Source organism: Acanthopagrus latus, chromosome 4 (genome assembly GCF_904848185.1).
Source record: "Acanthopagrus latus isolate v.2019 chromosome 4, fAcaLat1.1, whole genome shotgun sequence".
NCBI classification, from domain to species: Eukaryota; Metazoa; Chordata; class Actinopteri; order Spariformes; family Sparidae; genus Acanthopagrus; species Acanthopagrus latus.
This window is the reverse complement of record NC_051042.1, coordinates 1,373,543-1,445,631: the sequence shown is the minus strand read 5'-3', so window position 1 is coordinate 1,445,631 and position 72,089 is coordinate 1,373,543. Positions and strand designations below refer to the sequence as shown.

General features: G+C 41.4%; 1 protein-coding gene across 1 annotated transcript; it reads right to left on the bottom strand.

Moving 5' to 3' along the window:
• Positions 1-33,583: 33,583 nt before the first annotated feature.
• LOC119018304 lies at positions 33,584-36,628 on the bottom strand. Its single transcript, XM_037095844.1, has 5 exons — positions 36,470-36,628; positions 35,920-36,087; positions 35,421-35,516; positions 34,798-35,052; positions 33,584-34,058 (listed from the first exon to the last, which is right to left on the bottom strand). The coding sequence occupies exons 1-5, from the start codon at positions 36,575-36,577 to the stop codon at positions 33,996-33,998; spliced, it is 690 nt and encodes a 229-aa protein (XP_036951739.1). The 5' UTR covers positions 36,578-36,628; the 3' UTR covers positions 33,584-33,995.
• Between the last annotated feature and the right edge of the window lie 35,461 nt (positions 36,629-72,089).

Here is a 72,089-nt window from a genome sequence, read left to right as displayed (position 1 = left end):
CTTTTGACATTTCTTTAAAGAATATTTACCATACTGATTTTTGATTTTCCGTGCCCCAACACACCTGAATCAAACGAGCGGGTTGTCATCTGGCCTGAGCTGATCATTTGAATCAGGTGTGTTGGAGCAGGGAAATGTCTTAATGCCCGAGGAACATGATTGACTTTGTTGTTATAGGGGATAGGGTTACATACAGTGGTCTAATTCAGTTGTGTTACTCTCCACTAGATGAGAACCTGAACAGTTCTCATGGGTTGAGCGACTGGCACACTGATTGGTTAGTGTTAAAAGTTAGCTGACCAACACTGCCTGTTTTCACCTGATCATATGATCTGTCTGTCATCACAGACGATGGGGCGCTAAATGCTGAAAAATTACAGATATCTTCATGAGCAGGCGACGTGGTCAGTGTTTTAACAATAAAATGACATAAGATGACCAGGAATACCTTTCTTGAGTTTATTCTATGTCACTGAAACTTTATCATAGTGTGCAAAGCAGAGGATGAATATACATGGAAACAACATGGGAAAGGTGGAAGTATTTGGATATTTTTGTTTAACTAAAATGAAATGTTCCTGACATAAACAGAATTGTTTTTTTTCCAGTAATAAAGTACCAAAAGTACAAGGGTCAATTATGCCTATAGTTACACATATTTATATACTGTATACACTCAATTAAATAATTGGGTAAGATGTTCAGCACTTTTTTGACCATTAGAATCATATTGTTATTATTTCTGAATGTTATCTGATTGCTTATAAAATCAATTTGTTTAAAAAAGTGCTGCATTGGCTCTGATGCCACCCTAACCCTAACCCCATGCCATCTGCAAAGTAACTAGTAAATGCAGTTATCAAACACTGGAGAGTAAATTACAGTCTTTCCCTCAAATGTAGTAATGTAATGTATGTGAGAGGAAGTATAAAGCAGCAGAAGATGGTAATAGTCAAGAAAAGAACTTCAACATTGTACTTAATTGCAATACTTGAGTAGATGTTCTTAGTTGCATTCCATCACTGAAAGTATATGTAAGACTTACTCTGAAGTGTTGATCACACATTTCTGCTCAGCTTAGTTGCTACAATTGTCAAGATGCCATCTGTGCATGCTGGCATGACAACCCATTTCTCAGACTATTGTAGATAATGGCCTTTTGTTTTCTAGAGATAACAGGTTGATCTTTCTATCTTGAGATAACAAGGCTTGTTTTCTCAAAACTGTTAAATACTCAACCTGTTACAACAGACAACAGAATAAAAAAAGTATAACTAATTGCAAGCATGGCTGTCCTGGGCTTCTGTAGCAGACAGGGGCACACAAGCCACCTTTTATTTTTCTTTGACACCCTCTCTAACCCTGAGCTAAAGGGCACCCCCTTTAAGATCACTTCTAAAGTAGGCCTGTTTTGAATTTAGACATTTGACCATGGGCGGCTGTAGCTCAGCAGCTAGAGCAGATCGGCTAATGATCAGAAGGTCTCTGATTCAAATCCCAGCTCCGGGTTCAGCTGAGCTGCATGTTGAAGTGTCCTTGAGCAAGATACTGGACCCCAAATGTTCTGTTCTGTCCTGTTATGACCTGATGTGCGGTTGGCACCTTGCAAGGCAGCCTCTGCCATCATTGAGGGCCCTACAATGAGCTGGCGACTTGTCCAGGGTGTACCCTCCTTCATCCAGAGACAGGACTCCAGCAAAAAAAACCCACGACCCCATAAAACGGATAAAGCAGTTACAGACAACGGATGGGTGGATGGACATGTGACCATTGAAATTTGCTGAACATTCATGACTCACTGTAGACCAGGGGTGGGTCAACTTAAGAGTGAATTGTGGATAAAAAAAAAGTCTCATATCAATTCCCAGATTTATTTTGAATTGTGTCCTATTTGTGATGCTATAAAGGAGGCTGTTGGTTTTCATCAAAATGTAAGTGAAAGTGATTGTAGTGTGTTTTAGTAGCATTTTCATTGTTTTAGGCATATTTTGATGATTCAATTATTTTGGCAAGGATGATCATGACATTACATTTTTTCGTATTGTCCCATGCCTACTGTAGACTCCAGAAATACTGACAAAATCTTACAGTACACTTGAATGAAGAGTAGTAATGAAAGGTAGAGCATGTAGAGGCAAGTCACAAAGGAAAGTAAAAGTCTTCAGTCTTGTGGCATTTGTGGTGTACCTTTCAGACTCCTTGTCCTTTCAAGTCATCCTTGAGAGGAGGAACAGAGGAAAATGCTCTCCCTGACTTGTCAGAGTGTTCAGTTTGAATCTTATTAATTGGCACCTTTGAGCACAAATAATTTCCTATGAAATAAGCTGTGTGTTTGAGTATAAGTGTGGCTAGTAAAACAGCTCCAGACTTCCTGCCTTGACAGACAAGGACTGATAGCGAAAAAATCCATCAAATTAGAAAATGAAAAAGCCATCCATCTAAAAACTCTTTGGTTCTTTCCCAGTACCTTTTATAGTAATTACAAAATATACAATTGAGTTGCAGCCATCAAACGATTTCTCTGCCAGTGCCATCATGGACTGTTCTTCCAATTTTATGCTCCAGTACCCTGAAAGACAGCAACAAATAAAAAGAGAACTTATAACACTCTCTATATGATTATGATATTGTTTTAAGTGGACAGTTAAATCACTGTGATAGAAAAATAACAGGAATAGTTACATTATATTCAAACAGAATCATCTGAACCATGTTGCTTGATGACAGCATAATTATGATGTCAAAAAAGTATATTTACAATGATAGACAGTTAGTGGAACACATAATGCACCATGATTGCATTCAGACAAAGAGGGGATGCGGTTTGAGTGGTTTCTATTTAGCGTTAGGAGATTTTGCAGTTATAATGACAGTTCAAATACAGAACAGCAAATAACCAGACAGCTGCCCTGCGCACGGCCTTAGTTATTTGACTGTGATGTTATCTGGAGCTGCACTTCAGCTGGATTATTTCTTTAAAACACTGCTTTCTATTTTTGTCTTTCAAAGCTAAGATTTCTGTCTTAGTGGATCCTAATAAAGTTATTGAATTCATTCTGGCCATAATACTCTTCAAAGTGTTGGTAAATTCTTTATTACATTTAAATCCAAAGAGAGTTTCCTTTTTTTTTTTTTTTTGATTGGACACCTGTGGTGTTAAATTAGCTTAGAGTACCTGAGTTTGCTTTCCTGTTCTTCTGTGTCGCTCTCTGTGTCACTTGATTGCACTGTGCTCAGCCAGACACCACTGAGATGTTAAGCAACCCCTTGACTAATTGTGTGGCTTTAAAACTGAGAACGTATGTACCAGTCAGTCATACAGTGAGCTTACCACAGCAGGCTCGATGTTACACTGAGATCAAGTTATTGAAGCATGACACGCTTGTTTGGGTACTGCAAGGGTACTTTTTCATGTGTTTTATATGACCAGCTAGCACAGTAAAAATCATCATAACTTGTTGCATCACTTAAAGTAAACTCACGCTACAGGAGGTGTGGGCTGAATTATTCCTGATTTGCCCCACCTGACAATTGGGGGAGAATTCTGACCTGGGACTTTAGTTGGAGCCAGTGTTCTGCCCATATTATCTATCAGATAACTTGAGTGGTTTTATTTATTTATTTTTTTTTTAATGTCAAGTACTTATGAGGCTGTTGTTGTTCAGATATGTTTAGTTTTGTTGCTTTCTGTACATGTTCTGGGTGTTGTGGTTGTGTCCTGTTGTGTTCTGAGGATGTGTGTGTTAAATTGGCATAAACATGGGTTTTACATTGTGCCGCCATGGCCGAATATGACATGGCGGCTAATGACGTTCCTCAAATGTTTGTGTTCTGGGAGGTAATAAAAAACACAGTCCTGTAGCTGTGCTGCGGAAATGGCACAGGATCTGCTTTGCACTCAAAGATATGCTTCATGAGAATTTGTAAGGACCAAGCTCACCACATTGGTGTCAGGAGTGGGATTGGAGAGAGAGGTCCAGGAGCTGGAATGGGCCAACAAGCAGTTGCACTGCCACTTGGGAAGTATGGCGTGACAGTCGAAAGTCAGCAGATCGCCACGGCATCCTGATGGCTCGGGCACAACACGTCCATACTGTTCCCCAGAGGCTGGAGGTGGTACTGAGCACAACACCTGCTGCATGCTGGTGCTGGCTGCCCCCTCGAGGCCAGAATAGGTACTACTGGAGACAACCTGCTTCCCACTGAGCCGCTGGCACCCATCACTGCCACTGCTGCTATTGAGCCATCATCCCTGGACCCCATGCCTGGCCTAATCTACCACTTTAGCTGCACCCAGAACAGTAGCTAAGCTGCCTAAGTATAATGGGCCCACACAACTGGCGCCGTACCTCTCACAGGTCCAGTTAGCAGCATGGCACAGTGGCTGGAATGACAAAGAAGCAGCCACACACCTGGCCCTGGCATTGGAAGGAAAAGTGTTGCAGGTGCTCCTCGACCTGGCTCCAGCAGATCAATGGAACGTCCAGACCCTGACAAGGGTACTGGATAGGCAATTTGGATAACGACTTTTTGCTAACCAAAGCAGGGAGCAACTGGCCAGCTGTCGCCGTCAAGAAGGAGACAGCCTGGGTGCTGCAGATGTGCAACTACATGTTCAGCATGGTTATCCATGGTTCCCTGCTGCCGCCCAAGAGGAGCTGGCCCTCCATCTTTTCCTGCAAGGGCTCACCCCAGAATAGTTGCATAGGCCTCAACTCACAGCAGTGCCACCTGTTAAAATGCCTCCTTGATGACTTTGTGGAAATCTTTTCTGCCACAGATGAAAACTGCAAACAGACTCGGCTGGCCCAGCATTTCATCAACATCGGTTTTGCCCAGCTGATTTGCCTACAGCCCCGATGATTGGCCTTATCTAAATGACAGGCGGGGGGGAAATGATCTGAGATGGTTGCTGCTATGGTGATTGAGCTCTCCAACAGCCTGTGGGCAGCTCCGTTTGTGTTGGTGAGGAAGAAGAATGGCAGCTGTCGTTTTCGTATGGACTATCGCGGTCTCAATGCCACCAAAATCACCAAAAAGGACTCTTACCCACTCCCTTCGACGATGCTCTAGACTGGGCTGTTGGTCCAAATTGTTCAGCTCCCTTGACCTGCACAGGAGCTACTGGCAGGTGGAGCTGGCCCCTGATGCAAGACCAAAGACTGCCATCACCATCAGGCAGTTCCATGTTATGCCATTTGGGCTGTGCATTGCACCAGCTACTTTTGAGTGGCTAAGGGAGAGGGTGCTGGAAGATGTACCCAGCAGCCATTGCATTGTGTACCTTGACAACCTGCTGGTGCATGCCAATGACTTTGACAGCAGCTGACTCCTGCAAAGCAACGTGCCACCTGCTGACAAGGGAGACTGAGTTCCTGAGCCATGTGGTTAGTGTGGTAGGGGTGTAGCCACCAATCCAGCACAAGTGGCTGCTGGACAAGACTGGCCAACCTCTGCCAACATCAGGAAGCTGCGGAGCGTCCTGGGCATGGCTTCCTACTACCACCATTTCATCCAGAACTTCACCATCTCCAGTCCACTCCACCACCTGACCAACAGGGCTCAACCGTGGGATGACTCCTGTGCCACAGCTTTCAACAGACTCAAGACAACCCTCAATGAAACTTCAATCTTGGCTGTCCCCAATGCCCAGATCATGCCTCCCTGACCTGGTTATGGAACTTTAAGCAGCTGGAAGGGCAGGTCACTCGATTGCTGGAGACACTACAGGGTTATGACTTTGATATCCAGCATTGGGCAGGATCATCATGGCAGTGCCTACGCACTCTCCTGATGGCCGTGTGTGGCCTTAGAATGCCGTTATTGCCAGCTGCAGGAAGAATGGGGTAAAGAACCATCGACGGTGGCAGCCGTCCAGACATCCGACAGTGAGGGGTGATGGCTTCCATTGACCACGTCACAACCGAGACAGCAGCAGGAGGCAGATGAGACCCTGGCACTGGTGAGAGGCTGGTTGGAAATGCGGCAGCGTCCAGAGTGTCTGCACAAGGCCCTGTGATAAAAGCCTACCAATCCCAATGGGGTAACTTCGAGGTCCATGACAGGTTGTTGTATCAGAGGTGGCATTCTCCTGGTCAGGGGAACAATTGCTTGCAGCTATTGGTACTGAGACTGCTCTGTCCCCAAGTCTTCAAGATTGTCCACATCTCGGTGGGGGCAGGATGCTATGGGAACTTCAAGACTATCTGCCACCTAAGGGTGTGTTTCTGCTAGCCTGGCTGTTGACAATACGTGGAGTTACATGTGCACTGCTGTGACTCCTGCACCGCTAAGAGGGGACCAACCCAGTGCTCCCACGCCTCACTGCAGCAGTACTTGGTGGGCCCCTATGGAGCGAGTAGGGGTAGATGTCCTTTGGCCTTTTTCTGGTCACCGACTCCAGCAACTGCTACATCCTTGTGGCTATGGATTACTACACAAAGTGGCCAGAAGCATACACAGTGATGGATCAGAGTGCCATCAAACGGCTGAAAAGTTGGTGGAGGGGAGGTTCTCCCGCCTTGGGGTCCCTGTCGAGCTCCACAGTGACCAGGGGTGGAACTTTGAGTCCCGGGTCTTTGGTGAGGTCTATTGGGGGCTGGGGGTGAGCAAGATTAGAATAACACCACTTCATCCACAAAGCGACGGACTGGTGGGGCGCTTCAATGGCACCCTGGCCACCCAACTTGCTATCTTCACTAGCCAACACCAGCAGGACCGCCACTAGCCCCTGGACCTGTGGTCTGACCGTACTGAGGTCCAGGAGTCCAGCCAGTGCGCGCTTGCTGCTCCCATGTTTGGGTGAGAAATCTGAACATTGGTGGTCTACCTGAGTGTGAGATGCATGGGGGAAAAGAGATGGGCTACTTCTGACCCACCGTGTCAGGCGTGGGCTTTCACACCAGTAGACAAGGCATGGGTGTATTGTCCTGTCAGCAAGAGGGGAGTCTCCCCAAAGCTTCAGAGTCACTGGCAGGGCCTGGTGAGGTTGTGAATTGGCTGTCTGAGGTGTTGTACTGGGTACGCATGCCTGGCCAGGGACGTGTGGTGGTGCTGCACCAATGACTCTTGTCTTACCGCCCTCTTATCCAATCTGCTGCCAGAGAGGAGAGCGACAGAAAAAAACTATGCCCCAACTAGTGTGACCCTCTGTGATGTACCCTCAGTGTGATGCACCTTCTGGGAGCCCCAGGCGGCCTGTATGCCAGCAGCAGCATCCTGAACATTTTAGGGACTTTGCGTTGGGTGATGGGGTTATCGAGGATGACTGACCCCAGTCAGTTTGTTGTGTATACAGGGCACCAGGGTCTAGTACTGAATCATTCAGGGACTGGATGGTGGAAATGTTTTTTTTTTTTTTTTTTTAAAGTAATGAAAGTAAATGACATAGAAAACTATAAACTATACCATATAAACCATACTATGAACTATAAATCAACTTATCCAGTGACCATCTACCAATTTTTACAGTCTATGACATTAAACACAAAAAAGACAAATGAGGACAGAGTAATTGATGAAGGCACTAAAACACTATTTACTGGCACAAAATTGGAAAGTATGATGTATGGAAAAGGATACCGACAGGGATTAAACATTCTTAAGAATATTCAGAGCATTATATAAATACAGTTGTCTAATGAGCAATATTGCAGAAAACATGAATATAGAGATCATCCTTAGATCACCAGGGGATTAAAAGAAAAAAAAAAAAAAAACAAAAAAAACAAAAAAACTGATCCACCAGTGACAACCGAAGAATTTCATGATAATTCTATAAAAGAAAAATCCCATATCGATGTTCAATGCTCACAAGACGTCTACTGACTTTCCAAACTGGTGAATTTCCAAACAAAATGAAAATAGCTAAAGTGAAGGGTTGGTTGCTTTTCATTTTTAGTGTGGAGTGTCAGGTTGGATTTAAAGTGAGAAATCACTCATTTGCTTGTGAGCTAACTGATAATATGAGCTAAGGGGATTACAGGACAGTAGCTAGTTTTTGAGACTATGTGTGTCATATGCACTAGACTTCTTTTATTTTTTCAATCTCTTTCAAAGTTGAAGAAGGAGAAAAACCTGCCTTCATTCTGGGCTGTGATAATTTGTGTTGCTCTTGCTTTACCAGAATTGACAATTATTTTTATTTCTGCTCTCCCAAAGTCTCACTCCAAAATTTTGGTGAAACTTCTCAGCCCTGCATATATCATCATTCCCAAAACAAGTAATTAGTAACTCCCTATTTAAGCCTGTGTTTTCCCCTCACTCTTCATCTGTTTATCTGTTTTTGTCGGTTATCGTCCTCACATCAGTCCTGTGTCTTCTGCATCTCTTGTACCTAGTCTCTGGTACTCATGTGCCCGCTATGTTCCCAGTTTGTTCCTTGTGGCTTATGATTAATGTGTATATTTTTGTTATCTTTATTATCATTTTTGTACTTTGTCTTACCTGCCTTTTAGTAAGATACATTTGAGATTTTTGGATTTTGGAATGAGTAACAGTTATCATTAAATGTGACTACATTTGGGTCCTCACCTTTGTTTGTCAAATGAATCACAGCAGTCTCCAGAATGAAAGTCTTGTGCTTGTTTAACCTGACCTCCTATCTATACACTTTCCACGCTTTGTACTATTCTATCTTCACTCCCTCCTATTCAGCTGAAATGATAACTATGGCTACCAGAGGTCACCGCCAACCAACAAATATACATATGAGCATTAATAATCTGCTTTCATTTTCGACATTTATGATGTTATTATGATGAGGACAGACTCCATTAATGTTAAAGCTGGTAAAGATTAATCTGTTGTACCTTTATTTACATTATCTATACAGATTATCTGATGGCTTATAAATTGCTCTTGGTTAGCAATATTTATCTTAAAGCCCCAAATATTTCTCAGGTCAATCCCAGAGAGATCCCAAAGTCCCAAAAGTGAAGACAATACAAGGGTATAATAATAACAGTATTATATTTGATCATATTTAATGATTATAAAAAGTATACTAAAAAGTATGACATGTACTCTGATGTGCAGTGCAGTGGAAGTAGAAAGAAGCAGGAGATAGAAATACCCAGGCAAATTATTCTTCAGCAACCTCAAATCTATCTCCCCCTCAGCTCTCTCAGCCTCTCTTGGCAGTAGAATGTCTGCTTCTCCTCCTTGACTGTCTGACAGTCCTTCCTATCTTGACAGCTATTTACAGTGACATAATCTCCTCCTGTCTTGATCAGCTGCCACCCATTAAAACCAACACGTCTCATTCGCACACTCAGCTCCCTGGTATACTCCTGAACTCCACAAAATGAAAATGTGTCCAGCTTGAAAGACTCTGCAATAGAACCTATTCAACAGTATATCCCAAGACCTGCAAACAGTCCACCTACTACTCAAATCTCATCCATCCTGGCTCCACAAACACCAAGGCTCTCTTTTCCACAGTAAACAAGCTCCTCAAACCCATTAGCCCTTTTTAGATTGAAAAGGCAGCACATTTGCTCCAAGGTAAGTGCGGCAATGTGCTGGCCTGTCTTTCTAAAACCAAGGCGCAATATTCCTCTTTTTCCAAAAGCCACCTCTGAGGTAGGTGTAAACATGTGACATGACATGAAGCTCGAAGTTGGGCTGTGAACAGTGACATAGAATTTGTCTTCAAAATATACATTGCTTTACATTGCACCCCATTGGAGTTTTGAACTGGGTTCTTAGCGGGGGCTTTTAATTTGAAAGTAGCCACCGTCCTAACAGCTACAGAGACCGAGGAGACGCTGCATCTCCTGGACCTCTGCGGCTGTCCTGTTGTTCATCTTAATATCCGCAGATGAAGTGATGGACTGACTGCTGAGATCACCTGTTTCTTGGTTTTAAAACTCCTCGGTTGTGGGTCGCACAACAGTGCAGGTCATTGACACATCCGCCCACCTCACGCAGAGGCCGGCACATTTCTGCCTCGTTTTTAGATAAAAGGCAAGGTGGAAATAATTGTACCCTCCAAGGTGGAAAATTGGCGAACCAAATCAGACCCCCAGTTTGCCAGCCTCTGTCTAAAACCACAGACCAAGCCGCCGAAAGGACGGGCAAATTGGTGGCCTGGTGCTTTGTCTAAAAACAGCTAGTGACAACACCGCCAAATCCTTCACAGTCAACAAGGGCAGTTCTTTCCTTTCATCAAGAAATTGACAGCAGCTAGAGCAGGCTGACCACCTCCACTCCCTCCTTCTCCACTCAGCCCCTGTCTCAGTTCTCCTCTGTATCTCCAATGGAACTGTCTGACATCATGTTGGGATTGAGAAGCTCCACCTGTGATCTGGATCCCATCACATCAACTCCTCCTTCAGCTCTGAATCAATCCCCCAAACACTCAAACTGGCTGCTGTCAGCCCCATCCTCAAAAAACCTGGACTCAACCTGGAAATCATGAGCAATTTCAGACCCATTTCTGTCAAAAATAAGAATGTGTCATCGCCTCCCAACTCAAAGCCCAACTCACCTCAAACGACCTGTATGAACCACTTCAATCTGGCTTCTGCTCACAGCACAGAACCAGCCCTCCTGAAAGTCACCTACAACTTTCTCCTATCTTCTCTTTGTGGTCACCTCGACCTCACTGCATCTTTCATCTACCATCAACCACACCATTCTTCTCTAAGGCTTTTCCATCCCAAGGTGTCCCCCAGGGTTTGGTGCTTGGTCATCTTTTGTTTATCCTCTACATACTCCCCCTTTGTAACATATGCCATCATGATCTCCACTTCCATTGCTATGCCAATGATATCCAGCTCTACATTATCCATCAAATCCATCACCACTGAAACTCACTCCCCTCTTACCAACTGCTTTACTGAAATTAAAACATGGATGCAAGCCAATTTCCTCAAACTCAACTGTGATATGTCAAACATGATTATCATCTGACGAAATCCCTCACTCAAACCACTCACAACTTCTGCCTCACCATCAACAACTGTCGCCCTTTGCCCACATCCACAGCCTTGTAGTCATTTGTGACAGTAACCTCTTATTTGAACACAATGACAAGCAAATCAACAGAACTGCCTTTTTCCACCTAAGAAATATAGCTTGTGTGTACCCATCATTCTCCTTTTCTGCTGCTGAATCTTTGATCCATGCCTTATTCACATCTAGAATCCAATACTCCAGCATCATTCTCAGTGGCACATCATCCAAAGCCCTAAATAAAGTCCAGTTTACCAGAACCCTGCCACTCGCCTGCTCACCCACTCCCACTCCCCTGAAGACATCACCCCTGTCCTCAAGGGCCTCCACTGGCTCCCTGTTCCACAATGGATCAACCTCAAAATCCTCCTCCTCACTCACATAGGCCCTTTCTCCCCTGTCCCCACCCTCCAGGACCAAGCACCAGACCTGAGGCAACAGAATCTTTTTCACAGCTGCCCCTCAACTCTGGAACTCTTTCCCCAAACCTATCCGAGCATGCACCGATCTGCCCAAGTTCAAATGATTACTCACAACTCACTTTTTCAGAACTGCTTGTGATGTGTGATTAATGTTGTATAATGTTTTTTAGATTTGCTTGTATTGAGTTTATAATACTTGTTCCTGGTGTATTGCTCTTTTGTTCACTTGTGAAATGTCTTTGAGTCTCATTAAAAGCAATAAAAAAATAAAATGTATTAAAGCTGCAAGCAGCAATGAACGGACCCTTGCAGTCCACGCGCATCGGGTGTGCCGCTTGCCCTGCCCCACTGGCAGATTATTGTGTACACATCTCTTGACTTTCCATGTTTCAGACAGTGCAGGTAGGGGTTAAATGTAATGTCCTGTGTCCATCATGCGGTGCTGTGACTACGACTGTATACTGACCTATGTGTTCAGGGCTGGACTCGTATCAAACGTGTGAAGTTTGGTCCAGATCGGATTGAGGAAGTTGTTCCTTTATAATTTGTTGGCCTGCTCCTGCTGGTATCAAATGATGTGCACTGAAGTCAGAAGAATGCCATGCTATCTACATAAATATAAAATGGACAACAGGTGAAAAATCCCTCAAAGTAATCTGTGAACAGTTATGTTTTGCTTATTGATTCTGCCTTGTCATGTGGTGTGAACTCTAAACACCTTCTCTTTCGGCTTTTTATTGAAGTGCTATGGTTGGGGACAAACTGCAAAAGAGAGTGTAGCTTCTGATGTCCCAGTGTTCAAAGATGAGCACACAGAAGTGAGAGAGAGCATTGTTCAGTGGTCTGCAGTGCCGATATCAAGTTTTTAGTGCATAGTAGTACACATAAGTACATAAACTGCAAACTACATGAGCAACCCTCTCTAGATCTTTGTTATTGCCCTCACATGCTGCTGAAGTCAAAGTTATACACAAGCAGACTAGTTATTCTTGCCAGGATTTGTATTATTATTCTGATTATAGTCATTTAATCCATTTCGGTCACAAAGGAATTAATGTAGATAGAGAGCAGAGACAGTTACAGAAAGATGTTCAAGCCTTATGTTTGTGCATTCAGTGGGCAGTGGAATAATTTGATTGTCTTTAATGAATGTCTCTGCAAAAAAAACATTTCAGAATTCCTATTTCCATAAATATTTAATTGTTACAATTATGAATGGGGTAAGGACCCAAATGCAGAAATCACTGTGGAGGTAAACAGGTTTCAGGAACTGAAGGTGAGCTTTATTAAACAAAAGCTGAATGATAAAAAAAAAAGAAAAGCAAGGACCCAAGAAAACCAGAGATGAGTCAAAAGGACAAAAACACAAATTAGCACCAAAAGAGCTTAACCAAAGTGCAAACAAAAGCAAAGTGCAGATCAAAGAAAACACAAGGAACAAAGACTAGTACATACCATGAGGTAAGATGGAGAAATGCAAGAAAACTGGTGGACATTGGACGGAAACCGGGGGAATACAGGAGGGAAACTATCTAAAGGTGGCTGGAAAACAAAGAGTAACCTAAATGACAGGGGTCCAGTGAAACAACAACAGATATTCAGAAGGCAACCAATGAATACCAGGAACAATGCAGGAACATGGGGAGAAACAAAGGGTTACAGACGACTTGAGAACCAATGCAGACAAACTGACAATAAGTGAAGGAACGCACATGGACTAAATACACAAGGATTCATTAACTAATGAAATACAGGTATACAGGATAAACGGTGGGGGGCGAAACAAAAACAGGAAGTGTAAGGAAAATTAAGACATGACTGTGAAAGCTGCGCTGTCTGGACTTGTGAAAAAAAACAACACTTTGCTTAAGAATTTCAGCATTTTTTTCTTTGGTTTACCGAGCATTTAAGTTCCCTAATGTTAAAAGAACTGTGTGGAACTTCTGTGAAGAAGAATAAGACCGTTCTTTTATGTTAGCAGGCTTGATTTCTACTCTGATGTTAGCTTCACTGAGTTATTAGAGGCACTGAGACTAGACACTTGAGAACATGCAAAAATTCTCATCCTTTTTACTGCCACAGAAAATCCATCCCCAGTCCTTCACAAAAAACAAAACAAAATCGTCAATCCAGCAGCTTCGAACAACTTAATGAAATTGTCCACGGGCTTGCATAACTTACCAAGAGAGACAAGATTCACGATACAATCCGCTGACATATGGCCAATAAAAAAGTTATTAGTATATATGTAAGTTACTATAAATATTAACAGATGCTTACCTTAACCTTACCTTATCACCATTCAGTTGTGGGTCACAGCTATACAATCACTTTTTTACTGATTTTATTTAGCATTTTATTTGAGCCCAGCTGGTTTGTTTATATGTACCTGATGAAGGTCTGAGCACTGAAACGTTGTTGTCATTATACTTAATTGCAAGTGAAGTGGACGGTGCAGGAGTCTTTATCCTGATCTCTATTATATGAGAACCCTTCACTGAGTCAATATGTTGCCACATTATTTATTACCTTCCTTTCCACTCATCTCATCTCATTCAGACACACGTTTTAGCATGAGGAGCTCTTATACCATTGGTTTTATTATTGAAACTAAATATTGCAGTTTGAATGACATTGCCGCTGTCATTCATGATACATTAGTGAAAAATGTACCAAAATAATAAGTTATTTTTTGAATGCAGACTAAATATTACTGTAAGACTCCAATTAAATACATGTCAGATTGTGTTTACTTTCTCTTGTGCTTTATAGCAGAGACATGTCCTGGAGCACAGCTCAGGTTCAAATGAGGGGGAAAAAAGGCACAGGGAGGAAACAGCACAAGGGGAGAAGTGTGAACCTTTAGCTCTGGTTGCAGCCCAGTCAGAGAGGCTGCCAATGTGAAAAGGCACGGCTGTGAATTCCCCAATGAGATTGGCTTGGTCCAGAGGGAATGTGAGCCAATCTCCAACTTGCTTTCCTACCTGGGAACAGCTGTAGCCTCCATCTGCCAGCTCTTCATGGTGGCTACCTGAGGGAAGCGCGCTCCACCCCTCCATTTCAGGAGAGAGGCTCCTTTGTTGTGACAGAGAGGAATTTCAGGGATTGATGAAATCAGTAGGACTCCTTTCTTGGTTGTCTGTAACTATGCATGCATGTCTTTTCTGGTGAAGTGCACACTGACACAGGGAAAAAAAGCATGGACACACAACAGTCAGTACATTTCTCTATACAATTCAGAGAAGATCTTAATCAGGCAATGGTATTAATTGGATTAAGCCAGGCCCATATTTCAGTCAAATCTTTCCAGTTAATGGGGCATGTGAACACCTTAGTCAGATTTCTTCACGCTTTTTCAAACAGCTTGTGTTGGTCAACACATGCAGTAAACTGGATGTCATGTTTACAAAGCAAACACCACAGTGCAGTGTAAAGAAGAGGGAAGTGGTAGACGGATACTCACTGATCTAAGGATGTGGAACGTTCAATGCTGTACTGACAATATTGATATAGGCTTATTCCTCCCACTGAGAAATGCAATATGTCCTGGATCAATTCATGCATATTCAAGCATTGGCTGTTCATGTAAACAGTATGATATTATTACTGTATCATCATCAGCAACCTGGACCAGCTCCAAGACCATGGCCTCCATCCTCCAAAGAAAACTTGTTAGAATAAGCTGTTAAGCTTGGTAATTTCATGTCATATCTTCTGTTTTGAAAACAAAGTAATTAACTTCAATTCATATCCAAAAGTCATCCATTACTGCCTGTAACCTATTATTGTGTATCCTTGCATAGCCATCTTCTTGATTTCCACAAAACTGTCAATGGCAGTATTTGTGATTGTGCTGTGAGTTGAACTGGTTGAACTGTTTCTGTAGACATATCCACATTTACTCAAACAATGTAGGCACACAGTGAGACAGAAATTGTCCATTTATTGCTGGAACTTACCAGTAAAATGTGATGTTCCCATACTGCAGATCTAAATTGCATGGGAAGATCCTCAAGCTGCAGTCTCTTATTTCTGTTTGCCATTGAGATAGGACAAGTAATGAGATTAAAGCAACATTATGCAGAAATTTGGAACAACTCAGCACCCCCTATAGTCCAACACCTCTGTCATAAATAAAAATCCCAGATCTGTAACAGTCTGTTTGACATAATGAAAATGCTGAAAACGTGTACCTTGAACATGTATGTAATGCCGTGATCCTACCCTCTCACTGAAGTAACATGGTCATAAAAAAGCGATGGGGGGCAGAGTGGCTGTGGCCACTTACAAGACCCTGTACCATCAAAAACATATTTGAAGTTGTTATTTTACAGTGAAAAATTACATAATGTTGCTTCAATTAACTGAGCTATGCCATTTAGCATGCTGGAAGCAAGTATGCATGCATTACATCCGCAACATTTGCAAGATGGATTGTCGCTGTGTTTTTCACAGACACCCATCGCTTCATGAATAACATAACTTTTCCTCTAATGCCAACCTTGTGTCAAATAAAACAAATTCAAATACTCTGGCTTTTGACAAAACACCTAGGGAGTTGCTGACATTCCCATGCTTTGTAGTTGGTGCTAGTTTGCAAATTCTAGCATGAGAATGCTGAACAAATAAACACGCATGTGAAACACATGGAGAAAAGTAGTATAAAGCCTCATATGACTCCAGAGGAAGCAGCATGTAATCTAATAGATTGCCTAAAGTGATGTTACTCAGTGGCTAAGTTGCATCATGGGTAATGGTGTGTCTTAGCCAGGGTTTTCAAAATGAAATAAAAATGAAATAAGAAAAGCAATATCTCTGGTTCTTTCTTATAAATATTGTTAATTTGTTTCTTAACTGTGCATAATGAGTCCAACAGTGTTGTGAGTTCAAATCTCTAGCAGTAATATACTTTTACAAGTCTGGTGCTTACATTACCCACAGTGCAGTTAATCAAGATAAATGGACATCTTTTCTCTTTAGTTGTACTTTATCCATAACCTACATATAGTCTAACAAACTGTATTGTAACCAGGAATGACAAACGGCAGCACAGCACAAGGTCAGTGATGACACAAGTTGTTCAAAGGTGCTGACAATAACAGGAAAAAGAGAAATTTGATTCCTCATATGTGTACTTTGTATTTTTACACTGTTTTATTTTTCTTTTTAAGTATTGAATAAATTAACTGGTTTTTGTTTCATTTTTAACAAAAGGAACCATCAAAACATTGTTATTCCCAAACAGAGCCATCAAAGCTTTCAAAGAGCAGGCTGTAGCAGATATCTGCACTAAACTTGACAGTCCAAACTACATTGGCACACTCTCAGACACACAAACACACCGGACAAAGTTTTTAAATAATAAGGTGATTCTAAATATCCCCTGTGCCTAAAATGTAATATCACTTTGCAATTCTTTTCTCTGTGAAAATCAATTGCCTCCTCCCACTAGACAAAGCAAACCCAACTCATGTCTCTGACTAGCTTGCCATTCATCAAGGCTTGTGGTGACATTACTTACCTAAATGAGTTGTTGCTAATTGCATTGAATTACCCCTGTGTTTGATACATTAGTGCAGCCTCGGTGCACACAGATTGTTCTGCATTCTGTTATGCTGACCACCCCTGACGAAGTGAAGAACAGTGTTAAGTGTGTTTTTATTGCGCTTGTGTATCATTCTGATTTGACAATTAGTGTTGGTGGGACCCACAGATGAAGTCGTTCATTGTGGATTTCAAAATGGACTCTGAACTGAATTCAGTTCCCCAGAATTCCCCGGTCTTCACACCTAGGTGTAAAGACTGACAAGGTATGCAGCTTTGAAATACTATTGGTCAGGGTGACAGACCCCCAACTGACCAGATAAAAATCCAGCCTTCCTTCCTTTGTTCTCTCTCTTCTCCACCTCTTTCCCTATAGGACTGCATGTACCTAGATTCACATCTCCTAGATTTTTCTAGGCCCCACAGCTCTGAGAGATGCCAGCTGCAGTTCCAACAGGCCTAAAGACCTTCTACTCACATCAGCGACACAAGGTCCAGCTTGTATTCCAGCTTAGTTAGCGCCAGCAGCTGCAGCGCAAAGCTTACTAGGTAACTCCGCAATCTGAGGAACATGAAGCAAGTCAGCACAGAGTTTCTATCCCCACAAAGGAAAGGAAAGGAGCAGCCAGTTTCCTCACCTACTGTCTTTCATCAGTTCTTGCATAGCAAGAACGTGAAGATAACTTCAGTTACGTGACTTATGTGATGATACTTAACAACACGAGTAAGTCAAAAACCTCACCACTGACTTCTGCTTTCTCACTAGACACAAACAGCAGTCTTCTAGATGAAAGTCCTGTGCTTGTTCAACCCAACCATCCATTCCTGACCTCCTCAGTAGGCAGGGTTGTGGTTTTTAATACTGCTTTAACTGACTTCCACTTTTACTGCCATAACAATTACTATGGCCACTAGAGGTTGCTGCCAAACAAGAATTGGAAATAATGGTTATAAAACGATACTTTCACACATGAGACACGCAGGCAGCATCATGGGAAATGCGATCATTACATGAAACTAGATTACAATGCTCTGCATTTTTCATGTCATTTAATTTCTCAACATATCTGTTCCCACAACAACATGTTAATAAATATGCTATTGCTTTTGTAGTGTGTGGGTCAGTGTCACTGACAGGCATCTTTGCGTTTGTATCTGGGCCTTTAAAGCAAATAGTGTGTCCCATAGACACTACCATAGGGGACAGACTTTATTGGACTTTTGGAAGGTCCCTGACAAACATGATGTATCTGTTTCAGTCCAACCACTTGAATTAACTTTTGGTAGCCACCATAGAGCCAGATAAATAAATGAAAATACAACAAAAATGCTTTTAAAGAAGGCTTGTAGGCACAAACTGGATGATGAGACACCACATCCTTGCTTAAGACAATCCCCCAGATACCCAGGGTAGAGGACTACCGATCAGCTTTCTGCTAACAGCAGGGCCTCATTGATTGCTAATCGTTTAATACCACAAACAGAAGGGGGTGGCTGTGAACAATAACATGATGGATAATGAAGCTATGACCGATCCACAGGGGGAGGGAAAGCAACCTCCTGTCACACCTACAGTACAAGCTGAGACACAGGATGAGTCCTCCAGGAAGAGTCCTACAGGAGGAGAAGCAAGTCCCAAAGGGCAACAACAAGTGATTCAACACCATCCGACAGGTTGTAAACAAATCCAGTTTAACCTCATTGGCAAAACCAAATTATTTAGAAGTAAAAGGTCAGCTTGCTGGAGATGTCTGTCTATCGCTAATCTAGCTATTGTCAGCTCTGGGAGCTGGAAGAAATATCTATATCAAGCTAATGTTTTGATGTTTAAGTGAGGTTTCAATAATATATAAATCCATATAAATGTATAATATAACAACACAAGCTCAAGAGACCTGCTATGCCTATATATTACACTGGATACATGATTGGGTAAATCCTGCCTAGGGGAAGGATATAGTCAGTTTATCTGCATATTTTTCTTGCCATCTGACATTGAAAAAACTGTCAATGTGTATTTAAAATCATTGTTGTAGGTAAAACTATTTTTAAAGGGTACACTCTGAAGCACTGCCTGGTTTGTTTCAGTGCTCAGGTTAACTAGTTGTGTTGGTCAGATAGGATGCTGCACAAGCAGGGGGCATTGCTGTCAACTCTCAATGTACAGTGATCATTTCTGCATCTATCTGTACTCACAAACACACACACACGCACACAAACACACACGCACAGGCGGTATCCGAGATACACCTTCCTGCTAAACATCTGTTGTTGTAGAAGGGTTTCACCTGCTTATCCAAGAACACGTTAAAGGTTGCATGCTATAAATTCATAAGGTTAGAAAAGAGCACCCATCCATTCCCCCCCTGCTCACCAACATGTGAATCAGGGGAGTACCGGCACTTTTTCTCAGTCAAAGCATGCACCTGCATACACCTCTGCGATGTTGTGAGTCACATGCAATGACAACACATCAAGAATGCTAGTTTCATGATAGCCATGTTTTCCCACTTTTTATCAAGGTTGTAAAGTCTATAAGATTATATTTTTAGTCATAGTTGTGACCCTTTATAATAACCACAATTAATAAATTGTAAATGTGCAGTTTAATAATTATTAAATTAGTAAACATTACACAATGAGTTGCTTTATATGCTTTAAAAGAATAGGAAGATCAGCTGCAACTTTAAAATGGTCATCCAAATAATGCTAATAAATGACCTACACATTCATTAACTATCTACAACATATTGTAAACATCAATTGTAACTCTACAATAAACATTTGTTTAACAAATGGTTTAATGTATATATTTTTTCATCAACAAATAAAAAACATGACTATGACCTCTGCTTGTTTTAAGCTTTATGTTGCTCCACATTTTGTTTTCTAGTGAAACACTTACGCTTTTCAAATGATAAGGTCCCAAACCCGACACACTAAATCAGACCACACTAAATGGTAAGGGATCAAAGTCATCCCTCAGTAACTACACCAGCCTGCCTCAGCTTCTATCCCAGCCTTCACAGTGGAGGCCAGGGAGCTGTACTGTCCGTTGAAACATTCTTCTAATTTACGTCTGCCAGCACCAGGAAATTGAAGTCAAAGGTTCACTGCATCTTGTGCCACAAAAAATGATCTGCTCAGGACCAATGTGTAAAGGAGGGAGGGCAAATTAACCTGGACACTTATAAATGGGACACAAAGGGGTGTGGGTTGGTTTGAAAAATTCATGAAACACAGGGAAGTTGGTGGTGATGTGGCTGCAGCTGGACGCCATATATTAAACTCAGTCATTTATCTAGTGTCAGGCACTTTGGTGAAACTATATGTTGACCAGATGTGTCTTTGTCAGCTGTCAACCTCCAGCTTCCCCTGCTCCCCTGAGAGATTATTTACCACAGTAAACTGAGTATAGTTCCAAATGATTCCCTGAAATGATACCTGTCAGCAGGAAAACCATCAAAAGAAACAATAAGAAAGTATATCTCATTGTATGTGCTTTCTTTGTAGGTTGCTGTTGAAAAGCAGTATAATCAAAGCAAGCACTCCTATTGGTTAACTGTTCAGGAGTTTATTGGGCGATGGAGGTGTGAAACAGATAGAAGATAGAGGCCTTGACAAAATCTAAATTAATTTGAACTTTTTGGTAAATCTGGACACAAATCCTGTCACAACTGTTATCTTCATTATTAATTAAATCTGCACTTTATTTTCTTGATTAATTAATTGATCATTTTGTCAATGAAATGCTTGAAATAATGAACAAAATGGCCCTAACAGTATCTTAAAGCCCAGTGTGATATCTGTAGATATGTTTTGTTCTATAACAGTCCAAAGATAATCAATTAACTTTAATATATGCCACCAACGTGTCCCATATTTATGTTTTAGATGTCAGAGAGGATTTGATCAATTTGATTGAAAAACATGACTCAGACAATAATTCTAGGGTTGAGCAGGTTCTCAACTCAAACCAGTATCTGGTGCGGATAATGTACTTTTTTTTTTTTCTTTGGAAGAGTATCACTGCTCCATGTTAGTTACACACAGTTACGCCTACTACCTACGCAGACAAAACCAGACATAATTCAGCCATCGTTTGAGACATTTTTTGACATCTGTCAGGTGATAAGGTCATAACTTTACATACTGTATACCTGCCTTTAATTTCTTATCATTGTTTCCTGCTAAACAATGACATAATACATCTGAAATGGTGTTATTTAAAAAAAAAAAACATAAAAAAAAAAAACAAAACAAAAAACAGATACATGACATGTATAGATACACTGAATGGTGTACCTGCTCATCCCTTTATCAATTAACCATCAAAATACTAACCATCAAAATTATATACTATTTTAGCTTTGGACAGATGTATGGTGAGTAATACAATTTCTTTATACTTGGCTAGAGTTCAGTGAGATAACTCATACCACTTGCATGTCTGTAGGGCATGAAGCTACAGCCAGCAGGCAGTTAGCTTAACATTAAGACCGGAAACAAAGAAACAGCCACCATGCCTCGGGTAAAACTACAATGTTTTGTTTTTTACATTTCCATTTTTGCACAGAGGGAAAAAAACAAAACAAAAAAAATAAATAAAACTACAGATATAACATGTTCATCAGTGAGACTTTGAGGTGCTGGTAGGTGGATTTGTTTAACCTTTGAACACAGAGGTTCCGTTCTCTTTGACTCATCAGTCAGCTAACTGGCTGCTGGCTGTAGATTCCTTCTTATTGTTCAGACACAAGAGTCTCATCTAAATCCTGGAGCAAAACCAAGTATTTCCCCAAATCCAATAACCTTCATTGACTGTACATATAATTCAAAAAGTTGAATTTCTAGTTTCAGAACAGTCCTTTATTTCACTGTTATAGGACAGTTATGTAACAATAATAAAATCAGTGATTTTCATACTTATTTTCTGAGTGTAGTGTTCAATATGAGCACTGCCACTGAACCTGGATTAATCAAAGTATCAATGACAAATGTCTTCATATTTCCTTCTCTGTCTTGTAGGATATTGTGTGCCATGTCCTTTACCTGGCCTCATTTTCTCTTCCACCCTGCCTCCCTCTTTAGTTTGGCCAGTGGCCCAAAGTGGCTTGTAATCCTTGATCTCTGAGGTTCAGTGAATTACCACACACCTAAAAACAGCCGACTCAATAACTGGGAGATTATCACGACTTCTGACGATGTCAGCAGCAGCAACAGCAGCTGCTGCAGCTTGGGGAAAGGAGGCCAATCACTGAATGTAGAGAACTTCACAGCTTGAATGCTTACCAATGGCCCCCTGCACTAAATCTTACCATTCATATAGAGCAGCCTGGGACCTGATGAGTCTCTGGATCGCAGTGTTAAGGCAACTCATCACTGAAATGCAATTCAACCCAACTGCATATTTCTGTTTTCAAACTCTATCTTTGATTATTTTATATTTCTATTCATTTATTTTTGTTGGCCTTTGGACAGTTTGAAGAGATGACAGGAAACAGGTTGAGAGAGAGGGGGAGTGACACAAAGCAAAGGGCCCCAGGCCGAGACTTGAACCTGCTGCAGCAAGGGCAAAGCCTCTCTACATGGGACGCCTGCTCAACCCACTGAGCTAAACGGTGCCCTATCTTTGATTTTAATCCAGCCAAGATATAATTGGCAGGTGATCTCCTTTCTTTGAAACAAAAGGATACACGTCACAGTGGCTGTGCTCTGCTTCAGGATATGATTGGAATAATGCATGTGTTGCTGCTCTGATGTGTCAAAGTTTACCAGTTGGTTTCAAAGTAAAGGTGAGGTGAGAACAATACAGTGCAGGTGCTGAATGTTCAGACCATGAAAGGTACACTATGCAGGATTTGTTGGTTGCTGTTTTTAAAATGAACCATTGAAAGTTCACGGTACTAATGTTTTAAAGCACTAAACAGACCCACACCTAAGAACAGCCCTCCAAGAAGGTGTTGCGTCGCTGAATTTAATGTGAATTCAGCTTGTAAATTCAGCAGATGTAAACATGCTGTTTACGTCTATATTCCATGTGTATGTAGCTCAGCCCCAACCAGCAGCTCACACAGAGAGCAGAGCAGAGAGAAAAAAACAACATGTCCTGACTTGGGCTGCATGATATATTGTTTGACTGCAATGTTCACATGTGCAGTAGTCACATTACAGGATGTACAATGCTGGCAAGTCACCCCTTGCTAATTTATTTCATTAATTTAACTGTATATAAACTGCTCTACAAGAGGGGTCTGTATGATACCGTAATGATGATAACATAATTTACTCTGATTTAAAGGATCTATTTGTGAGAAAAATGTAAACAAAAACAAAAACTGATGACTTGGGAATGAGACTGAAAAAAAGCTACTTTTCTTACAAATAGGGCCTTTAAGGAATTCTGTATACACTCAAAATTTGATATTGAGTAAAGTCTGCATTACTGTAGCCAAAAGGCACTGAAATTACAGTGAGGTCCAAAGCACAGTCACCTCTTGCATTAGTTTCAACTTGGCATAGCAAAGAATGAATGTAAAAGTCTATATTATCTTTGTACTACTGTACTTCACTGGCTGTGCAACTAAATATCAGCAGCAGTCCTCCATCAGTGTCTACCTTGGATCAGTTCGGCCACAGTGCTGCTGTGCAATGTTTGAAAGAGCACCACATCAACCACACTACACAAGCGAGTACAATAATGATAGTCTTTGTGCCAACATGTTTATACTCACAGTTACAATGTCAACAGTAGAGTAGAGTGGCTGCATTGGTTAACATAGAAGCCTTTCTGTTGTGTTAGACAGAGGACTGAAAAGTGCAACTGAAATACATTCATTTTTCACAAGGTGTCCAATTTTTAAAGTAGAATTGTACAGTACAAGTGGCAGCAGCCAGGGACAGAGTGATCTTTGATAGAATAAATGCTGCTGCAGATCAGACCTGTTTAACTGTGTGTGTGTGTGTGTGTGTGTGTGTGTGTGTGTGTGTGTGTGTGTGTGTGTGTGTGTGTGTGTGTGTGTGTGAGTGCGTATTCGTGCCTGTGTGTGTAAGTATGATACAATCTGCCACAAAGTAATCACCTGAGTACTTTCCTCAGCAATAGACTGATTAAGAATAATTTTGTCTGATGGCACCCGCTTGAGCTGTAGCCTCTAGATTTAGCGGGTGAAACTGCTTTCTGCTTCTCCAATTTTAAAACATAATTTCATGCCTTTCCAAAATAGTAGACTCTTGACTTTGTGCAGCACATAAATGTCTACCCCCCCTCCCTTTTTTCCCTTTTTTAGTGGGCCCTCAGGTCTGCACAAAAAAAGACCACAGACATCTGCCAAGTAGGGGAAAATGGTTCACATAATGGAGTTTAACTGCATTTCATGAAATGGACCGAAATGTAATTGTAAACTTAAGATGGAACACTATTCATATGGTTCACCAGTAACTTGAATTGATTACCTTTAGCTAACGTTAAAGATATTACCAACAATGAGCACAGTCCTGCCAACCATACCAGACCTTTAATATTATTTGAAAGACTATGATGGAATATTGTAATGACACTGAATATCCCTGACTTTTTTTCTGGTGCCATCTTGAGGCCAAATATCTGGTTTTGAGTTTAGATTGGGGGGGGCGCATTTCATGGTTTGCATGGATAATTCAGCCCAGTCTAACGTAAAAACATGAAATCAACTACTAGGGTGATGGTTTGGCTTGCCTATGTGCAGAAATTGTACGTTGGGAACAATGAAGGAGCACAATTCAAAGATCCAAAAAGTCAGAGGTCAGGGATGGCTGGGTGCTTTATTCATAGGACTAATGGCTTAATAAACATATTTGCATATACACTACTCAAAAAATAAATAAATAAATAAGGGAACACTTGATCATCACAGTATAACACCAAGTCGGTTAAACTTCGGGGATATCAATCTGTCTGTTTAGGAAGCACAAGTGATCATGAATTAATTTCACCTGCTTTGGTGAAAGTGAAATGAAAGTGGTGCAATGGAGAGGCAAAAGCAAGACATCCCCAAAAAGGGGAATGGTTTTGCACACAGCGGCCACTTGTCACTAATGGTAGCATGAATCAGTACCTGCAGCCCAATCAGGTTGCACAGGTAGTCCAGCATGGCACCTCCAGGATGGCACATCCATACATGTGGTCGGAAGATTTGCTGTGTCTCCCAGCACAGTCCCAAAAGCATGAAGGACAAACCAGGAGACTGGCCATTACACAAGGAGAGCGGAAAGGACTGTAGGGGCATCAACCAAGCAGTAACAGTAAGCAGTAAGACCGGTATCTGTTCCTTTGTGCAAAGAGGAACGTGAGCACTGCAAGAACCCTACAAAATGACCTCAAGCAGTCAACTGGTATGCGTGTTTCTGACCAAGCAGTCATAGACTGACTCCATGAGGGTGACATGAAGGCCTGATGTCCTCTAGTGGGACCTGTGCTCACAGCCCAGCACTGTGCTGCTCGGTACCCTGACTGCTGTTAGGTACATGGATGAAATCCTCAGAGTAGTTGTCAGACCCAACACTGTTGCAGTGGGCCCTGGGTTCCTCCTGGTGCAGGACGATGCCCAAACTCATACGGAACCTCGTTCCCCTGACCTAAATCCAGTTGAACACCTATGCGATGTTATGTATTGGTGCATCCAACGCTCCCAAGTACTGCCACAGACTGTCCAGGAGCTCACTAATGCCCTGATCCAGGTCTGGAAGGAGATCACCCAGGACACCATCCACTTGATCAACTGTACACTTTAGGTGGCAGCAGAGTGCTTGAATCCTGATGAGAGGATTAAAAATCCTGATGACAGGATGTTAATAATACCCTGTTTGACCACAGTGTGCTCAGCAATGGCAGAGTGATGCTGTCCAGAGTATGGCTGGTTGAGTCCACAGGAAGCAGATGAATGTAGTGTAACACTATGTATATATGACAGCTTTGGCTGATCTTTAACCTTGTGAACTGAGTTAGATAAACTGAAGATTTGTAACTACATACATTTCAGTCAGCACTGCATATGACCACTCCCCTCTGATGTGAGTCTTCATTACATTGTTTGAGGGAACAGGGATTTAAGGTGTTATTTTTTTTTTCTAATTTTGACAGTCTAACCAATGACAACACATTAGTTTAGGTTGTAAAGACTATAGCTGTTGGTAGCTTCAAATACGCTAAACTGTAATATTATGGGTTGGTGTTCATCAGATGATGGGGCTACACTAGCCTATATGTGCTAAGAGCAGTTGCCACTTGTTGGCATAGCAACACTTTAATGTTAATTAGGGATGTAGTCACAGGAGCCCTCCTGGCCCTGCCCTGCTGCTGCTGTCTGTTACACACACACAAACTCAACATGTGAGTTTATTCGACCATTTCCTTGTCCCCGGGAACAGATCGAGGATAAAACCCATGTCCCCTACTACCTAGATTTCACAAGCAAAAAAGGACACTGAAATGCTTTATTTAACTTGCTTTGTGTCTCTCTTTGTGCGTAATGTGGTCTGTGGATTTCAGTCCTCTGATTGGAGCGGACAGGCCATAAGAACTATTGTTTTGATTAATAGGGGATGGGATGTTGGGTGGTGAAATAATTTGTCTTTGATGAGCAACACAATAATATCATAACCTGCAAAGGACCCATAGAGGGGCTTCATAGACATGGTGTAAATTAACAAGGAAATAAAACAGCGTGTCTGGTTTGAGAGGGAGGAGAGAGGAACTCAGGGCCCTGATGTGGTCACTGTAGTCTGGACTGCTCACATGTGCAAACTGGTGGTTGTCAGTGCACACTGCAGCTAAATCAGCTTGATACAATATAAGTTCCCCCTCCTTTTCTGCCATGTCGTACCTTTTAAGCTGTGGTAATGGTGTCATCTGAAAGGGGGAAACGTCTGTATTATAATTCACAGTATGGACAAAATGATTCTGAAGCTGCCATATTATTATGTTACATAATCTGTAATACTAACCCATGTTCCATTTTTTAAGATACAAAATTTGAAACCCAAAAAGTGCATCACACACAAAAACAGGGTATGAGTCACATTATAACACCTTTCTCATTATCAATACATACCATTTTACTTTCAAAAATCTTGTTGAAGTTCAAAACGTTTCCTTTCAATCTTTGGATGAGAACATTGTCACTTGACTCTTAGCACAGTAAATGACATCATCTCAAAGCGATATGATATCTCTTTACCATAGACAAGTTCACTGTAAAGTTACTGCACTCTGCTCCTTTGCTGTGGTTAGTCTGTAAATGGAACACATCAGCACTTGTGGCATGAAAACAAACACCACAGTTCAGCATATTTCTAATATTTCAAATTTGTTCAACCTGTAAGGTCCTTTTTTCTATTTCTTACATTGGTCAAAATTAAGTGACTTCTTTTTAGGGCTCGAGCAGGTCTCGACCTGCGAGGTCCCTATTGTTTTTTCTAATGACCACTTTTTCATCCCAAATTATTACATTTTTCACTGCCTGACCATATCTCAAGACTCACCAAACTTGGAATAAATGTCACACATGCGGAAAAAATGTCATATTCTATTGTCGTCCTCAATTTCTACCGCTAGGTGGCATTAATAATCAAGGAAAGTGCGTTTTGGCTTATAACTCACATACTTTGTTGCACATTTAAAAACCTTATATCGACGTGTTCACTGAATTGTGCTGAATTGGTCACGCCCATTTCCGCCTACGCTTTTTTTCCGCAAATGTTGCAAACCTCCTCCCAGGCGATTTCACTGATTTGCAAGAAACTTTGCACACAGCATCTGTGGACTGTCCTGACAAAAAGCTATTCAAATAATCTGGATATTATCAACAATACTCAAGTTAGTAAATAACAACTTCCTGTACATTTTGCTCAAAACACCAAGTGTTGCATATCTCCACATTGGTCTCTCCCACTGACATGAAACTCAGGTGACTACTTCCCCATGAGCCCCTGAGTCTCTGTACAAAATTTTGCCAGATGACCACTAGGTGGCACAATTTAAATTGAAGCATTTTATATCTCCACATCGGTTGGTCAGATTAACACAAACCTTGGTAGAATCATTGACAATGCTGTCCTGACTAACTGACATACTCTGTCGCACATTTAAAAACCCTATGTCCATGAGTTCACTGAATTATGCTGAATCTCCTAATATAGGCCACACCCATTTCTGCAGACCTTTTTTTTTTCTTTTTTTTTCTCAGATTTGGCGATTTCACCGATTTGCATGAAACTTTGCACACAGCATCTGTGGACTCTCCTGACAACAAGTTATTACAATAATTTGGATATTCCAAAAAAATACTCAATTAATTATTAAATAACAACTTCCTGTACATTTTGCTCAAAAAACAATGTATTGGATATCTCCACATTGGTCTGTCTCAATGACATGAAACCCAGGTGACTACTTCCCCATGAGCCACTAAAGCTCTGTGAAAAAAATGATAAACTGGTGGCACATTCCATTTTGATGCTTTCCCATAAAACCATCAACTCGGAATAACTTCCACATACAATTTGCCATCTACTCCAAATTGCTCAAACAGGCAGAGGGTCTTACCCTGAAGACAGGCAGCACACCCCGACAGCAGCATGCCCCAGTGCACGTGGACTGAGGCCCGTTCATTGCTGCTTGCAGCTTTAATTTACACTTTAAAACTGAGGAAAGGCACAGGAAAGGAAGAAATATGAGAGTTTGTGGGTTTTTTTAATAATCAATCATATTGAAATATTTTGTCATTTTGTGGCTGCTGGTTTTATGACAGGCTGTGTGATTCACACATGTCCTGTCTGTCAGGAAAACCCTCAGAATTTCAGCATCTTTTTTAAGCATTCAGTGCACATGGACATCATTAGAAATAAAATTAATCGATCCAGTGAACCAGTATAAGCCTGCTCACAAGAGGAAATACAGCTCATAAAGTAGTGATTTTGTTGTTGTCAGTCAATGTGTCTTTGTCAGTTCTTTAAGTGGCACCATCCATGTCTCAATCCTACTTTTCATGTTCGCGTGCTCATTCCTCAACAAGCAGCTTGACAGCATCGTCTCTTCTTATTTCACTCAGAGGGTCCTGGTTCTGCACGCTTGAAGAATCACCTTACACTGTGAAAACAGTAACCTGAGCGAACTTGTCTGTCAGTCAAAAAAATAGACTCTAAGGAGATATTACGCTTCTATACCTGGTTGCCCATTGACTTGGAGCTGTCAGTCTGGATCCAGCTGCTTCACATTTCATTCCAATTTATCACAGGAGCACTCACCCATCCTCTCACATGAATTGACTGTTTTAACTGATTGAGACAAGGGGATGATTATATCTGTATATTTACAGGAATATTATAACCATTTCTAGACTAAATTATTGAATATGTACCACTTTAAAGTGATGCACTCATTCAAGGTTTAGGGAGGAATACTTCAGCAGGGGCTAAAGCAAACCTAGGCTCCACATACACCAAGGTGTATGAGGGTTGTGAAGAGATGTTCCCTTCTGTATTTGCTTGTAAATCTAGTATGACTTTGTGTAACGAGTGTTCCAACCCGCCAGGAGATGGATCAACCAATCAGCTTGCTCCACACGATGCATGGTTGAGATCTGGGAAGTGTGTGTGCAAGTCCCTTAGGGGAACATCTGCAATGTACAGGTCAAATAGCACCCTAATAGCAGTGTAGTTATAGTTTATGTCTGTGATGACCATTTTTTACTTTTTTTAAAACAAAAATTAAATAATTGTATGTAACTTTGATTTGTATTTTACAATGCAAGAATTGGTGGTGTAGATGAACACATAGAGGGTGATTCCAGTATGTTCTGAATCTTTAATGGACTATTCTTAAATCTGAGACTGAAAGGAAATGCAACTAGGGTTGGGTTTCACAACCAAGATGCCCCATAAAATGGTTTTGATACTTTTCATATTCACAAAATAAATGTCACTGCTCAATGCATCAGTTTTAAATAAGACAGTTGATTAAGAAATACTCAAAGTTACAAAATGTTTCATATTATTATTAATGAGATATTAATGACAAAATGACTGATCAAAGTGCCAGATAACCATACTTAGAGTTTGACCACTAAATGCCAACTTATTGATACTCAAGGTACTAATTTTTACTGTATGGGATGTTGCCAAACCCATGCAGTAAATGATTCAATATCCCTCAACAATAATCTTCTTTCAGGGAGTATGGATGTGTGTGGAGTCTGAAACAGAATGCAGATATTCATTTTAGGGAGTGTGTGTATTGAGGAAAGTTTGACTGTGTCTTGTTGCCACAAAGTGTGGTGTCACACTCACAAATGTTGAAACAGCCTTCACTTTATTTCCACCATCATGCCTTCCATCTTCCAATATTACAGACAGGTTTTAACGTGATGTACACATGATATGACAGATATTGTAGTAATGTCAATAAGGTACATGTGACACAAATAGATGTGAAGTTGTCATTGCATTGTAGAAATGTTAATCTGCTAATAAAAACAAGGCTCCAAGCACTAGTACTGTTCAAAAACAGCGTGTCTAACTTATCATGGGGCCACACAAACTTGGAGTACAACAGTGGCATATATGGATAGACATATCTTTTGCAGCTAGACATGAGGTTGGCAACACATGTTCAGTGGCCATATGTTATGCAAATTGGGTAAATTATATTAGATTTAGTGTTCATTCAAACTGATTTTTAATCACTATATCTCAGCCAACTATAGTTGATTGTCTCTCCATGATTATCACTCTGCTGCTTTGATTCCAGTCCAGCCTTAATTACTTTTTTTGCAAACAGACACTGTAAGATGGTAAGAAGCAAATTTACTGAATGTGAAGTAGGACTATTTGCTGCTGCCTTTCTAAGTGGGCATTTCCCATACTGGATCCCAAGAAGTAGTCCTGATAGTAAAAGGTCTGCATGTGGTCAGATCAATAGATAGTCTCTTACGGGAATAATATTACCTAACTGTGAAAATTGAGTAATATTACCAGCTCTGCTATAGAAAAGCACTATTGATTGTGTGGTCAATATCAAAGAGCAAATATCAAGGCTGCACATGAAGCTCCTCAATGATGGACTATCCTGTTTTTACCAACCATTTTAAAGGAGAGAAAATTCAATAGCAATCTAAGTCTACCATCAATTTCCGGCAGTTGATGTGTTTCTGTTCTTCACAAGCGCGTGTCCTTGCTTAAGCATCATGTTTCTGCTGCACTTAATGTAAAAAATACAATACAATCATGGGCATCTATTTATGAACTCAGAACTTTTTTTTTTTTTTTTTTCAATATGAATTATGAAGTATTCATGTTACACTGAAGAGTCACATTACATGTTGGTTCCACTTCAGCCTTTGATTTCTACATGTTTTTATGACACTGCTTTGGCTGCTATTGGATGTGTGAATTTGGCATTGTCTGAGGCAGATGCCTTAATTTCAAAAGCTCACCAAAGGGAGCTTTTAATTGCTCCAGGAGACATGCCCACACGCCAGCACTGATTGACAGACTCCAGTATAGAGGAACTAAGTTTAGAAGAATGTAGGCAGGAGCACTGAGAGGGGGAAGGGCCACGTTTGAATTCATTAATAGCATACAGAGAACAGACGAGAATTTAGATACAGGAGCAGACCCTCTTCTTCCTACAGCTTCACATTCTCACAAAAAAAAATAAAAAAAAATGCTCACATGCATTTCATAGGTGGAATTTTTACGATGTTCGCCATGCCAGTTTAGCATGATACCCTGCTAACATTAGTAGCAAAACACAAAGTAGAACTGAGGCTGATGGGTACTGGATGGTTTAAAATTTGAATAGATGATGAATGTCATGGCAATCCATCCCATAGATGTCATGACATTTCACACAAAACTATGTGGTGCTAGAGGAAACCATGGCCAAATCCCATGCACCCTTCTTCCCTACCACTTAGCCCTATCCCTGATGCCCAGTGGTAGGGTGTTCATATTCTTGTTGGGAAAAGAGGGGCATGGTGAAGTTTTAGGACTGCATGGCCCTCCACACTGAGGTTTTTTTTAGAGGCACACTTCAAACAGAGGGCAATGAGAACTCTGGCATTTCCGAATTTTAGGGTCTTTTATTTTCTAAACATAAACATATATTCTCTAACCATAAAACAATGGCTCCTTGTTTGCTGATGTCTTGTTAGCTTACTAACTAGCTAACTAACTTTACATTATTATTGCATTGTTCTTGTGCATAATTCAGTATTGCAGCAATGATTAATAGCATCAAGTTGGGGGAAAAAATGCAAGTGTCCAAACTTTCTATCAGGAATGGCACTGTGATAGCATCAGGTTGCCACAGTAACACAAGAGAAATCACCACAGCTGGAAACATTAAACTGGAAATATCCAGTCTGACTGTTTGCATAAACACAATTGACAACTGTTGATGAACTATGATGGTTTTGAAGGGTTGTCCAATTTCATAGAGGAGGTTTCAACCACTTCCCCTTGCAACTCTGTTCTGAGGGGTAAGGGGACACTCGAGAGTGAAGGGGCAGGGTACAAATTGGAATTGGGATTGAGCTCATGATTTGCTGCACAAAACACTCATAATACTTATATTACACTGCATACTTTAAAACTTAGACCTACAAGTGGCATTACAGAAAAAAGTCAGTAGGATTCATCCTCTGAGGATCATCTATGTCTGTACAAAATGTCACGGCAGTCCATGCAATAATTGTTGAGATATTTCAGTCAAGACCAAGTGGTGAACTGACTGGTCATCCTTAGAGCCACAATTCTAACATGACTCAAATGCAGTAGAGCTGTCCAGGTGGGAGAAATGGCATCTTTTAGCTTTTATTCTAAAAAATGTCAATTTATACATGCATTAGACGTAGTAACCTCAGTGTACAATACAGTGTATCATGAGAAACCAAATGAGTTGCATGCACATGAACTCAAAATTCATTCTAAACTGAAATACTGATGCTGGTCACTACACAATTATAATCAGCTAATGTTAGAAAACATGAAAGCAACACCACAGTGACAATTCAACAACTTTTTATTTAACACAATGTGGTTTGAGCCATTTAACACTGTTTAAAATGTTTTGGCACTTACTGCACCTTGAAGGCTGTAACTCACTACAACATCAAGGTAGTGCATCAAGGTAGGCATTACGCAAAAGAACATTAAACATGTATAGAGCATCATGAATTGAACAGTCATTTTCCACAAGTTATTCAGTGCATAAACTTGGGCTGGGCAATATGTCAATGTTGTGATATTAATGTATTAGCAATCAATGTATTAAATCTGAGGTAGAAGAGGCAAATGATTACATTTGTAAAGAGTACTTCAACTGGCAACATCCTTCCTTTGTTCTTCCCTTCCTTCTGTCCCTTCATCCCTCCTCCATTCCTCTCTCTCCTTTCCCTCCTTTGTTCCTCCCTTTCTCATCTTTCCTTCTTCCTTTCTCCCTTCCTTCTCTACCCCATCCTTCCTTCCTCCCTCTCCTTTCTCCCTTCCTTCTGTCCCTCCATCCCTCCTTCATTCCCCCCTCTCCTTTCCTTCCTTTGTTCCTCCCTTCCTTCTCTACCCCATCCCTCCTTCCTCTCTCTCTCCTTTCCCCATCCTTCCTTCTTCCTTTCTCCCTTCCTTCTCTCCCTATCCCTCCTTCATTTCTCTCCTTTGTTCCTCCCTTCCTTCCGTCATCAAGGTAGTGCATCAAGCAACAGAACATTAAACATGTATAGTGCATGAATGGAACAGTCATTTTCCACAAGTTAGTCAGTGCATAAACGTGGGCTAGGCAATGTTGTGATATTTATGTATTAACAATCAATATATTACAATACAATCAATGTATTAAATCTGAGTTAGAAAAGGCAAACAGTGCCACATTCAGTATCGTTATTTAGGCTTTGTAACGAGTAGAAATCTGAGGTAGAAGAGGCAAACAGTGTCACATCTTAAATCTGAGGTAGAAGAGGCAAATGATTACATTTGTAAAGAGTGGAAAAAAACAAAAAACTTCCTCAATACTCAGCTCAACAAAAAACCATTCTAAGTGATTCACTCATTGAACAAATCATTCTTCTGCGTCAGTAGACGCCCTTTCAGTGGTTTGTTGTCATCAAGACTGTCACATCGTGGTGAGGTTGTCTCGTCTTGGTATCTGTCTTGTGAACTTCCTGTTTTATTTTGAAATTAACTCTCCTTTCGTTTCAGGTCACTTACCCTTCCTCCCGTGTCCATGGTCTGACGTCATCCCTAATCCCTGATTGTTTCCACCTGTGAACCCCTTCCTCATGTGTATAAAGTCTGCGTCTTCCCCTGTCTCTGTGCCAAAGTATTTCGTCTTTATGTCGTTTACCGAAGCCTTTGATCACAGCCTTGTTCCACGCCTTGTTGAGAGATTGAATCATATATGGTTAAGTATTGTTCATGTTTTATTTTCTCTGAATTTTGTATCCTCGAGAAGAGTGATTTTGATTTGTATTTTCTGGTTAGGATTTTGAGTTGAAGTTTGAAGTTTTACAGCCTTTTGTTTTCCTCGTCACGAGTGAATTTTTGTTGATAACTTTATTAAGAAAGAGTAGTTAATTTTCATAGCCTCTGAGTTTCCTCTTCGGAGTGTTTTTTGTTTTGTAAATTTTGATATCTATGTACATATTTAAGAACAGTGTAGGTTTTCCTCCTACGGGAGCGTTTTCAGTTATTCTGTGTTTCATGTTGTTTGTCTTGTTTGTCTCGCAGAGTTTCATAGAGTTTTACTTGTCATTCTCGCTGGAGAGTTACAAAATCAGAATAATAAAACTTGACACTACTACTGCCATTTCCGCATCTGAGTTCTCTTTTCTGCCCGAGTCTGACAAAGACACATCACAACTTTCTGGATAAATGTGAATGTAAGCTCAAGATTCTTTGGGTACTGTAGGTCTAGTGCATAGATGTCCCAAAAAAGCAGGAGAAATGAGTCAACCAGATTTGTGGGACCACTCACAAGTATTTCATCCTCCATGACAACAGAGATGCTCTCAGGGCTGAAGAGGGCCGCATCAGTGGTGTCATGAAAAGCGACTGTCAGGAGAGCCACCGGAGTGTCTGTGAGGTCTGGGCCATCTGCTGACTAAAACACAAATAATACAAGAATGAGTTCAGCCCCTCAAGGATACAAATCATGCTAATGATGTCTAGAAGTGACATTACTGTCACTTAGCACTTTGACTAAGCTACATGTTTAAACTATTTTCTTTACATATGCTAATATCTTATGTTAGTTTCACACCTACCTGTGAGCATACTTTTTGTTTAGTGGAATACTTTATAATTACCTTTTCATTCATGTAATTTCTACATGTCAGTTTGCAGAATAACAACTCAAGTAAATTTCATAAACAGGTCCTGGTTCTCCTAGAGTTATTTGAGTGACGTCATATGTTTAGGCTGACTGAATAGCTAGGCAAAAAGGACTGATAGTGAGGCCAGTACACTTACATTACAGGTCCTGAAGAACTGGGAGGCATCTTCACGCAAGTACACAGGAAGTGCACGAAGGACAAGGGCCGGTCTCATATTTACATCACGTTGTTCCTAGGTGGACAAAAAATATCCATTACAATAATTTTACACAAATGCAGAGCAAACATAAAAAAAATTAAATAAATAAAAGCGGTCATTGCTATAGATGTTAGATTCAGTATTTTGGGTCACCATCCCTCCTTTTCTTCCTCCTCTTCCCTCTCTCCTTTCCTTCCTTTGTTCCTCCTTTCCTTGTCCCTCCTTCATTTCTCCCAACTCCTCCCTCTCTCCTTTCCTTCCTCCATTCCCTCTGTTCCCTCATCCCTCCTTCCTTCCTCCCTTCCTCCTGTCCCCCCGTCCCTCCTTCATATCTCCCTCCTCCTCTGCCCTCTATATATGAGGCAATTCACACTATGGCTTCTTACAGTTGTCTGCAAATAATCTCTTTCTGAATCATGCAAAGTTAAAAATTCACCTCAAGGTCATAAATCCTCATGAGCTTGCCAAGTTCTTCCGCTATCTTGCCAGTCCTGATAGCCTTCTCTCTGAACAAGGTGATGAGTTTAGGTGTGTGTCTATCCAGCTCCTTGTAGAATTGATTGCGCAGGTTAACGTTGTTGATCCGGTGGAACTCTGCCAACACCTGTATATGGACAGAATTGCACAGAAATGCACAAAGATTAATTAGGAACACAATTGTAAATGTATTTTAAGAAGTTTTAAGTTGGCAGGTAGCAAAACCAAGAGTAATTCTATTAGGGATGAGTCAGAACCAAGGTCAAAATAGAAAGTTAATTGTCATTCTTTAATTTAAAAACAGGCTGTATAATGCTATCCAAAGGAAATTAAAATAATGAACCTCTGTATAGTTTGTTTACTGTGAATGGCAAAAATACATCACAGCTTGACGTCAACTTTTACACCTGCCATTTGCAACAGTAATTTAAATACTGGAAAAATCAAAACAGACATGTTCAAAGTGGGCATGCTAAAGAGTCATGTTGATTAAATGTTTTATTTTTTACCTGTGACTCCATAAGTAGGGCTGGCCATCTGTCCACGACATCTCTCACCCGTGGAGCTACAAGAGCTCCGACGATTTCTTGCCGACGAAGGGCATAGGTTGTGTTCATGAGCTTGCCTACGACTAATTGGTTTCTCTCAGTCTTTTCGACTTCATGTATGATTTCTTCTCTCATTATTTCCAGAGTGGCTGGGGTTTGATCCTTCGGTAGATTGATGATGTAGTTGACTTCAGCTTTTCGAGCTTTCTTTATGTTTTGATGGGGGTGATCATTGTTGGGGTTGTTTCGGCTCCGTCTCCCTGTGTTAATGGCTACTTCTGCAACCCCAGCTTTGGCCAGATTGTTACAGTAAGATGCAAGCTTGTATCCTATGTGACGTTTCCATCTCAAATCCCCGTCTTCACCGGCCGTCATTCTGAGACATGGATGCGCTGTAAGCAAAGCTTGAGCAGCCTTTGCCAATTCCTTTTCATGTGGGTATGGTTTAAAACTGTAGATCGTTTCTGCCATTTTTTTAAGGATTTCACTCTTCTGCAACCTCTTTAACTTCAGCAATTTTCCTGATTCTTCATAAACATGATTTCCTTCTTCTAGTATACGCTCCATTTCATAACCAAAACCAGGAACAACAAAGTGATCAGGCCAGCTCTTCTGGCGCTGTAATGCAGGTACATGTGGGAGTATGTCTGTGTCAGAAGATGCAGTAGATGAGGTGTCTCCTTCAGCTCTGACGACTCTCAATGTGCCCTTCTCTGGTAGCTCCTGGATGTCCACAAGAAGACAAAGATCACCATCAAAGTCTGGATCCTCATAATGCAGGCTAAAGTCCCCATCCAGTCTCGGCTTCAACCTGTCTTGCATTATTTCTTTCAGCTCCTCCACTGACTTTGGTCGCTCAAGTAGAGCAAGTTTGCACTGTGATATTCAGCAGGTTCCCCAAGACTTTCTGCTGCAACTACAACTGGGGCACTATCATTGTCTGCCAACACAACACATTCACCAAAGTCTGAATCACCACCATGTTTCCTACTCTTGTGTGCATTAAACGCTGAGTAGCTATTTGTTCTGTAATTACAGTTCTTGAATGGGCATGCTACCATCTCATGACTTCATAAATGACTTCTCAAATAACCAAAAAGAATTTCCTCAGAAAAGGGCTGCTTGAAGTTACACAAAGGACATGTAAAAAAACCACATGCTCCTTCAGTTGCATCTACTCTACATGAATCATTATGAGACCTTGACAGATGAGCTTTCATCGCTTCGAATGATGGAAAAGTACAAATGCAACTGTCATAGAGACATGGCAGGGCGGACACTCTTGAATGTTGGCTATGCAGTACAGTATAGTGCCAAAATAATTGTCCCCGGGTATTTGAAGTTGCAGAACACAACTTGCACATCCACTCCATTAGGCCAACTTCACCCTGCAATTTAAATGTTTTCAATTAAAGTCTAAACCATTTCAGCCTCGTTTTGCACTTTGCACAAGTTAAAATGTGTGTAAAATTTCAAATGGGGGGGAAAATGATTATGCCAACCAGTTGACAACACATCAGTAATTTGATTAAGTCTATTCTTCTGCAGCAAAAACTCTAAACATTGTGAATAATTCAGGGTGAAAAATTTTAGTTTTTTTTTTAATAATTCAAATTACACAATTTACATAACTCACCTATTGGCACCTGTCTGATGGCACTCGTTGTAGTCAGATATCTGTACACAAAATGAGCACAAATATGATTTATTAATGTTCAAAAACATTTTTAAAATAATACATAATGATAAATACAATAGGACCATATGAGTTTCGGTTTTCCCACGCACTGCTGTCATGCTATGCGGAGATGAATGAACGTAACCATATTGTGTTGGTCGAGCCAAAAGCCGAAAAGTCTATTCGTGGCAGGACGCCAAGAATAAATGAATCGGTGTTTCCCATTAATTAACGCTGTGACCTGCCACAGTCTCTCTCCAAGAAAAAAAAAAAAAATAAACAGCGTTTTCCCTCATCTCGGCCGGTCTGCCCCTCCACCTGCCGTGTCGAGACACATTTACACACGCACATAACGTTACACACACAGACACGGGCGCATGGACAGGTCGCGCTTGGCCGCTAATAAACGATAAATGCGCTATATCGCGCTACTTGTACAGTGTTCAGATTACGTCCCCCGACCATTGACCAGAACAAAACCTTAAACTCGCTTAAGCTTTTGTAAACCACAGACCTCATTTGAGGTATTTTACCAAATTCCCATTCAAAAAACGTATCGACTTTTAGACGAGGGAGTGCTAAAAATGCTAACGGACTGCTAGTCTCGCTGCCCAGACCCTTCTCCAGAGAAGAAGGACTGCTAACAACAAATATTCACTGTGCACATTGTACAAATGCATTCCCAGTTCCAAATGTATACTATTTATTGAGATTCAATTCAAAACAAAACCGTTGACGTTACTTACCAAAACAGGGCTGCTTCAAATCTGCAAGTCCACATCAAGGAAAATTCAAGATGGCTGACTCATCTTACCTGAGGGAGGGATAAGACCCACCCACCAGAACGTTGTGATGTAGATAACGTTATGACGCTACTGTATGGTTCCTAAACTTTTTGAGCGTTCCACACAAATTAGAAAATATTGAGCCCTGTTCAATTAAAGTGACATAAATCTTAACAGAGCTCAACACTTTATAGTTTAGTCAACTGCATAACGACATTTGACTGTTACGACCTCATTAGTTATGAGCTAGTACAACTGTTTGGGATTACAGCGTGCCTATTACACAAATCGTTTCTTATCTGATGCAGAACATGTCAGATCAGAGATCCTCCTGCGCCTTATGTTAAAGTTAAACTAATGAGGCCGAGGTCATTTTGGGGATCTTGATTTTTTTCTAGATATAACAAAATTTTATGACTGGAAACCCTTCTCCCAGGCTATTTCAGCCTTATGTTCTCTTTAAGTTGTACTTACTACAAATACGATTTTATTAAATCTGTTTTTAAAATCCTCCTCCTTGAACCGGCACCTTATCGTGGTGGAGGAGTTTGAGCACCTGAATGATCCTAGGAGCTATGTTGTCCGGGGCTTAATGCCCCTGGTAGGGTCTCCCAAGGCAAACAGGTTCTAGGTGACAGGCCAGACTAAGATCGGTTCAATAGCCCCTAATGACAGACAATCAACCAAGGACGCTTACGTCGCCCGGATTGGCATTACCGGGGCCCCACCCTGGAGCCAGGCCTGGGGTTGGGGCTCGCAGGCAAGCGCCTGGTGGCCGGGTCTTTGCCCACGGGACCCGGCCGGGCGCAGCCCGAAGGAGTGACGTGGGCCCACCCTCCAGTGAGCTCACCACTCGCAGGAGGGTTCAGAAGGGGCGGGTGCGATGTGATTTGGGTGGCGGTCGTGGGCAGGGGCCCCGGCGACCCAATCCCTGGACGGTGACTCTGGCCATGGGGACATGGAATGTCACCTCACTGGGGGGGAAAGAGCCTGAGCTGGTGCGAGAGGTTGAGCGGTACCGGCTAGAGATAGTCAGGCTCTCCTCTATGCACAGTCTGGGCTCTGGAACCAAACTCCTTGAGAGAGGCTGGACTCTCTTCTTCTCTGGAGTTGCCCGCGGTGAGAGGCGGCGAGCTGGTGTGGGCTTGCTTATAGCTCCTCAGCTCAGCCGCCATGTGTTAGAGTTTACCCCAGTGAACGAGAGGGTCGTTTCCCTGCGCCTTCGGGTCGGGAATAGGTCTCTCACTGTTGTTTCGGCTTATGGGCCAAACAGCAGCGTAGAGTACCCAGCCTTCTTGGAGTCCCTGGGAGGGGTACTGGAGAGTGGTCCAACCGGGGACTTCGCCTTTCTTCTGGGGGACTTCAACGCTCACGTGGGCAGTGACAGTGTTACCTGGAGGGGTGTGATTGGGAGGAACGGCCTTCCCGATCTGAACCAGAGTGGTGTTTTGTTATTGGACTTCTGTGCTAGTCACAGTTTGTCCATAACGAACACCATGTTCAAGCATAAGGGTGTCCATATGTGCACATGGCACCAGGACACCCTAGGCCGGAGGTCAAGGATCGACTTTGTGGGTGTGTCATCTGGCCTCCGGCCGTATGTCTTGGACACTCGGGTGAAGAGAGGGGCTGAGCTGTCAACTGATCACCACCTGGTGGTGAGTCGGATCCGTTGGCAGGGGAGGAAGCTGGACAGACTCGGCAGACCCAAACGTATTGTGAGGGTCTGCTGGGAACGTCTGGCAGAACCCTTTGTCAAAGAGGTCTTTAACTCCCACCTCCGGGAGAGCTTGGACCTGATCCCGAGGGAGGCTGGGGACATTGAGTCCGAATGGACCATGTTCTCCACTTCTGTTGTTGACGCGGCTGTCCGGAGCTGTGGCCATAAGGTCTCCGGTGCCTGTCGTGGCGGCAATCCCCGAACCCGGTGGTGGACTCCGGAAGTAAGGGATGCTGTCAAGCTGAAGAAGGATTCCTACCGAGCCTGGTTGGCCCGGGGGACTCCTGAGGCAGCTGACAGGTACCGGCAGGCCAGGCGGGCAGCAGCACGGGCAGTCGTGGAAGCAAAAACTCGGTTCTGGGAAAAGTTCGGAGAGGCCATGGAGGAGGACTATCGGTCAGCCTCGAGGAAATTCTGGCAAACCATCTGGCACCTCAGGAGGGGGAAGCAGTCCTCCACCAACACTGTTTACGGTGGAGGTGGGGAGCTGTTGACCTCGACTGGGGACATTGTCGGGCGGTGGAAGGAATACTTCGAGGATCTCCTCAATCCCACTGACATGTCTTCCATAGAGGAAGCAGAGGCTGGGGACTCAGAGGTGGATTCATTCATCACCCGGGCCAAAGTCACTGAGGTAGTTGGGAAGCTCCTCTGTGTCAAAGCACCGGGGGTGGATGAGATCCGCCCTGAGTACCTCAAGTCTCTGGATGTTGTAGGCCTGTCTTGGTTGACACGTCTCTGCGACATTGCATGGCAGTCGGGGACAGTGCCTCGGGACTGGCAGACTGGGGTGGTGGTCCCCCTATTTAAGAAGGGGGACCGGAGGGTGTGTTCCAACTATCGAGGGATCACACTCCTCAGCCTCCCTGGGAAAGTCTATTCCAGGGTACTGGAGAGGAGAATTCAGCCGATAGTCGAACCTCGGATCCAGGAGGAACAATGCGGTTTTCGTCCGGGCCACGGAACACTGGACCAGCTCCATACCCTCCGCAGGGTGCTCGAGGGTTCATGGGAGTTTGCCCAGCCAGTCCACATGTGTTTTGTGGACTTGGAGAAAGCATTCGACCGTGTCCCTCGTGGCATTCTGTGGGAGGTGCTCCGGGAGTACGGGGTCAGGGGCCCTCTGTTAAGGGTCGTACGGTCCCTGTACGAGCGGAGCAGGAGCTTGGTTCGCATTGCCGGCAGTAAGTCAGACCTGTTCCCGGTGCATGTTGGACTCCAGCAGGGCTGCCCTTTGTCACTGGTTCTGTTCATTATTTTTATGGACAGAATTTCTAGGCGCAGCCACGGGCCGGAGGGGATCTGGTTCGGGAGCCACAGGATTTCATCTCTGCTTTTCGCGGATGATGTGGTCTTGTTGGCTCCTTCGAGCCGGGACCTCCAGCATGTCCTGGGGCGGTTTGTATCCGAGTGTGAAGCGGCTGGGATGAGAATCAGCACCTCCAAATCCGAGGCAATGGTTCTCGACCGGAAAAGGTGGCTTGTCCCCTCCGGGTTGGGGGAGAGCTACTGCCTCAGGTGGAGGAGTTTAAGTATCTTGGGGTCTTGTTCACGAGTGAGGGAAGGATGGAGCGTGAGACTGACAGGCAGATCGGTGCGGCGGCTGCAGTAATGCGGTCATTATACCGGTCTGTCGTGGTGAAGAGAGAGCTGAGTCGAAAGGCGAAGCTCTCGATTTACCGGTCAATCTACTTTCCTACCCTCACCTATGGTCATGAACTTTGGGTCATGACCGAAAGAATAAGATCCCGGATACAAGCGGCTGAAATGAGTTTCCTCCGCAGGGTGGCAGGGCGCTCCCTTAGAGATAGGATAGGGTGAGGAACTCTGTCACCCGGGAGGAGCTCGGAGTAGAGCTGCTGCTCCTCCACATCGAGAGGAGCCAGTTGAGGTGGCTCGGGCATCTGTTTTGGATGCCCCCGGGACGCCTTCCTCAGGAGGTGTTCCTGACATGTCCCGCTGGGAGGAAACCCCGGGGAAGACCCAGGACACGCTGGAGCGACTATGTCGCCCAGCTGGCCTGGGAACACCTTGGGATCCTCCCAGAAGAGCTGGAGGAAGTGTCGGGGGTGAGGGAAGTCTGGGTGTCCCTGCTCAGACAGCTGTCCCCGCGACCCGGTTCTGGATAAGCAGAAGAAGATGGATGGATAGATGGATGTTTTTAAAATCAACCTTTGTTATGAGCTTCAGTCCTGTGATTGTCATAATTCCTAATAAATCATTTTCATCTTGAACATCAGCTGGATTTTTCCAGCATGATATGCCCTGATTTTTATACAAAGTTCTTCTTTAAAAAGTCTTGCAACCTTTTGACCAAGACATATTTTCAGTAATCTGCTTTAATAAAAATATGTTTCAGTTATTTGCCCTTCTTTCACCACAGTCCTCCACCAGTGAAAGCTTAATCTTCTGTATATTTAGAAGTCTTTTCTGGGGTCAAGAAGTATTTCAGCTATTGTCCAAGCAAATTCACTTGAAAATAAGGAATTGGTAGTTACTATTCACACTCTTGGGTGGCTGTAGCTCAGTGAGGGCCCCTGTGGCGCTTTAAAAAATAATGCTTGTAAAATGTTTTTTGAGAAATGACTCAAAATAACAAATTCAAATGTCCTAATGTCTTAATTGTGGAATAATTAGCAAATGCAGTGAAGTTCAAGTATTTTGAAAATGCCATTCAATTCAAAGCTTTTTTTAAACCTCAAAAGTTACTGAGTCGTCTTTCATTTTCAGCCATGCCAAGATGTGTGAATGTTAAAACATTTCAAAAGAACAGTTCTCACTGTGAAAACAATTGCACACTGAGGTGAAATATCTCTGCTGATTTGCATTGAAAGTAAAGGCGCAGTATATCCATGTTTTTTCAGGGCACATATGCTGCAGTTTCTGCTCAGTTAACTATGTGAACTTTAGTGACACTCTGCTGGAATTCTCCCTGAACAAACATGCAGAAACAAAGCCACATAAGTGCTTCTGTTGTGAGCCAACAATCGACCGGGAAGATTTCTATTTTTCTTCTTTCTTCTCAAAATGACAGCAGCATCCAGTCACCTGTGAATCCAACAGTCCATTTACACATAGAGTGCCTGATTTCATGCTGCCCTGGCCTTGCAGTATGCAGGCATGTTTAGATGCTCTCAGGGGTTAGATGATGTGTTGTTTCATGACCCACAAGGGTTTGAAAATGACAGTGCATTTCTGCTTTAAAAAGATACATGGATGACCTTTGACATATCCCAGTGTCTGATTTTTTTCCCATTCCACTGTATAATGCTGGAACTCTTATTATGACACCCTCTTGCAAAAGCTGCTCAAAGACATGTTCTGGCAGCAATAAGCATATTTATTTTTGTGGAGGTGCAACCATAAGTTTTCAGTTCTTTTTCTTTCTTGGTGAAACTTCTGCTTCAAACTTGTTCTCTGTAAACTATAAAGCTTCCTGTCTCACACTGGTCTTGCATAGCCCTGGCACAGCCTGCCAACAACAAGTGAGCCACAGTAACATGACTTAACATAACATAACACAACTTTGAGCCATCACATTCCATGAGTCGACACGATCATAAAACCAACATAGAATGAGGTATTGCATCAGCAACTTGTTATGGGGTAAATTTTGAAAGCCGCATTTACAACCTTGGCTACACGTTAGTGTGGCTTGCTGTGTAACATTCAGTGTGTATTTAAAATCAATGCCAGTGGCTCCTGACACAGCCAAAGCAAGCAGAGCCAAAGTCAAGAAGTGTAGACCATCCAGTGTAGTGAGGTCACATCAGTTAAATGATAACTCAGGCTTCTTACACCTAGAGTCTTATATTTATGGTTGCTGTCATCATTTCTATTTGTAATATTTTGCTAGTCAAAGTAACTACAACATCACTAACAAAGCCTGATGGGTAATAAGGAATTCAGGATCATACAGGTGGTAAACAAGACTGTCACCTTAACCAGATTATCTAAACTACCTTATAACTAGGTAAAGGTTTAAACTCCTCACCGCACAGGTAAAGTGCACTAGATAAATGATAGATACAATGGGTCCAAGTTGAACCAAGTCAAAACAAAACACATGATGGATGATAATGTTACTGTTCCCCTTCATCGTCTACTTTTTGTGTCTTTTTATCTGTATGATTATTAGAAGAAAAAAAAATGTCCTACCATTGGACTTCTTTTGAACAATGCCACCGTGTTACCTGTAAATTTCCCAGAAATTAAACAGTCTGGTCAGTGGCTGTACACTTCCAAGTTTTATGCTATAGTCACCCTTCTACCGTCACCCCTTGAAGGGCCGCTCCAGTGTAGTAGTATAAAGAGCAAAACAAAGTCAGAGGTGGTTGGGGTTGTAGGGTGGATGTACCTGACTATCAAGAGTGATTTGTTTTTAAGTTAATGTATGTTACATGTAAGTCAATGCACAAATGATGTATTTTAGGTTACTTGACATGTTATGTCACTTACATAACTCATGTCACTGTAAGTTATTAGACTGAATGTAGTTATTTTATTTTCAATGTTTTTTGAAGTGGGGTCATATAAAGTACATATCTATAGTCGATCTGTTCCCTACTGTAATCACCAATCAGCACAACCTCAGTTTGGAGAAGTAGAGAGCTGCTCCAGCCCAGACACTCAGCTTGTACTGCAGTGAACGGGGTCCAGAGAAAACGAGAAATAAACCACCTAAAACAAGGCTCACCTAAAACAAATCTATATCAGTTCAAGTGTACGTTGTATAGATTAAATTCACACCGCTTTACATCGCCGTCAGACCTGCCTTTCTTTTGGCACTACATTTTCTCAACCATAGAACCTCTGTATCCCTACGCAGTTGCGCTAATGCGTAGGGATACCGAGGTTCTAAGGTCTGTGTCTGAAATTGTTAAGTTTCTTTTTGATTGAAAGTAAACAGAGTTGTGTGCATAAACCTCTCACCTAGCAAAAAAACACAAACTATCCCTTTAACCCAACCAAAGAAATTGCTCAAATTTAAACACATTGATTATCCAGTCCCAAGAAGACCTTAGTGCCAGTGCATAAAAATGAGCTGTTAGAGAAGTGTATATGACAAAATGATATATTACAAAAGGTCAGAAAGAAACCAGAGGGTTTGTGAAATAATCTTAAGGGTCACGACCCACAGTCGCTACTTCTGATTCAGAGTATCGATCATCTTGTGAAACCTCTATATGTGCTTTTGATGGCAATCTCTGTGAAAGAAAGCTCTGCTGTCCTGTTGCTTATTTCCTCCCAGGATAAAACTGACCCAATTTCACAATGTAATAATACCTCAATTACTTTACAATGGAGAGCTAAGGCGTCAGAGCTACCGAGCCATTACTGGTGGAGATGACATCTGAGAATGTCATCCTGCACTCTGCCATTTATTGCACTCTGAAGATGGTGAGCATCTCTCACTTTCTGCTCTCTTTCCTGAGAGTGTAAGATTATACAACTTGCATCTTTCTTCCGTTGAAAACAGACCAGAGTTTCTGAAGTGTGTGCTGACATCCATCATGTTGTGAGTATTCTTCAGTTGTCAGGTTATGAATTAACAGAGGGCATGTATAAATAATGTATCTACTGTACAACACTCACTGAATTCATGATGTATTACTTTGCAGAAATTACAAGCTATAAAATATTCTAACATGATGAAAACACTGAGATTCCTAGTTGTGGAAACAGTGTAGGGTTGTGTCCATGTGCTGTCAGTGGTACCACACTCAGCCTTAGAGATGAAAAACCCTAATCGGACCATAATTAGGCACGGACTTTTAACTGAAGCCATAGGAAGAAGCTTCACCAAATGATGTCCGTAACTGTGTCACTGCATTCATGGCTCTATCTTGCCAAATTACATAACATTAATAATGTGTAATTACAGGGAAAAGATTGAAGTGTCACTGTGCCAAAAGGAGAAATTAAATGCTTCCCAGCAAGAGACAGTGTAATCCTAGGACACGCTGTCAATGAGGGGTGGCTTCATCTGGCTTCACTCACCTGAATTATGGAGCTTTGTTAAGTCGCTCCTGAGATGTGTGGTCGCTCAGCTGTTTGATTTTGTGATTGTTCGCTTGACTGATACCATTGCAGCGGTCGTTGTAGGCTGTCAACAAAATTCACATTAGGCACAGGCATTATTAATGAGCACCACAAGGTTTCCCCAGCCTGCCAGAGAGATGTGTTGATGACACAGTCCAGTAATTTTTAATTAATGCTAACAACACCTTACGGTATTTTACATAAATTGTAAGGTGAAACATATTGTATAAGCTACCCCACATGTTTCATGTTCTTATAAGAACTTGAGCTGAGAGTATGTAAAAGCCTTGATATTTAGCTCTTAGCATTCAGCTCAGAGCACTGCTATGTCTATAGTCTCAGAGCTGATAGCATGGCGCTTCAACACGTTCTCACTCCCAACTTGACAAATGTGGCAGCTTGGTCAGGGGCCTTAATTCATACTATGACCCTCTACGTAAACCTGTTGCATTAGTTTTGCATGGGAAAGACTCTGCAGGTCAAGTTAGTCATAACACATAATCTGCAATATAGAATTCCAAAGCAAAGTTTACAGTTCACAGATTATGACATGTTAGAACTTATGGACTATCTTTAAGGATGTCAATTGGCTGTGGTTTGCATAAGTTAAAGCACAGGAACTACTTGGTTAGGTTTAGCAAAAGATCATATTTAGGGTTAAAGGTACAGTTTGCAGTTTGTGGTGGCATCTAGCAGAACACACTTGGCAGACATGAAGATAATATTAATTCATACGTAGTTTGTATGAGAAAAATCACAGGACCGTGAATCTTTGTCAAAGAAATGAAAACTCCCTGATGCTGAACCAGATCAGGACAAGGAATGTAGCATTAGCTAAATTTATTGAGATTTATTGCTTGTCTTTTGCAGTAAGACAACACAAGGAGCGATAACTAACTACGATATTTAGGGCTGGCAGCATGCCAAAGACAGTCAAAGTAACGATTCCCTATTCAGAAAATGAGTTTCTTGTCTGTGAGGGCCACTGGAGCTTCTGGAGCTTCTCCAGTGTCTTTAGGAAGGGAGGGATGAGCGAGGGAGTGTCACAACCTACAACCTCACTCATGTATGTGCAGCAGTGCACACTGCAAAATGAGCTGCAGCAGTTCCAAGAAAAAAAGTCAGGAAATCAGCACAGTACGTCATCAGTCTTTTTCAAGTCATCCAGGTAAGGATATTCACGGATTTCCTCTGGCTGCTCCAGCCTCTTTCTGCTAAGGTGAATTGAAACTATAGGTGTGAATGTTTGGACAGACTTGAGCCCGATGTGACCCTGAGAAGGTGAGCCAATGCACTGTAGGTAATTAACACAAGTGACTGACTGGTGAGCACATGGTAAACTGTCTGATGGGTTTATTAGTGAAACAAACCTGCTGACTACTACCTGTAACTTTAGACATCTGTGTTCCCTGTAAACCTCTGCAGCTCAAACCAAAGGTCTGTCTGCAGTCCTGTACACAAGCACAAATGTCCCTATATAATTTTCTTAAAGCCTAACTACTTGCAGTTGGTAAAGGCTGTGACCTCGTTGTTATCATTAAGGGGCAGAAAATGGTTCACAAGCTGGTGTAGTACTTGCAAGGGCAGCATTATGAATACAAGACAAAGGTCATGATGGAAGTGTAACATTTCTAATGTATGAGCCACACCAAAAAGCCTTTAAGTTAGCACACTTTTCTAAACAAGCTTTACATGGATGGAGTCGTGGAAGAATATAGATTTGTCTGTGTGTTTTAGCTGCAGACGCAGCTCTCTGTATGGTATTTATAGATACACAAGTTGGCTGTTTTCTGGTCATCTATCTCTCATTTTGTGTTTTTGACAATGCTATCAAAGATATAATTCAAAGCCCCGATATGGCAAAAGTACACCTGCTCCCTGAGAAAGAGCAGCACAACAGCATCCTCGGAGAGATGCTCCGCCACAGAGAAAGCTCCTGAGAGGACCAACACTGATAAATCTCACACATTTCCTCTGTGATGTGAGAGAGACCTAAAGAGGAAGGCACTTCATCACTGGGAAAGGCTCTCTCCGATCTGCCTTCAGCACTTCTCGCCTTAATACGGAAGAGGAAATGGCACTAATAATGTTTTCGGGCATGTTTGGTTTTGGGGAAATGGTTTCATATATCAGTTTCATGTGAGACGGAGGAAGGGGCTAGTGATGTGGATGCCTGCTTACAGCAGAAAGTGCTACATTGAAGAATTTCACTTTTTTCAATAGGGTCTTTGTATTATGCTTGTTGGCCTATTTTATTGCACACTGCAATATGAAATTTCGCAAGTCTGCTTTGTTTGCTTTTTTATGTCTTTTATTTGCGACAATATCATAAAACATTTCAACAAAATGGGATTTTGAGAGTATTGTCAATATTTGCCCTGACATGTCGGCTCCAAAGTAGCTAGCTTTCAAGCGCCATGTGCCCCACACAGATTTGGTGAATGCTCGTGTTAACTTTATAGCACTGTTTATTTTTCAAGCCAAATGGCACTCCAGTAAGCTTCTCCAGTATTCATAAAAATTCATTGAATGTATGCGGTGTGATCTTGCTCATTATGTGACTTTGCTGTGGTGCAGAAACTCCGGGAGGAGAAGTCTTTGTCAGGAGTTTTGTTTCTCATTACCCAGAGGGCTTCAGCACTCCATATTTCTTCTGCAGCAAGTCCCCAGGTTATACCAGTGTTATCTCTTTATTGCCTTCCCCTCCCTCCCAACTAAAAGACACAGTTGGCATTGATTAAGGTGCGCTAAGAACCTGCTTATGTGTTTAAATTATCTGTGCCTGATGCTCAGGGCAAGCGTTTGCAGCGGTGCCCTGGGACAGCATTATTCCTGTGATGGAAATTCTTTGAGGATCACAGCTTTGCATCCTATTTGGTTGCATAGCCGTGAGAGATGCCACGGGGCTCGAAGGCCATTATAAATACATTGATTAATTCTTAAGCTCTGATAGATGGGGGGAAAGTTAAGGGAGATGAAGAGCAACAAAAGAACTCATGAAAAACATCACTCACTTTGTTGAGACCTACAATCTTCACGCTCTAATTACGGTACAGTCAGTGATGCATTTTAAAGAGCCCCAAACAATAACAGTGCATAAAAATTCCATAGTTCCATATTAAACAATCTATGTGCGGGGAAGGGGAGGACAACCTCCCTCGTGGGGTGATATATTTCTGTGTCTCTGAATGTTTTGGGCTGGGATGGATTTGTCTGTGTCAGTGTTTTTCTGAGTCCCTCGTGTGAGAGTGTTTGTTGTATAGATTTGAGTAAAGCTCTTGAGTTTTGCTCTGCGCACTCTGAACTTTTGGGTCTATTGATTGTGTAGAAAGTGCAATATTAAACATTACTGTGCCCACACAGCAGCCAACTTTCGAGGCTGCAGAAAGTGTAACGCTTGCGAAATATTTCTGACAGGCCTAAGAAGTGCACACTCGCAACATGGGCATTTCTGTCATAGAGAAGGTTGTGAGCGAAGAGTGACAGTGACTTTTAGGTTTTGAATGCACAGTATTTATCATACAGCAACAGAAGAGAAAGAAGATAATCTGTTTTTTTTTTTTTTTTTTAACTGTTCAAATTCCTAACCCTAAACTATGTTTTCAATGTCTTTGATCAACAATGTTGCTGAAGGAGAGTGGATACTGGACTTACTTACAACATACAGTTGTAACATAGATGCATTGCATGCATCCTCCTGATGCATCACCCCCCAACACTACTTTAAACTGCCCGGCACGTCATTGTCAGTAAAGGGGAAGAAGAGGAAGAATGTGACGAGTACATTGTAGTTTTTTATCATTATATTACTACATAGGCTATATATTTGTTTATATTTGGAAGTGTTGTGTAATACATACAGTTCATTAACTCTCCGTCTAGTGAGAAAAATACAAATTCATAACATCGTTCACAATAAAAACTGTGAAGACAGAGAAATAATATGTAAGATGGCTCAGTGGACCGGTGAACTAATAATGTTTACTGATGACCCTCGGTCATCACAGCCTGTCTCTTCAGGTCACATTTCCAGTATCACTAATTGGAACAAGGAGAAATATGCATAAATGTTGGATTACCACCTGACCGCTCTGTGTAATATGTTATGGTATTAATAATAATTTGGGACTCAACATGTACTGTGCTAACGTCACTACAGCTGCAAGTACAAGGAATATTATATGCCAGGTTTACTGCCTGTGGTCTGTCTGCTGAGAGGAAGAACCTCGTGGAAATGATGTTTAAAACAGATCTTCATTGTATCAACAAACACATTTCATTAAAAAGCAAGTCATTGGTGTTTTCAAAGTGATCTTATGAAGCAGAGGCAGATAACTGGACAGTCGCTGTTGACCATGTCCTCTAACGCTGACTCAGCCTCTCTCTGCTGGATTTCTTGAGTTGTTTACTCTGACTCGAATAAGCATCCTGCTGGAGTATCAGAGTCAGCCAAAACACTGTAAAAAATCTCTTCCTTGATGGTTCTCGGAAGTACACCAGATTTTACTGTCGGGCCACGTGCCAGAAACAACCCCATTTTTGTATCGTCGAGATGCAAAATGATACTGGGAGCCTGCATCCCCTTAATTGACTGACTTCCTTCACAAATTACGGATACAATCATTAGCAACTTAGCAGCTAGCAACACAAATATATGATGAAAAATAGAGAAAAATCATTGAAATTATTTTGTACAGGGACTCAAACTTACTCCATCCAGCCAGTCATGTGCCTTCACTCACATTCACTTTCCCAAATTCAGCTACGCTGAATTAAATCATAATACTGCAAATGCTGGAGCAGATTATACTTTCCTCCCAACCTCCACTGAAATCAACGTTGGGGGAGTGGGAAGAATAGAGGGCGGACTTTTGTCATGTGGCCCCCTGGCAGGTTATTCTGGCCTCGCTCCCCTGCCCTACCTCTTTCTCTTTCTCATCATCTATCCCCCAGATAAGGTATCTTCAGGTATACAAATGTAGCTTGCAATTTATTAGTGTTGAAGGCCCATGTGACAAGTTTGATTGTGAACTCCTTTAATAATAATACATAATTGTCAGATATTTGCCTCTGAATTTCAGAATTTCTAAACATAATTCCATTAAAACTTTGTCAGTCTGCAGAAACCTTGTTGCTCAGTAAAAATTAAAACATGCCAATCACATGCCTCTGCTGCATCGAGTGCCAAACAAGAAACCAGAGCCTGATATTTGTATGAGATGCCATGTTAAACACAGCAAAGCTGAATAATACACATCCATAATATCCTTCTGTTAATTTATTAATTTACATTTTGCATGACATTTAACTAATCTATTCCTTGTGAAAAAAAGCCGGGGTTGCAGTTATTAAAAATTCTTGCCAGAGGTGAAATAGTAGCGGAAATTCATTTACAGGCCCACGGAGCATAGGTCAGGATTTTGCAGTAATTGTCTTGTTGAATTGCACCTCTCCGCACCACCTGAGCCCCGACTCTGAACAAAAAACACCCTCAAAAATGACTTGACATATGTGGCAAGGATCTGCTCAGTTTCCTTGGCACAGCAATAATTTTATGAAACACCTGTAATGGTGCAGACATATTTCTGTTGGATTTTTCTGTGGGCACTGAATACCAACGTGCCGCAGTGACAAAGTCTATTTTTTCATCATCCGTTGCTCTCTAACTGCAAAATAAATAATCACATTTACTTTCCAACTCAGAAGCTGAATTAAAATCATTAAGTGCACTCTAATAATTGGATTAAAAAAAAAAACCCTAGGGACAGGAGCCTAATCAATTAGCTGGCCTTGACTTATTTTCACACATCACATCTTAAGACAAGTGAGGTGCGATAATTCACTCTGGGGATACATCCAGACACAGACGCCAAGAATGAGCCTAACACGTACAAAAGCTAAACAGTCAAAGTCAAACACACTTTGCAACTGTGCATTCCTACTGCCTCTGCCATAAGCCAAACATTCAGATCTCATAGGGATGCTGAAGAGAAGCATCTACCCACAGGGCGCACTTGATCGCTCCCATCAAACAAGTGCTTGCTCATTGAAGAGGGGGAAAGTCAAATAGTTTCACATCTCTTTAGCTCTGAGGACTACATAAAGGTGAGCTGTAAAGGCAGTTTTCAATGAGTGCTGAACGTCGAGGGATTATCATCTATATTTGCTGCAACTGATGTGCATCTGTGATTTATTTATTTATAACGATGCCCAGCTAAAATACCTCAAGAAAGCACGGACTGTTCTTTATTTATTTTGGCAGTTTTTACACATTTTTTTAGACGTTCTTACAGATTCCCATGCATGAGATTTTATGACTCACTCTTCTGTGGTTTACAATCACTTACCCAATGTTTCACCTCAGCCCCATCCCCTCAGTTGCTGCAGCCATATTTGCAGTCCATAACACCAGATTTACCACCCCAAATTTCTAGACGTTTTTTTTAAACAATGGGTCTTCGATAAAGCAAGCTCATTTTTACTAGTTGTCGATCATTGATTTTAATGGTTGGCTGTAGTTCAATTAAGTTAATATTAGCTGGTTGGTTGTAAACTTTTAATGTTTCCAGCTCATTCATTTCAATTGATAGTATGTAAAACGGGTCTTACAAACACACTTGATGGCAATACACATGGTTGCCCACCAAAAAAAACAGAGGCTAAAGCTTACAGTTTCAGTATGTCTATTTTAGGCAAAACATGACCAGGCCCCTATCTGAATGAATGGAGAGACAGCCAACATGTCATGATCCTGAGTTTTGTTGTTTTATTTTGAAATTGTGCCCTTGTGTGTCTCCACTTGCTTTTCAGTTGCTCCTGTGTGTTTGTTCCCTCCTCTCAGTGTTTTTCCATTCCTTCCCTTACCTGTTCTTTTCCTGCCTCAGTCCACCTGTTCCCAGTTCCCTTAGTGTCTTTATATGGTCTTTGTTCTCCTTCCATGTCTTTGTCAGTTCATTCTGTCTTGTTCTACTCTGTGTTCATCTGTGTCCGGTGGTGTCGCTGCTCTGTCTTCCCAGCCGTGTCTCCTCCAGTGTGCCCTCACGTCTCATCCTGGTATGTTTCTGGTTTTTGTTTCTTTTGTTTTTACATTGATTTTTACTTTGTTGCACTTTAACTTAGCTTAGTTTAGCTTTTTGTTGCTACTTTGTCTTTTGTCTTTTTACTTTTTAATTTATTATTATTTTTTTATCTTGTTCCTTTGTTTTTTTTTTTTTTTGGTTTTATTTGTATTTCAGCTTTGTTCAATAAAGATCGCCTTTTGTTCCCATATTCCTGCCTCTCTTGTGTGTCTGCATTTGGGTCCTCACCTTTGTCGAAACATAGAGTGTCACAGAATGAACTGTCAGCACATGCCAGCGTTTCTGCATTGGCCATCTGGTTGAAACCCACCGGTGGTTCTCTGTCAGCGTCCAGTAACGACAGCTAACGCTGCCAGTGATTCCCCAGCTCCAGACTTTCTCCATCGGCACTCCAGCCGACTAGACCTACTGTGTTTCTGTCGCCAGTCCTGCCAACGCCCACCTTTCACCACTTCGCAGCCGGCCCCCAGAGGGTCTCAGCCTTTGCCAATGGCCTCTAGAGGGTTTCTGCCATGACCGATGACCTCCAGAGGGTTTTCACCACCTATGACCTCCCACTAGACTTCCGGAGGTTTGGCATCTGCACTTTCAGCCTCTTGGGTGTCTGCCTTTACAGCTGGACACCTTATCAGCCACTGCTCCCCCAACCCTAAACTTCCCCTAATCCAAGAACGACCAGGACAGGGCTTCTAATGATGACTCTGATATACAGTCAGAATGCTCACTGTGGTAATACCATATGGCAGACATGAATGGGCCATTTCTTTTAACATAACAGGTTACTCCTCTAAATGTTTACCGAGCAAATAAAGGCTCCTCAGTCTCGGAAGTACTGCTGACTTAAGTTGCCACTGTAGGCAGTAGTTAGTTAGCTAGTAAGTTGGGCATACTAACAATTGCTGCTCACATAGGATATATAAAGATACCATCCTCCAAACTCCTCAGATGCAGATTCTTGCTCCCATGTGTGCAACTTACAGAGAACATACAGAGAAATCCAAAATGTGTCATGATTGAGAAGCTATGATTTGCTAATCACTGTTTGGGGGAAGATTTTTTGCGAACAGTACATTGTCTATTAACCATAATACGTGGCATGCATAACACACTCGTTAGCATTATTACAAGTAATGAACCACGTGGTATAAAGTACAGTATCATAAATTAAAATGCACTCTTCCACATTCTCTCACAGCCTGTCAATGTATTATGTTCTGTAAAGCACTGCACACCTCTGGTTACTGCCAAGGGCACACACCACTTGTATGGGCATGCCTGTGAAGACAATGTTGGCAAGTCCTTGAGACCCATTTTTAATAAAACTTCAAATAAATGAATAAATACACCCTACCCCCTTGCCTTTTGTCCTAGCCAGGCAGCAACTATTAACGTGATGGTTTCAACCTTTAACTGTTGTTGATGCCTTGGAAAAATGTGAGCACAATGTTAAGAGTGATGCTACAGCTACTACGAATCCACATTTTATTCCACATTTTTATTATTATTATTTCCACTGTTTCTTTGACATTGCATGTATGTTCAATGTTTGTTATTGCTACTGGATGCTTGAATTTCCTCCGGGATCAATAAAATATCTATCTATCTATCTATCTATCTATCTATCTATCTATCTATCTATCTATCTATCTATCTATCTATCTATCTATCGAACAAATCCAAAGACAGGAAGGGTTGAGTGAGAGACAAACACACAGAAAAGAGAGAGACTGAGAGAGTTAGAGAGGGGGAATTGTGGGACAGACACTCCTTCCAGGACATAATTGGTATGCATAGAAGCTGATGTGGCAGTCAGCAGGCCTCAGCTACACATTTTCCCAGATTTGTCCACATTTATGGTCAAATCGGCTGCATTTGCATCCAAATTAAACAAACCCATGGTAGAGGGGCAATCGCTTGGAGTTCAGTGTTCATTGCACAAATCACATATTATGAGCGATAAAGATGAACAAAAAAAGCAATTAAAAACACCAAGAGAGACTAAATTGTTTATCTGACTATTCCAAAGTGTATTACTGACCAGTCAAAGCAACAGCTGGCCATAGATCATTCACTGTGGGTTAGCTTCTTGATTTAATTAAACCAAATGTTTTGTTTGGGAATATGCACCAGAAAGCACAATATCAACTTAATTGATACGGGCCCTGAGGCAGGTCCTACATTAGTACCTCTCCTTAACTCCCCCTTTCTGTTTAGCTTAAATATCAACGGAGTAAAGTTATTGCATGGTGCATATTCTTAAATAGATTACTGTTTAATTAAATTACCAGACAGTAATTGACACGCAGCAAAACTGGGGGCAGGTGGGATGAGAGTAATGGTTTGTTTCTGGGGTTTTAGGCAAAATATAATTAAGCTGCCATGTGCAGTCTGCTGTGCATACTGTATTTGATTAGCACTTGAAGGTGTCCAAAGTGTGGGGTCAGTAGGGGCCCTCAGTTGATTTTTGCCCCGGGGCCCCCTAAAGCATTAATGTGGCTATGGATACAGCCACTGAAATCAACACATTATCATATTAATTAGTAGTGCTATTAAATGTAGTCCCTCCATGACCAGGGAGACCCACCGTGGAACACGACATCACATCAGACCAGCAACTATTGTTGGGCTTTTGAGATATGGTGTTATTTGCTGTCGACACTTCTTCTTCCTCAGCCCCTCCTTTAATCAGCCAGTGAAGTGGAACATGCTATTTTGGTCTCGCTCGTGGAATTTGTTTGCACAGCAAATCAATGGCCACACATCCAAACAAACATGATCGCTAAGCCAATATTTGAGCATGCAGAACGACTGTACGTAGGTCTGTGGCTCTGAGCATACAATCCCTAAAACCCAGGAATAATTAGCTTACAGAGCTGTTTGCCTTTTGATTAACTGCATGCCCAAAAGTACCACCTGTCATATCAGTTCAGTTGGATGAAATGCTTTGAAGCTGCAAATCCTTGCTTATGATTTAAATAAAAGATTTCAAATCAGTTATTGGTATTGTGTCCCATTAATATCTGCCGGACCTACTGATGGGTATATTTTCACAAAGTCATGAAATGTGGCTGAGCATTTTTGCATTAAGAGCATTCAGCAGAGCATTACTTACAGTAATTCATACACACATTCATAAACTGATGGCAGTGGCTGCCATGCAAGGTGTCGACCAGCACAGGAGCAGTTTGGGATTCAGTATCTTGCCCAAGGACACTTCATCATGCGAACAGGGGAATCAAACCAGTGACCTTCTGTAACAAGTCGCTGGCTCTACCCCTAAGCCACAGCCGCCCAGACACACAAACCCTCCAAAGGTTATATTTTTCAAAACATACCAAAGGTGTTATGCAAAGTGATGCAACAAAAGATGGCACCATGGGTCTCATTTTTACACCTGGTATAAACGTCAATTCACTCTAGTTGAGCATAACAGCATATCCAGAATGCAATACTCGCTCAATCTGTGGGAGAAGATTTTCTGAAGTTCAAGAAACTTGAAGGGGGTGGGGTGTTGAGAGGACAATCAAGAGCACAAGAAGAGAAGGATTCATCCCACTTTTTCACTCGGTTCAGTCTGGGTCAGTTTGCTGATTGTCACTATGCACCATTCATGACCCTTCATGTGATTGGTGCTAAGTGCCTTGGGTTCGTGATAGCAGGCAGCATGTGGTGAATGTGCTCAAAAATATTCACAGCCTTCTGGATTGGCTCCAACTGTGAGTGGGCTTGAGGGGGTAAAGGCCCAGGATTGATTACAATTGTTAATCAAGAATCAGTTCGATACACTCAAAAAAGCAGTACTTCATCAGAGAGCGGACGCCCAATCAGGTCCTGGACTTTCAAATGGAGATGGCTGGTTCCTGTAAGTAAGTTTATTTGACCTATTTATAGATTCAGAAATGATAACCAATAAGATATTCACCAAATTTAGTTATACATCAAATCATGGGTAGTACTATGTAGCAACTATAAGCGCATCAGGACATATTCACAAACCTCTCTGCTGTGTGCCTCAATAACAGTATTAGTCACATGCAATTATTTCAGTAATATCAGTGTTATTCATGATTTAATTCCCTTATTTTAATGATCTACCTCAGCCACACTAACTCATTAGATAACACATAATTGCTATGTGTGCTAGCACTGCTGCTTTGCCAGCGGGAGTCAGTAAAGAAACCCCTGGACACATAATCATAGTGTACCTTGCATCTATATCATGTCGGTACAGCAGTAATATCATTAATTTACTCTCTTATTTCAACACACAGTAGTAGCAGAGCAGACAACGAGGATCAGGCTGCAGCCAGCAATTTCAATATTTTGTTTGTTCACTTTCTTAGCAAGAGTTAGATGAGAGGGTTGTCTTGTCTGTCAGAAGGATTAATGAAGATACAGCAGGTTTAAACTAGTGAGCTGTAGAGGTGCTGCTATGGATTTTGTAAACTTTAGATGGAGCCATGCTGGCTTTATGCGAAGCTTAGCTAAATGTATATTTCCTGAAGCTTTGTAATTTAAGGTCATATTATTGAAATGTAAATTCTGACAAGCCATGTTTTAAAAATAGTACATCTACAGAGTGTGTGCATAGGTGCAGATTGAAGTCCTTTCCTTAAAAACATTGTGATTATTCACTAAAATGAAATTATTCTAAAATGCTTGTCAGAGCCAAAATAATTCTGTTTATGTCTGTGTAAGAATTCTGATGACTGGTTACAGCTTCAGTCAAGGTTTGTGAGCCAAAAGCATGACATCGACGGTGTCATGTGGTGTCTGTGTTTCATCAACATCGAGAGTCTTGGTAGCTTCCAGTTTCTGGAAATTAACATAAAAATGGCTCCACCAAATGGAGTTCTACTGTTCTATGTGCTAAGCAACTGTAGAGCCCCTCATTAGCAAGCTAGCAATAACAAGCTAGTGTTAAGATAGTGTTAGCAATGTTAAAGTTGGCTATTGTTGATGAACTGAAAGCCTGCAACTCCCCTCCAGTTAGTTAGAACTGAAGGAGCCTCTTGGATGGGAAGTGAACCATCTTCAAGAAACTGAAACACGTCCAGTAACCTACGATGCAACACTTAGAATTACCATGACCTGGATGATCGAGAACCTTCATAGACACAATTTCATACTGTTTTGTTTATTTGTGGTGGACCCTGCCACCTTTCTACCTTCAAACTGTCATGCTGGGGTTTAAAGGGGGAAGCTAAGGAGATAGGAGGTGGACCCAAACACAATACTCACAGGACAAGAGGCAGGGAATCAGGGAAACAAAAGACAAGCTTTATTGAACCAAAGCTGAATGCAAAACAAAACCAAGGACCACAAATAAAAATGAGTCCAAAACAAAGTAGCAAATAAAACGGCTAAACAAAGTGCAACAGAAAAGTTTTAACAAAGTACAAATCAAAATGCAAAATCTAAATCCAAAAACACATACCAAAAAGTGACACAGGCGGAACACAAGAAACATCCAGGAACGTCTATGAGCTTGGACACACAAGGGACATCACGCAGACAGAAGCAGGAACAGAGGCAATGACTGGACAAAGAGTGACGGGGAAGCAAAGACTTAAATACAGAGACACAGAGAGGAGGGGGGAGGCCAGGTGTGGTGATGACGGGGGAAGCACAGAGGAGAAAACACTGACAGACAGAGGGAGACAAACATGCAAGGAGGAAGGGGAGAAGACAAAGGACACACGAAGGCATGGACACAACAAGATCCAACACAAAGAACGTGAAATCTAGAGCCATGACACAAACAGTGTTCTGGGGAACTTTTTTCCTTCTGAGAACAGCTTGTTTATTCAGTTAGGAAAACATAATTGAGTTTGTATTATTATCTCATTAATGTATAATAATAATAATAATATAATAAACATTTTTAAAAATCCAGGTTTGAATTCCTTCTCCATTACTACATAGTGCCCCTTTAATGGGTCATTGTAATATAACACAGCCCAGTCAGATGATATGGATATGAACATTATTTATGAAATAGATGAATTCAAAAATAACAATTAATACAATCAGTTAATTCAAAGCCTTATGATGTAACTGAGTCCAGAAAAAAAGAGATTTAAAGGAGGAAACTGAGTCTGCCGGCCTCAGATGCCCACAGCTGTGTCCATCTCAGTCACATTTTTTATAAGTCAAGATCTTGCCATCGTTACGAGGGCCTTGGAGGACCAGAGGATCTCATGCAGCATTCAGGCTCATATTGCATTAAGAGCCAGATCATTCAAGGCTTTTAAGACCAACAGTCACATTTTAAAATCAATTCTGAGACTCACAGGAAACCAGTGAAGGACAAGTTAGATTGGTGTTTTATGGAAGTTTTTCTTTGTTAAAATTAGGATGTTAACAACCTTCTCATCTAACTCTAATGAATCAAATAAGTTTATTTCAATCAGGAAAGTCTTTGAAAAAAAAACACAAAAGAGAATGAATGAATTTGAAGAAAAATGACATGTATTGCGAGCAGAAGTATTACACTTTGGTGCAGGAGGTAGATCACCATCGGAGGCCGTCAAACAAAGGTGTTTCCAGTATGAAGGAGACTTCAACCCTCACGCTAGACACTTGTAATGATGGGCGTGGAATGGAACTCCATGTTGGGACAACTTCATGGAGGGAACCTTCTGATCAAAGAGATGACTGGAAATACGCAGGAATCCGCGGTTCTGGTGGTGAAGGGCAGGAGGTCTGTCTAAAGTCCTTATGGTGCTGAAATCATGGCTGAATTATAGCAGAGCACTTTAAAAAAGTTTGACAGCTTACAAATGATTGGCTAGAGGACAGCATGATGGATTGTGGGAGAGGAGAATGAGCAAGTGAAGATAAGGTATAGTGGGAGACTTGTGACTTAGAGGGCATGCATAGAGAACTGTTCTCACTGACTGAACTTTTGCTAAGCTTAATTCTCTGAATGTTGAACTATTCATTTAAATGTGAGCTGAAGTATTCTGTTTCCTTCACTGGAGACAATTGTGTTGTTTTCAGTAAGAATTCCCTGCTGTTGTTCAGCATAATTTGATTTGATTTGAAATACACTGGTACATATAAATTACAAAACACAGCATTTAACCAAAGAACAAAAGAAATCCAACAACCTATATTACATCGGACATAACAAATAAGTGGCTGCAGTGCATAAATTTACTCACTCCATTTAACAGTCAGCGCTTTAATCCACACAGGAACACTGCAGTGTACTTAAAACACAAACTCTGAGTTTGGAAACTAGGGAATAAAGAAGTGCTATAGTCTGATCTGTGGAGCCTGTCCAACTCTAAATCATCTGTTGGATGGTAAAAGCTGATATTGTACAGATGAAACATGGGGGCGGTTGGACATATTATTACCTGACATAGACAAGATTATTTTGGTATATGCAGCTTGAAAAAAAAGTGTTTGTACCATAAGTTAATACAGATATCTAGTCTAACTGTTTAAGCTTTAAAGATATACTATGTAAGATTTTGATTTGTGAAATGTATTTTTTTTATTAACAAAAACAAAATTAACAGAATATGGAAAAGTAATATTTTTTATGTTGTGACGTCTATATTTGGTCACGAGGATACTGACTGAAGACAGCATGCTAACAAGGTAGCCCCGGCCCATCACAGTCCTAAGCCCGCGTGTTAGTGGTGTAAATACCTATACCTGTCTGCTGCTTTGAGCTCTCACATACTGCACTTCAAAGCTGAACAGGACCATGTCTGTACCATGCACTGACTCTATACTGCATCATTTCTTAGGATCAATGACCTTACAGGACAGAGGAATTAGAGGATCATCTCCAGCGAGCTAACAGAGAGATACCACCTCATTTTTTTACTTGGGTTTTTTCATTTTCTTGACATGATTCAATATCAGGTGTGTCAGGTGCACGTGCTGTGCTCTAACCCTGCTTGTGTTCAAACATTATATAACACAAGGGCAGACTGCTGCACAGTGGTTTCAGAAACAACTTGTTTCAATAAACAAAACTTGAGTGGCTGACCTTTATTTAATTAGCACCTGACAGTGAGTGCCCCCCCCCCCCGCCCCCCAGCCTTCATGAATGTTTAATCAAAATACTGACTCTCCTTCTGTTTCACAATCACCCACATCCGCTCTCTCTCTCTCTCTCTCTCTCTCTCTCTGCCTCTGCACACTCATAGCAGACGAAGAGCTCTGCATCACATCTCCAAACACGAGTACACTGACCACCCTGTGCTTGGCATTTTGAAAGCAGGCTTGGACAAGTGGAGTAACTGTAACAAAGGCTGGATTGAACTGGTGAAGCCTCACTATCAGAGTTACTGATCAAGCCCACATCTGTTTGGATGTAAAGCCAGTGGACACACCTGGCTGCTGCATACATATGTAAGACATGGTGAAACATGACCCTTAGACAGGAGGAAAACAACATAGGACAGGGGAAAAATCAGCAAACAGCGAGCAGACTTGGATAAATGGATCGATGATTTCCTTCCACTATTCTAATTCTGCCTTGACATTGAGCTTTGCAACTACTAGCATATTGTTTAAACATTTCTTGAAAACGGATCATCACTTAAAAATTAATTGTATGTTATTAGAAACCAACTCACGGCCACTGTCCAAATTAAAAGACGGATGGTTCCCCCAGCATAAGAATTGTGATAAATATTTATATCAAATTTCAATACAAAATAATTATATTGATACAATAGAGGTAGATTTTGTGTCCTGTGCACAGGATTTGAAAGATGACAAAACAAAACACCAAGAATATTATGGCATTACTTTATGCATATCCACTGTCAGTAATCACAGTGGATGTGAGAACAATCCTGCTGATGTGATTTCATGTATGAAATAAATGTTTATGCTCTTAAATTTCAGTATGTGTTTGCTAAATTGTTTTTTTGTGCACTGAGTAATTTAGAAGCATTTTTATGATGTTTTGATTCCTAACTGGCATGCTGGTAAGCAGCCACACTATAATGCCAAAAGTATTCTCTCACCTGCCTTGACTCACATATGAACTTCAGTGACATCCCATTATTATTCCATAGGGTTTCATATGACAGCCTCAACTTTTCTGCGAAGGCTTTCCATAAGGTTTAGGAGTGTTTATGGGAATTTTTGACCATTTTTTCCAGAAGCACATTTGTGAGGTCAAACAATGATGTTGGACGGGAAGGCCTGGCTCTCAGTCTCTGCTCTAATTCATCCCAAAGGTGTTCTATCAGGTTGAGGTCAGGACTCTGTGCAGGCCTTATGGACCTGCTTTGTGCACTGGTGCACAATCATGTTGGAACAGGAAGGACCGTCCCCAAACTGTTCCCACAAAGTTGGGAGCATGGAATTGTCCAACATCTCTTGGTATGCTTTCGCATTCAAAGTTTCTCTCACTGGAACTAAGGGACCAAGCCCAGCTCCTGAAGAACAACCCCACACCATAATCCCCCTCCACCAAACTTTACACTTGGCACAATGCAGTCAGACAAATACTGTTCTCCTGGCAACCGCCATACCCAGACTCGTCCATCAGATTGCCACATGGCAAGATGTGATTCATTACTCCACAGAATGCATCTCCACAGCTCTCGAGTCCAGTGCAGGCGTGCCTTACACCACTGTATCTGACGTTTTGCATTGCACTTGCTGATGTATGGCTTGGATGCAGCTGCTCTGCCATGGAAACCCATTCCATGAAGCTCTCTACACACTGAGCTAATCTGAAGGCCACATGAAGTTTGGAGGTCTGTAGCTATTGACTCTTCAGAAAGTTGGTGACCTCTGCGCACTCTGCACCTCAGCATCCGCTGACGGTGCTCCGTCATTTTACGTGGCCGACCACTTTGTGACTGTGTTGCTGTCGTTCCCGAACACTTCCACTTTGTTATAATACAACTGACAGCTGACTGTGGAATATTTAGAAGCAAGGAAACTTCATGACTGGACTTATTGCACAGGTAGCATCCTATCACAGTACCATGCCGGAATTCACTGAGCTCCTGAGAGCGAACCATTCTTTCACAGATGTTTGTTGAAAGTCTGCATGCCTAGGTGCTGCTTTTATACACCTGTGGCCATGGAAGTGATTGGAGCACCTGATTTCAATAATTTGAATGGCGTTCCTATACTGAAAAGTCTGCTGTGTGTAGTCCTAATGACTACCATCCTTTGACACTCACCCCTATCCTTATGAATGGCTCTGAGAAAAGACATCCCTGCCAGCCTGGACCCTCACCAGTATCCACCAGTAAACCAACACATCCAGAGAAGATGCCATGGCCACTGCTGTCCACTCAGTCTTCTGACAATATCACCGTGTGGAGAGTTGTAGGCTACACCAATAACAATTACTCCTGTTTGGATCATAAATGCATGCACTGGATTTCAGGTTGGGGTCACACATGTCTGTAGGATTAAGCCTCTGGGGTCAAGAAATGTATGTAAATTCAAAGAGATCAAATAAAACCACAGCATACGTATCACAGTCGATGGAGAAAAAAAGAAAAATAAAATAGAAACTATTTTAAAGCCCTAATCTGAGCATCGTAGCTGCTATATTAACCTATGTTAAGAGCCTAATTGTCAGAGCAAGACATCTGTGTGGAGTGATACATCCATTCAAAGCTACAGCTGAAGCAGTTATGTGGCAGAGTTGCCTAGTTTATTTAATGGTAAAAAAAGAAGCTAGAAAGCTAGAAAAATATATATATACTATCTACTCACATTCATGAATTGTGTCTGGCATCCAGTAGAACAAAATGTCCCCATTTGTGATGGAGCAATTTGGAACTGATACCACCGGGTAGAAATTAGACAATTCTAGCAAATAAATGCTAAGGGAACAGTTATTGACTGATATTTTTAGTTTACAATGTCCAAATATATTAACTTTTGAGATGTTGAGCTTTTTGTTCTGGTATACATAATTTTACCAGCAACTGCTTTTGGAACTGCCAGCAACAACTACATTTCCTTTAAATTATTTAACATTTTGAATGGTAATATCCCCAGTTTACTTTATTGTAAAGAGGAATCTATGGCGATGTTGGTTCAAATGGGACGGGCTAAAACAGGCTGCCCCTGACAACAACTGGTTTATCATGCAGTTGTTGTGTTTTCTTGCAAAATTTGTAAATAAAACCATTAGTATTTAAGGTTTGACCTGTAAGACTCAATACTTAGAATGCACGAGTGACTCAGTCTTTCATCTGCACTGTTGGATCAAAGATAAGTTTTGACTGTTGTTATGCAGCAGCACGTATTGCTATTGAGACTGAAATCTTGCAATTTGCATATCTCAAAGAAGACGTCCCTCGCTGGTTAAAAGAGCGTTGTTAGCATCATCCAACTGTTAGCACTACTACATTTATGTGCCTCTGCATTCCACTCTATAATTTCTGTTCTAAGATTCTTTTCAGCTGATTTAATTCATGTCCCCAGTGTTGGAGTTATACATGTTGGCAAAAGGAAACTGAGCTTTCTCTTGTAGCACTGAGTATCTTGAGGGATTCGAGTGTCATGTTGGATGCCAGCTATGATGTCACAATTTTCTTTAGGGAACCTTCTGTCAAGCTCATTTAACATTTTATCTAGGACTGGGTGAAAACATCTGTTCGAAACCCGCACTTTTCTTGCCGAGACCTTCTCTCACCTACTGAACACAATATTCCTCAAGGCGAGAGCTAAGTCTTTGCTGAGAATGTCACTCTGAATTGCTTTGCTTGTGTATTTGGCATTCTGAATAGACAAACATTTCTACGACCTTGTTGTCATTCCATGGTACGATCTATAAGATTTGCCAGAAAGTGTACTGTATTATCTTACTCCAATGTGTCTTATATGTTGCTGTACTGGCATTCCTAAAGCCAATGTGTGAATCAAACACACTCTCAAGGCTTGTTTGTGGGCTGAAATGCCTACAAGCATCATAGTATTCAGTGTCTTTAGTCTTTTTTATTTTTAAGCCATGGGGCAATGTTTGTACCTCCCTGACTTGGAGCTCTTTCTCCTGTCCCTGGTGAGAGTCAATGGGTATAGCTCCAGTCGTGGCTGCCCTTTGAATCATCTTTGCATTTTGAAATGAGGAGAGGACAACACACCATGTCACCAACCATCAAGCTCAACTTTAGCTTTAACTATCAAATTCAGTGTAACTATAACATACATTACAAACATGTATGCATAACAATAAGTGTTCAAAAATTAGTAGATCTAGGAGACACAGTCTAAATGTAGTAATGAGTACATATAGCCGATGTCACCCATTGGTTTATGGACTTGGCATGTTGGCTGTTGCCATCCTCTGTAACTTGCTGCAGCTTTTATATCTAGGTGTTAAAGTAAATGGACCCAGTGCCATGGATATGTGTTGCCATGCCTCCATAGTAATGAACAGCTTGTAACGATAGTGACATGTCAATCACAAGGTTTTTACACTTAATGGGACGATTCTTTATAAAATGAAAATCATGCTATGTTGAAGAAGATGTGAAATGAGTCACTGACACCATACATACACCAGGAAACTGTTTACTCAGGTAATATATCAAGAGAGGAACCAGGTCATTTTCTCATAAGCTTACATACAATATTTCCCCTGCTGGCTTTTAGATGAATGCAGGTTTAAAGCACATCCACATTGGTTCCTTCTTTTAAACAGTTTTTTTTATCATCTCAGAGTCAAAATCAGTGCATCCTCCTAGTCTCTGAATTAGCAAGAACTAAGACATGAATTAAAATAAAATTTGTCAACTTATACACCTATGGTAAAACACTGAAGAATATGAACTGATATCATGGTATAGATTCTACTACAAATTTACACAACGTATACGTGCTGGTTTGTCAGTTAATATGGATGAATGTTACATTAGATCAACTTAGCAAATATAACATCACATTACATTGGAAAGAAATGGCAATTTTAAAAAAAAAGAACGAAAACAACTTTTTAATATAAGATTTTTGTAGTAAATAACAACAACAGCAACAACAACAATAATAATAATAATAATAATAATAATAATAATAATAATAATAATAATAATAATAATAAATGCTTTACTTTTGGATACGTACATATTAAGGAACATTGAAAACATCTCTGTAGACATACCAGATTATAGCAAAGCTGCTAATTTGCATCCGTAGTCCCTAATAAAATAATACAAAAAAATACAAATAGACGGGACAGCCAAAAAATAGATAAAATACAAACAGAAGAGATAACGCACACAAGCAACATAATACATTACACAATCAGGAGGATACCAGACACAGAAGGATATAACAATGCAGTAAAAAGTAATGTTCAAGTGGTCTCAAGTCCACTTAGTGGCCACACTTTTGGTGTGATTTGAGCAACTGTTTTAGTTGTCCTTTAAAAGAGGAGCATGTGGGGCATTCTCTTATTGTGGAGGGAAGAAAATTCCAAATATCCCCCAACACAACAGACAACACATTCCTCCCATATGTAGTGCTCTCACAGAATCTAACAGTCTCCTCTATCACAGGCCCTGGTGCTCAAACCTCCCAGAGTCCTTTTCCTTATGAATTTATTCAACGATCATGGAGCAAGACCATGGAGACTCTTATATACAAAACAGGCAAGTCTAAAAGTTTTTTTTTAAATTATGGAAACTTAAAAAAAATGTTTTTTAAGGGTCTTGCATATATGGAAGGAGAAGGGTTTTTAATCCAGATTCTTTTGGGCTTTTTTATAGAGAGATTCTATTGGTTTGAGGGTTAGGGTTACATACATGCGAGTGACCAGCTCGTAACGCAGCAGTCTATATGTAAGAAGATCATACAGTGTAAAAACATCAAAGCTGCACTGCTGGTTAATGAATTCCTGATCTGTCTGAAATTTGCCAGGTTGTATTTTAGCAGTTGAGCAAGTTTTAATATCATGAACATGGCTCACCTGTGTCAAGCACCGACTACAGTAGTAGTAGCACTAGTACACGCATGCCAAGTTGGTTTCAGTCATTGCAGATTGCCAAGTCCAGTGCATGAACAGCACTTATTCTTATCTTCCTGTTAACTGAAAAGTTGTGATTATAAAACATGTACTAAAACCACCAACAGACCACTCAGTCATTGTGTTAATTATGGAGTCCAGTCTTGCATCGTATTGTAGATGCATGGAAGTCTAGGACGAGGAAGAACTTTCACCTAAAAACCATACATACAATACATATAGTATAAATGACCTATATACAGTCAGTAAATACTGTGTTCTGTACACAGTTTGAGAGGTTCAAGAATACTTTCATAGTTCTTGTCTGACCTGCATGTATGTATCTTGGTTACTGCTTTCATTGGTAAGCTTGTAAGCTGGATGTTCTAATGATTTCACCTCAGGCTAAATTAGATTAACACAGTCCTGCGTTTTTGGCTCTGGAGAGGCTAAAACATGGCCTTCCAAAATGTTTGGAGAAATACAAACCTCTACATGATTGCAGCTGGAAAGCTATGATTGGGCAACGACTGTTTGTGGGAGGGATTTAGCAAATGGTCAATTAGTGGTTAAAATGGCAGCGTCACAGCACAGTCATTTCATTCATGTTCCACATGAACTCATACTGTTTCGTACTTTTATGTGTCCCAGCCCCTCATTACATCACACACAGAGTTATAGTTGTGGCACACCAGGTTTCATTGCAGAAGGGATAAGTTACACATGTAGGGGTACAAGTAAAAACCCAGGAAATGAATTTACGTTGTTTGTGAAGTCATTAAATTCCTTTAATTTCTAATGATTCTGAAATCCCTCTCACCAGTCCAACGGCAGGTGTCTGTATCCCAGCAGCGCCATATGTTTTTTCCTGGCACATGGCTCGCCTCCTCCGGACCCTCCCAACATGTGCTCAAAAACAAACCAAAAACTGGTCAAGGTCTCAGAAGAGAAGGAATATGGGGAAAAGCCGCAGGGGATGTTCTCACACACACACACACACACACACACGCACACGTGCATGCATCTGGTCTATTACACACACACCCTGCAGGACCAGTTTCAGTGTAGATGCACCGAGTAAAGAATACAAACTGTGAGAAGAGCCTTTTATAGGACGCAGGTGGGCCTCGGAGTGTCCGAACATCATTAAAAGATGGATTGGGTCATAGGTGGTTGAATCATTCCCTCAGGTGGCAGGGAGGGACAGTGATGGAGAGAAAGCAGAGAGACTGATAAAGGGTTGTGTGGTGCAGTAACAGGCTGCTGAGGGGGGCAAGATCCTGCTGACCGGGTTGTGAAAGGGCACAGCGGAGCACTGGACTGGAAGCGAGTGGTAGGAGCTGGCAGTCAGGAAACTTGGAGATGGGCTCAGCAGGTAACACATGGTGACTGAGCAGGCAGGACCTCAGATGTGCAGACCACAGATGTCAGCTTATTTTAAAAAGCATTGAAGACAGGATGCCATTTTCTTCAGATTTCCAGACAGAAGTGTTATGGTGTATATATAGTGTGTATAGTGTTTTATATAAATACTATACACATTTTTTCTTCCCAACAAGGCACTCAGTCTTTAGTCATATTTTATTTTTGATTTGATAACCTTTACAGTATTTGATCAGAAGCAGTCTTGTGTCATTATAATGACATTATCTTGTCTGTCAGTTCAGAGAATTCAGAGAATTTTCAAACTCTCTCTCATGAAATCACCTCTGAGTGAAGATCAGAGCGGATTACATTTGCACCAGTGTGACCAAAAAACAGTTCAGCATTCAAGACAGTGGTGCTGCAAATGGCTGCAAATATATATATATATATATATATATATATATATATATATATATATATATATATATATATATATATATATATATATATATATATATATATATATATATATATAGTGTTGTAGGGCTGAGGGGGTGTGCTTAGTCCACAACAGTGGTTGGATGGGTGGTTAGTGTCAAGTGGGATGCCAGTACCCAAGGTTTCTCAGCAGAACATTGCATTGTGATGAGATTATCAGTGTAATTCACGTCACCTGTCAGTGGTTTTAATGTTGTGGCTGATCAGTGTACAGTACTTTTAACTTAATAATGGCTATGCAGAGGTATACAATATCATACAATTTAAATACTGCAAACCTTAAAATTTCTGCTTCATCAAACAGTAAACTAAAAAATCTGTTTGTCTGTATTTCTGTATCTGCTCCGCATAATTAAGTTTTGACTCCGCCCTCTGTTGCAGTGTCATCTCAAACGGACGTTTTCATAGCCCTACACACTCTCTGCTCAGTCTTCAATCAACTACCCTTGCATTCCTTTTCCCAGTCCCAGTCTGTGTCTCTGTAGAATAAAGCCATGAAATTTAAAGTCTATATAAAAAGCCTGTCATTTGATTAAAACTACCTCAAATTTCTGCAAAGTAAAAACATTGATGACAGAGAATGTCGTGTTTGTAGCATCAAATACATCATATTTTGAGCAAGTCACATCCTGCTTACTATTATTTATCATAATTAGAGTGAGCTGTGGCTGATCTTCAGTTGTAAGCATGGCTCGGAGTGATAATTCAAAGAGAGAGCTGAACACAGCCCTTTTTTCTCTTTTGTGCCAAGTGGTGCTGTTTAGGAATTTATGTGCAATGTACACATCACAGTCTCCAAAACATCTTGCTGCTGCAGCTCAGAGCAAAAAACAAACACAATGAGCTGCACAAGGTTCAACCTGTGAAACTTTGGATGAAACACTATGTGGTTCACATCCCATGACTAATGTGTTTGGAGTGTGATATTCTGCACCCCTTGAGTGACAGCCAGACAAAGTAAGAGAAAAAAAACAGACAGATCAAGTGGAGCTCGCATCAAAGGAGAGAAAAATGAAATGACAAAAGAGGGAAAACATCCATAAAGTTGTTCTCAAACTCTTTATTGAGGTTATATTAGTGCAATTTATCAGTGATGTACTGGAAAATCCATAACCCTACAGTGGAATTTCACCCCTGTGAGCTGTTCCCCTTTATGAAGTGCAATCTCATAGCAGGACTGCATGCCTCTACAGAGCTCATTTTTCAAGCAGTGTGACGTGGAATGGCCATGTCAGAAAACATAGAGGCGTTGACTGGAGGGGGGCTCATTCTTCTGCCATTTATCCATCAGAATGCCTTGTGACACAGTTGAATCGCTCCCACACCATTAAATAAGAATCTGTACCATCGCACATTCAATTTGTGATTGATTAAGTGCATCTGCTTGGAGCCAAAGCCTGTTTATCACACATATTTACAGTGAGAAAAACACAGCTGAGATTAGGATCTGAAATTTGTTCTTGTATGCTGTGATGTTGATTGGCCAGGTGTGTGTTGCTTGAGTAGTCACATCTGTAGTGCTTTTTTTAAAGTGATACTCTGAGGTGTTGGAGAAAAAAAACACTCATTTCTTACAGAGAGTTAGATGAGGAGATCTAAACTACTTTCATTTCTGTTTGTACAAAACTGACGCTACAGCTAAAGTGTTGGTTGTCGTTATTTAAGCAGAAAGACTGAAAGCAGAGGCACTCACCTGACTGTGGCCTATCTCTAAAGTTCACCAGTTACCGATATGGCTTTTGTATGGTTTTAACATCAGAGATACATTAATTGTCTTTGGGGCATGTTAGCAGCTGGCTGTGCAATATCTGCCTGATTGTTCTTCCATCTTTTTTTTTTGTTTGTTTTTGCCAAGCATGGCAAGTTTTTCCTCACACAAATCAAGGGTCTAAGGACAGAGGATGACGTTCACTGTAAATATTGTAAAACCATACCCTAAAGTAACCACCAGGTTCATGGTCATGGTAAACTGGTTGGCATGCTGACTTCAGAGTAGCATACACTTTTAATTTTCCATGGGAGAGCTAACTGTTTCCCTAAACTGCTAAGCAAAACTAAGCTAAGCTAAGCAAATCATCTCCTGACTCTGGCCTCTAAGAGTGGCATCTATCTTCCTATTTCACTCTCAGCTGCAACCAGTGAGCAGTTGCCAGATCTGAGCATTGCATTCATGAGCACGTCTGCTGTTTTGTTTTGAACCACATGTAGAACTTTATTTATTTTTAGTTATGATTATGACTACAGTTGCTATTGATTATTTCGGACAGCAGTGCATGATTGCTTGTTGTTGTTGAAGTGCACTGCCAGAATATTTGCACAATTTACACGTTCATGCTTTGGCAATGTTGTGCTTGTAAATTCCATACCAATAAAAACCCTTTGAAATTAATGCAATGACAGTTCCATGTTAATGTGCGTTTTCCCGCTCTAACACATCATGTTGTCACTCGGGGTGACGAACGT

Excerpts from the sequence above, each read along its gene's own strand:
- LOC119018304 (XM_037095844.1), bottom strand. The coding sequence starts at position 36,577 with ATGAACACAACCTATGCCCTTCGTCGGCAAGAAATCGTCGGAGCTCTT. Across the intron at positions 36,088-36,469 it reads CCCTACTTATGGAGTCACAG|GTGTTGGCAGAGTTCCACCG; the intron begins GTAAAAAATAAA and ends GTCCATATACAG. Across the intron at positions 35,053-35,420 it reads AGTTCTTCAGGACCTGTAAT|TCAGCAGATGGCCCAGACCT; the intron begins GTAAGTGTACTG and ends TTTGTGTTTTAG.